Source organism: Diadema setosum, chromosome 13, assembly GCF_964275005.1.
Source record: "Diadema setosum chromosome 13, eeDiaSeto1, whole genome shotgun sequence".
In the NCBI taxonomy this organism is placed as follows: Eukaryota; Metazoa; Echinodermata; class Echinoidea; order Diadematoida; family Diadematidae; genus Diadema; species Diadema setosum.
The window spans coordinates 23,396,043-23,468,131 of NC_092697.1; the positions used below are offsets into that span (position 1 = coordinate 23,396,043).

Genomic DNA, 72,089 nt, shown 5'->3' on the forward strand with positions numbered 1-72,089 from the left:
TCCGAAGCGATCCTGGAAAGCTTCCTCACATTCACCTGTCCAGGCGAATTGATGACCCTTTTCTGTCAGGCGATGGAGAGGTCTGGCAATGTTAGAGAATCCGGCGATGAACCTTCGGTAATAGGAGGCTAAACCAAGGAAACTTTGGACTTGTTTCACGTTGGTGGGAGTGGGCCATTCCTTCACTACTGTAATCTTTTCCGGGTCAGTGGTGATCCCTTGGCTTGACACGACATGGCCTAGGTACAGCACGCTCTCTTTGAAGAGGTAGCATTTCTTTGCCTTGATTTTCAATCCTGCCTCTCGCAAGCGCTGGAAGACAGTTGCAAGGCGGCTCAACTCTTCCTCTACAGACTTGGCATACACAATGACATCGTCTAGATATACTAGGAGGGTCTCCCAGTGAAGTCCTGCCAACACCCGCTCCATGAGCCTTTCAAAGGTAGATGGTGCACCACAGAGTCCGAAGGGCATGACTTTCCAGCTGTACAAGCCTCTCCTACCCACAAAAGCGCTTTTCTTCTGGGCGTCTTCATCCAGTTCTACCTGCTAATACCCTGACGCGAGATCCAAAGTGGAAAACCACTTTGAGCCTCCAAGGGCATCCAGGGAATCATCAATCCGGGGGATTGGGTAGGCGTCCTTGGTGGTAAGATGGTTAAGTCGTCTGTAGTCAACACAGAACCTTTTTGACCCATCTTTTTTCTTGACGAGAACAACATTGGAAGCCCAAGGGCTGTCTGATGGTTCAATCATGCCTGTATCGAGCAGCTGCTTGATCTGACGGTCTATCTCTGCCTGTTTCCCGGGGGGGGGGGGACGCCTAGGTCTCTCCTTGATTGGTGCATGGTCTCCTGTATTGATTCTGTGGCGAACTTTGTCAGTGCGGCCAATGTCTGTGTCTGAGGTAGAAAACACATCTTGATAATCGCAGAGTAGTTGAGCAATTTTGGCATGGTGAGCTTTGTCTACCTCTTGTGTGCTCCTTTCGTATAGGTCTCTGAGATGGTTAGGAAGGGGACTACTCTCCTTGTTCTCTGCTGAGCTGTCTTGTTCTTCCATCAGATCCGTCTCACATACTGGTGAAATGTAGCCTGCAAGAGTTCTTCGCTTGACAACACATTCTGTTTGTCCTGGATTGAAAATCCTGATCGGGAAATCCTCCGAGGCATCCACCAGCACCCGGGCAACTAATATTCCCTTCATGGCCAGTTCACCATTGTTTACTGGCTCAATGATTCCAACACCATGACAGCTCCCTTCTGCCTTACAGTACCAGGCACCAGTACTTCATGTCCGGCTGGGATTCTTGCTGTCTCACCGACCATTACTCTCGAACAGAGCGGTGTTCCTTGTATATCACTACACTCGATTCTCTCCCCATCTAGCTTCACTTCCATCTTCTTGAGGTCAAGGCTTGCCACATTTTGTAGTAGGAAATCTATTCCAAGGATTCCATCCAACTGGTTTGTGTCTCCGAACACTACTTGCAATGAAGTTATCCTTCTCCCAATTTTCAACTCGATGACTGTCCTCCCAAGTGTCTTCAAGGGGCTACCATCTGCAGTCCGTACTCCTAGACCACTGGTCTGCAAACGGGGCCTGTTTTCTGGTGAGATGCGGTAATACAAGGTTGCTGACAAAATCGTGTCTGTTGCTTCAGTGTCTACTAGCAACCTTGCATTAATGCCTCTGATCTCTACTTCTACAAACAAGCCACTGCGAGCTTGAAGGAGGTTGGGTCTGATTTCCAGTTGTGGTTCCGATGGGCTCTTATCTATTGTTTTGGCGCTCCCGCCTGGCCCTCCTGTGTGTCCAGCCTTCCCTCGGGCCGCGTGGGTGGCTGGTTGTTGTTTCCCCGGGATTGCTGGTCACCTGCCTTCTTCTTTCTCATAGGACATTCCCTTTGGAAATGTCCTTTCTCGTGACAGAAGTAGCATTCATCTATTGCTGACGCAAACCTCCGTTTCCACTGACCACGTCGCTCCTGGCTGCCTCGATCTGCCTTGTCCAGCCTTTCATTGATCTTCTTTATCTCTTCCCACAACTTTTTGCTGTGAATGACATCGTCATCCAAGACCCGTGCTTGCTTGTATCTTTTTCCCGTTCGTTGTTCCTCGAGCCGGTAGAAATTGTCTGTTGTACGTGCTGCCTGTATAGCCTCATCTAGAGTAGTGGGCTTTGAGCGGAATATGCCCTCTCGCACTGATTGGTCTTCTATTGCCAACAAAGTGTGTCCTTGCCAAGCGGTCTTGTGACTCCCCAGGAAGTTCTGGATATGCTAGCCTGGTGAGTTCCCAAATTCCTTGACCTAGCTCTTGGATACTTTCCTTGGGGCCTTGCCGGCGATAGCGTAATTCAAGGAGGTAGTTTTCTGCCATCTGCCCTGGTCCAAAACATTTCTCCAAGAGCTGTACGAGTTCCTTATAGGACAACCGTGAAGATTCGCCGACTTCAACCCCACAGGCCTTCAGGGCAGGCCCTCTCAGGCTTGCCGCTAGGAAGATCCTGGCTTGCCCATCATCCCAACCATTAGCCATCCTGCAGGCTTCAAAGTGACTACGATATTCCGTCCATGGAATCTTTCCGTCAAATCTGTCTGGAATGATGTTCGGCCTTGAGCCAGTAGCATTTGGGTACACCGACTGGGGTTGTCTTGATTTGAATTGGTGTTCTTGAAACTGGCGACCACTGGGTTGCATTTCCACCTGCTTTCGACGCTGAGTAGGAACTACTCTTGGTGCATGTAACTCCTGCCACTCATCCATGTTGTGCACCTCCACTGACTCTGGACTTTTTGCTTGAAGCCAAGATTTCCGACTAGTTGAAGACTTCTGAGGTATCCAATTTTCCGTGGTACCGATTTCTCTTGGGATTCCGGGTGTAGGTCCTTCCACATCTTAGCGAAGTCCCTGGCCTGTTGAAGTTGAGAGGGGAATTCAGCACATCCTCAGGCGCTACTGGGACTGTGTACTTGCTGTCGGCTATGTACTTTGTTGGTGTCATAGTTGCAGCTGTTGTTTTTGGAAAGCTCACTGGCGATTTCTGGCCCAATCCAAGCTGTTGCAACTGTTCTCTCAGTGCACGATTCTCCTCCAGTAGTGTCTCATTTTCTGCCCTTGAACTGAGCAATGCCTCCTCCACTTTTTGGACCTCCGCCACTAAGACATCTAATTCAACATCGGGATGTAATTTCTCTGCCGCCATGATGTGTAAGAATGTTGAATTGAATTAAAATTCACCCGGAACAGCGTAGTTCAATCAATCAGTCTGCTGTGAGATTATGCATGTGCAGGAATAGCAGGTATTCAATGCGATAGCACCACTGGCACTGCAGGCATAGCAGGCATTCAATGTGAAGGCACCACTGGCACTGCAGGCATAGTAGGCATTCAATATGAAGGCACCACTGGCACTGCAGGCGCTACTATTTCTCTAAGCAGGCGCTACTATTTCTTGTTGGCAGGCGCTAATATTTCTTCATTTTCTTCAGGCGCAGAGTCTATTAAAACAATGCAGGCGCCTTCACCTGCAGGCGCCTTTCACCTGCAGGCGCCCTTCACCTGCAGGCGCCCTTCACCTGCAGGCGCCTTTCGCCTTCAGGCGCCTTTCACCTGCAGGCGCCCTTCACTGCAGGCGCCCTTCACCTGCACGCGCCCTTCACTGCAGGACGAAAAATACACAAGATGTATTTACTGATCCAGCCTCACCCTGCAGGCAACGAAAAATATAGTAGGCATTCGTAACGAGGGCACTACTATAGCACTGCAGGATAAATCATATCTCCTCTAATGCAAAACGATTTTACATTAACATGATTTAGCAGTCACCTGGTCCACGAAACCCATCCCACCGCTGCCACCAACATATAACCAGATTTCTCCAGTTATTGTGGGATCTTTATTGGGTATATATTCGCGGACACTTCACTCACGCTCACAGCGATCAGACCACATCTCCATATCACGAGTCGACATCATTAATTCACAAGCAACAAGAAAAGTGCGTGCAAAGAAGAAACTTTATTACCGTACTCGCCAATTCGGACAGTTCGTCTGCCACGGTGCGTAATTGATCACCGCACGAAGAGTCGATACACAGCGTCTTGTATACAATATACAACAAAGCACAGGGAAACACACCATGGACCACGTCCGCCTCTGTGGAGAGTCAGCTAACAACTGCTCGCTCACACACTGCTCGAGCGAGACTTTACCCACGTGCGACCCGTGCCCCCCACTACAACTCTTAAGGTCACAGGGTCACCGCACGCCACCTACGTCCTACTAGACGTACCAGAAACACCTACTTCTAGTGCTCTAAACTCATTTCATTACAATACATACTATGCGAATATGAAATCAGACACACAACCAATGCTATTAGCTCGGCCAGCTTTCTTATATTAAGCGTATAACACATATTATGTTACCATTCAAAAAGATCCCATCCTCTTTTTTAGCTTTAATTTCATCATATTTTCTTCTTGTATTTCAAAGAAAGGTGGAAACATTTGTCTTGATCTTTTTTTTTCCTGGAGAATATGGGGCAATGATTTGATCTTGTGTTGTTTTTTTTTTTTTTTTTTTTGGGGGGGGGGGAGGGATGAGCACGTCGATTCAATAATGTATTTATTTCTTTAGGTTAGATTAGAGGAGCGACTACCTGAGGTTGTGGCTGGCCTAGGTGCTGCTTTCTATCTGATGATAACGTAATCGTCATGTGCAATACTGCAAAGGCCACGTTCTCATCATCCTCAACCTGTCAACCCTTGCCAACACCAATGGTTGTGGATAGTAGGCCTAATCACTCCGCAGAAAACTGAGGAAACAATGAAAGAGACTTGAGGACAACATCGCTGATTGGCTAGCTGGCTGGCCGTACACTAGGACGGGACATTTGTAGGATTTGATTTGTTCATGCGCAGAGGTAAATTTCCCCCCCCCCCAAAAAAAAAAAGAAAAAAAAAAGACGAATATACACAAGAGTAAACATGAAACTGGAACGGGACTGGGTTGAATACAAGCATGAAATGAGACCAAACGGGACAAATCTAACATAACAGTAAGAAAACAGAACAGACAAAAGCGTTCAGCAGGGACAGCGATCTTGTCAGAAATCTGTCGAGAGAAAAAAAAAAAACGTGACGCGAAAAAGAACAAGGTTATGGAGATACGTATAACCGGCAAATATCCTAACCGTATATGAATATATTAATAATAACAGCTATAGCTTATGCGTAGCAGTCAATGGGTGATAAAGCAGGTTGTTATTTACATGGTTATAACAGGTGGTTAATTCAATTCAGTAGAATGATAACATTGCAAAGGAGAAAAATAGTTTCTTTTTGAATGAGTATAAAGGAACATTCTTTTATACCGAGATTCAAGGAATTCCAATAATTTGGGTCAGCTTAAACAAACGTGTTCTTGGCTGAAAGAGGAAGAGGAAAATGATATTCATTAGAACGTCGAGTTGGATATTCATGAAATGACTGGTTCTTTTTGGAACATAGAACGGAAAATACAAGGTAGAGAGTTATTGCTATACATGTTCATAAATTGTAGATTAGGCAAAATTGTCCTAAATTAGGCAAAATTGAGATTATTAATTGGAACAATACCAATTATTATGTACATGAAGTAGTGTATCATTGGAGTTTGGTTGAAAATAGTACTGCACAAGTTAAACATTATTTGGTTGAACATAGATCATGGATAAATCATTAACCAAATGATATATGAAGTTATGAGCTCATTTTTTTATTCATATCTTATAAGTGCGGAGAAAAGAAAACAGCATCTCCACGAGTTTGGTTTGCATAAGAGTGTAAAAGGCAATATACCTAGCATGAGCAACCAGTCTTTCAGATAAATACTCTTGACTCGAGTCGCTATGTCTTTGTAAAAACAAAGCAGTTTAATAGTCTTTGATGCTTAATGCAAAGAAATATTAAATAAATGTGATATACTTTTGGCCAGAAATGTTAAAACAAGAATTTAGCTGGAATGTATAATCTAATATTGTAGCTTCGGTATATTGTCTAATCCTAATTTAAAACAATGCAGTTATTAGTAGGTTTGTTTGTTTATTTGTTTGATAGATACTTTATTTTCTGCAAATCAATATACATAAGTTACATAATCATGAACATGTGGGAAATATACAAAGTAAATTCAAAACAGAGTCGTTTGACTTGCATAAACAACGATATAAAAGGAAATTAATGATAATAATATACAGTATGCATGTCTATGCAGCAGGGATTACAATAACAATTGTAGTTAAGAAGCGATTATACAGAGGTCCGCCATTGTAAGCATTGCTTGAAAAGATGGCCGGCCCGAGGAAAAGGTAGGGATGTACTAAATTCGTAACAATACAAATTTTGCTGCGAAGATAGCAGGGGAAAATAAACTCTGATGTGTGAGGGTAGTGAATGTGCGTGCAAGTACTTGAAAGTGCACAAGGGCAGATAGGCTGGAATTTACAATAATAGAGTTGGTATTCTGGAAGGAAGAACTATATGCGATGTTGCTATCGGGAGACCAACATTAGTCATATAAATTTAATTCGTATTTGAAGTATACTGTAATAAAATGTGCTTCTTTAAGTTTGCTTTGAATGAAAACAAGGAGGCACACTGTTTCAACTCCTCAGGAAGAGTTTTCCTTGTATCCGGACCGTGATGTCTGATCGACTTTTGAACAAGTAAAAGCTTTAGATTACTTAAATGAAAATCATGGGAACGACGGGTAGGGTATGAGTGAATATGGTCATTGGTTACTAGGGCATTATGAAAAAAATGGTAATAAATTTCGAGTGTGTTTATACATAAATATGGCAGTTAGGTATAAATGCATATCATGGGACTTTAGAGTTTTTAGGCGATGAAATATGGGATCATTGTGAGCCAAGAAATTTGAATGTGTGAATATACGAAGACCCCTTTTCTGGAGAAGAAAAAGTGTGTTTTAGTTTTGCTACAGTTGCCCGATATGATATTGCAGTACAATACATATGGTAGAAATAAGGTGTTATATAACATTATTAAAAGTTATTATTGTTTATATTATTATTATCACTATTATTACTATTATTTATAGTGCGCTTTTCCCACAAGTTTGATCATTAATTAAGTATTTTATTCTCCTTAAAACACTCGGTCGCGAAAACATTTACAATGTTAAAGAAACTCTGTAGTCAGATGGAAAATTGCATCCGATGTGATTTATAAACAATGCAGAGAGGTTGAAATATAATCGCAAGTTTTTCATTGTGCTGGGTATAGAAGTAACGTTAGAGTGTGGGGGGGGGGGATGACATATCATAGTACAAGGTGTGTGTGTGTGTGTGTGTGTGTTGTTTTTTTTTTTTTCATATTGCCATTGCTGTAATGAGAGAAATATCATCATGATATGACGTAGGTGATAGAACGATTGCTTTGCCGAATTTAATGCTAATGTATGATCAGTATGCACTATCACATGTATTAAACAAATGCATTTTTTTAAAAACGCAGATAATTAATTCATGATTTTGGCTAAAGGTGAAAACAGCTACCCTTAATTTCAGCCAGAGCAGTTTGTAGAGAAATTCTTACTCTACTCAACATCTCCAGCTATTCAGTTTTTTGCCAAATTGCATTTCTGACTTTTTAATTATGTTTTTCTTCATTTATTTTAGTATATTTGGCACGATTTTGTGATGCGGTCAGAAACATTCCATTTTATTTACAGGTGTGAATATTATAGTAGAGGTCATATTTCTTGATTTATTGAAGGGTTGTAAATTTGCTCAAATGGACACTTTTGAAAATAATTCACATTTGGGTTTGTAAAAAAAAAATCTTGCAGTGTTGATGTAGTTCTATATAAAATGAATATAAATACATACAATTATCCTTGCATTTGGGGGTATCATCATCACTTTATTGTCTACAAAGTACTGCAAAAGACTTTGAAAATATCAAACTCATTAACTTTATGTATTTTGAACTGTTTCAGTGGTAGCCAAAAGAAAGAAATACATTAGAATACCACAATCATTCAAACTAGTGTGATAATGACTACTTTATTATCCATGAATTCAGTTATTAAGATATATTGCCACAAGAACATAATAATAAAACAAATTGTAGTTAAGAAGAGTTAGAGAGAGTGTTGGGGGGGGGGAGGGGGAGGGATTTGACAGAATACATCAGCATAATCCAGCAGAGCTTGTATGACACCAATACTTTAGATTGTGTGCATGCATGATACTCTAAAGTGTTCGCAAGGGTAAATAATTCTCCATAGAGACGTGTGTTAAAATTCAACATTCAAAAAATTCTGTAAAATAGCTGGGAGAAAATAAATGAGGTATCTCACCTCTACTAACCTGAAAAGTGAGACATATCCTTTCATCCATCAAATATGCAAGGGGGTTCTTCAACCTTTGTCCAAGGGTTCGCAAAGCCAGACTATGAGTCCTTGTCACTCAAAAAAAAAAAAAAAAATTGAAAAAAATCGCATATTATCTGTACATGCAACCAAGCAAATATGTGACCCTGCACCTCAAAACAAACAAAAAGTCGCCAGACATGAATTTTTAGTAAAGACTATATTCTGAAAGAGCAGACTTTAAGCTTTAAAGGCAGGGAATCCCATTTGCATGCCTTAAATGAAGAGTTGTATAAATACAGTGGTATGTTGAAGAGAGTATCATTTTAGAAACTTTCATAAAGTATTGAAAGTGGAAGGTAACATTTAGTACATTTCTATTGACCGTTAGATTTTGAATTGAATTTTTTTCGGGGCTCACCGTAAATTCCAGTACATTACTAGACTACCTTTGCAGACCCATGCACTGCATGTGTGTCCATCATGTATATTTTGTGAAGAAAGTTCATAAAAACTTACAAACATTTCTATATACATTCTTGCCACACACTCTATATGTTATTACATCAGCTCTTATACTTTTAGATTTGTGTTTATAGATTAAAAAAAAATACAGAAGACTGCAACAAAAAGGCTTAAGTGTGGCTGACATACAGAACTACTGAGTAGTTAAGTTTTGTGCATTATTCAAATTGTACATAACTGTTGACTTCCAAATTTCTCAGCAGTGGCTGAAACAAGTCCCCTGAGGTTCATATTTAATGTTTTGCTGCATTTTGGGAGGTCTGTAAAAGGTATCCCTTACCTTTAAAATGATGTATAACCTCAAATCAAATGGACTCTCGTAACCTATCTAAATATTGAAAAGAAAGCACAAACTCAGGAAAAGTGTGAACTGAGAAAAGAGGCTCTGAAGTACAGTGTGTATTCAAGTGCTTAATCTTTATCAAACCGTGCTGGCTGTGCGATGAATGGGACAAAAATAGGAAGTAAACCACCAGAGTAACAACAATGAAGGGATTATCAGATTAAAATGAAATTAAGCATGCCTCATTACCACATTCTGTCCATAATTAATGTCAACTTTCAAAGCAGTAGCACTATCCTTTCAAAAGTTATTAGAGTTGAAAGTGAAGAGTGTGGACAAGGTTTTTTTTTTCAGAAATGAAAAAGGGATTCTAAAGACACACCTAATCACACTATTCTACCAAAAATGTTCGAGATAAACTGTTAAAAAAACACACTTTCCTGCCCGTTTTATGATACCAAATTTTAGCACAGTGTAAAAGAAGACCCGCTCTTTCAGAAAATATGAAAAAGTCAAGTTCGGCTAGGTTGACCCATTTCGCTTATTTTCAGTCCTCTTGGCATATTTTGTGATCCCTATGAACATGCCCTAAGTGATGATAATCATACATGTCATATTTGTCAATCAATTACTGAGAAAATACTTTTGGATGGATGCACGCTCACACTCGCACTTTCGGACATACAACCCACAACCCTGCGTAGTAATTTTCTATAAATATATTAAAAAAAATCACATTTACTGCATCAAATCTAATCAAACCCAATTTGCTTACCTCCTAGAAAATGTCCCAGTAACTAGATCCAGCGTAAATCCCCACTTTATGCCATTTTCGTTATTGTAATAAGTTCTTTTGATATATTTTGTTGGCGGGTAAAAGCCCCTCAACCGATCGAGGGCAACTTTACTATTAGCGGAAGAAATGTGTCCTGGTCTCCGGTCACATGCAAAGAAGTGCGTGGAAAATTTGAATACTACGAAGTTCAACTGCGACGTGAAAACCAGGAGCAGAGTGAAGATATCATTGAGACTAGAGTCTACGAGCAAGAAAAAACAGCTGTCTCTTTTCATGCGGCATTATCATGTACAAACTACAGTCTTGCAGTTAGAGTACTGAATACGGTTGGAGCAAGTGACTGGACAGAGATTGACATTCGGTGGGACAATGTATCAGGTAAGGGATATGATGAACCGAAAAAAAAAAAACCAACGTGCTAGTTTGCTGTTGTCCACACACACACACACACACACACACACACACACACACACACACAAACAAACAAAATATACCAAAATGATATAGCTATACCACAACAGTAAGGCCTTATGATAAATTTACAGTGTGAACGCCGATCAACGAAACGTGGTAGAGCAAAGCGGGGGCCACAGCATCGTTTTGAACTAGAATTCAATAACGAATCATGACTTATTTGATGACGCAAACGGAAAAAAAGAGAATTAAATCTGCAATTGATGGATGACAATTGACAACTGCATTATTTCCATTGCCACGAAAACAGCTGAGCGAAGTTAACTTACACAGGCAAAACTAACTAACTAACTAATAAGGAAGTTGGTGGAATTTGAGAAGCTTTATTTGCAGTGTCGCACTTGAATTTGAAATTTCAGGAAAATCCGTATAACTGAGAATTAGCGACATATGTGTTTAAAGTGCAGTTAAGAACATTTGACAATTTGCATGAAAATCAAAGAAATAAAGACTAGATACATTTTGTAGCCTTTATTTGCTCGTCGAAAATCAAATGGCGCATCTCTCCATGAGTGAGTGCCAAGCAGGGGCTAGCGGAGACCATAGCAACATCGAGTGTGTTAATGTTCACTAGTGTCGTAGAAATATGGTAAAGGCCGTTAAGGTCTTGCGGTTTTTTTTTTTTTTTTTGGGGGGGGGGGGAGGGGGAGGGGGAGAAGAGCGGATTTGTAGACGTTTCTAGCGGCATCTTGATTTTTAATCAAGTTGGACAACTAGATTTTAAAAACTTTGAGTTTGTTGTATATGGGAACTCTGGTTGGCAAGCGTATATTTCTTTGTGAAAAGGAAATGAATAGGAGAATATGAAAAACAAAGACAAAAACTAAAATGGTACTGCATTGCAAAGGGCAGAGGGAATCAAAGTGAAAAGCAAAGATTGATGTGAATCTCCGGAAATGAAAGGAAATTCAAAAGATCTGACGAAAAGAAAAACGAAAGAAAAAAAAGAACAAAACATAAACTTGACATCTCTCAAAATGTCTGACAAATGTTCACGTTCTTCAGTGTCTTATAAACCTTTCATTCGAACAACGTGCATGTATTTAAATTAAAAATGACTTTCAAATCTCATTTTGACCATTATCTGGATTCTAAGGGGTTCTGACTCTTATGACATATTCTTTGTGATTCGCTAAAATTTTTGCATGTGCTGTAAAATCACGCTGACGCAGGTTGAATTTAATGATATTCGTATGTATATTTGATGTGCGTATTCTGTGTTTCATATTAAACATTTTTTTTCCATTTGTGCGTTCTAGTGTCTTGATAAGCATGGATATAGACTGTCGACCCTATTACTTTCATTTTTTTTTTCCTTTTCATTTGCAGTTACATCTTTGGAGCCAAACACGATATCTGCCGAATCCATTAACGTTGTGTGGTCAGCAACTCCTGGAGCATCTGAATGCTTTTCTTACAGATACAAACTCGAGTACAGGGTTATTCGTAAAGAATCTTGTGTAGAGTTTTCATTTTCATCAGAGATAGAACAACGTTTTTTTGACATTTCAGAGAGCAGTGCGACAAATTTGACAAACCTCGAAACAAATTCAACGTATAACATAACTGTGACAATAATCAACGGTTGGAATCGAACTGTTTCCGCGAGGAGCATTAACATCACTACACTTCCAGCGTGTTCAAACAATGGTAAATTGACAAATAATGCTCTCATTTAACGGATGATTAAGATAATTTTCCAGCAATTCTTAAGCAGTATAAAGACACCAAGCAAGTGTGTTTTTTGGTAGTATTAGTCTTGAAGATAGAGATAGATGTTTATGTAGTTCATTTCATTTAATTTCATTTATTTCATTTCTAACAAGGTTTGGATATCACACAACATTACATTTGCTAGTACACAGTTTTACAAAATTAAAGAGACTCGTTTGTCATGATAAGGAAAAATTTATTGTAATGAAATAATACAATCATAAGGAAGTACGAAAGAACATTTCTGGGATACCGAGTTGTTGGAGTTATTATTACAATAATTATTGTCATGTCTTGAATGGAGTGCGGTGCCTTAGTTTAATCTAATCAACTCTAACATTCTGATGCAAATGTGGAAATGTTTCAATGAGATTTTGTTGAGGTTTATATAACAATAATGTAGCTTACTTTGTCCAGTCGGACTTGTGCTTGTTATTCTTTTCTTTTTTTTTTCACTGACTTGGAAACTAAAGCTTCCTACTGGAAATGTAACATATCTTGTAATCTTGTCTAAACACTCAATTTCGTAGGCTCAGCTTTAGCAATTCCTGGCGGGCTTTTGGTTCGATGGTGCTTAGCGCCCTCCTGTCCTGGAATTTATCAAGTGACTAGCAGACTCATCCATCGAAAATCCTGTCCCTTTACGTCACTCGGCCATTCCGCAGAACATGCTGACGTCATCACAAATACGTTTATTCGACTGTCTCTTAAGGAACACTTTGCCAAGTATAAAATCACAATAAATAAAGTATTCAAGAAAAGTGCCTTCGCCACCGCTGAGATCTTCTGGGAGACCGCTTTGGCAGGTTTGACCACATTCAACAGCGTTATAAGTTTCAGTTCCCTTCGTATAATTTCTTCTTTCTGTGGCACAGTGCATTAACGATGAATCCGAACAATTATTGATTGTCATGATTCACGTGTCTTCCATATCTTGTCATTAAAGGATTAGTATTCTCTTTAAACTCAACTTTGTTACCTCACTGCTAGAATTGTTTGTATTTCACTTCTGGTACCACTCGACGAGCTCAATTACAATTACGTTTGGTAGTATAACATTTATATTTAAGCAATTCGTTCAAAAAGTATTCCAACATGGATACATGCATTACACAAGAGGCAATTCATGAGGCACCATGCCTGTTTTTCGAATAATGTATTTGTCATACATAATGTAAGATCGTATGATCAGACCCATTTTAAAAACTGTCAATATTTATTTGACATGTAAAGTTACTTAAATTCTAGTATTTTGTTGGGTACTCGCTCCTGCTGGTGGCACGCATTCTCCTTTGCAGAGTCGGACAGCGACTATGCAGTCTTTCTTTGGTAATGCTGTCCTATGCCCTGAAGATAAAGTCTTCACCAATCAGAGCTACCGGAACCCCCTCCCTTCTCAGGGAGACGTTTTGTCATGGTTGCTTGTTTGGTAACTGTGTTGCCATACAGTAGAAATCAACTCCAGATTTTTTTTTTTTTAATATCAGAAGAAAGAACACATCCCTACATACAGAACAATACAAAAGTATCGAAATCCGATAAGAAATTAGGAAATGATAACTCACTGAAATTTCACAATTTCGAGGAAAACTCCTCTTACCAGTTTTTATAATTATTCAAATGGGCAAGTTGATGATGTCATGCCCTCATAATTTCTTTTAAACTTCATAAACGGAATTGAAAAAGGCCTCGTGTTTCAATTGTATAAACATAACTCTTCCCTCATGAATACTCAAAATAAATAGGAACAAATGTTTACTGTGATATATTCTTGTATGGGAATATGCTTTAACCTGTGTTAGTTTAAACATAAAAAAAAAAATCCGACCATCATGTTGACCATTAATGAAATGACATCATCAACTTGCTCATTTGAGGATGTTCATAAGGTTTGGTTTAGAAAAAAAAATGTTTTCCGACAAAACGGGAAATTTCAAATGTAATATCTTCCTGTAGGGATTTTTTCTCTCTTTCTTTTACAAGATATCTATTTCTTGGACGGATTTCCCCCTGTACCATATTGCGTGCATGAGGATCTGAATAGTCTTGAACGAGGAAGTTAACAGTGTGCTCCTTTCCATTTTTACATGTTGGTCACTTTTCAATGATTTAGAACAAAAACAGTGCTAAGTAGAACAAATAAAAGAAAAGAATGAGAAGATTTTCGAGTTTTACCTTCTGGTTGCAATACATGTATAAACGATTTTGTCATTACGGTAATTACACATTTACAACATGTAATTCATATGATTAAAATGTTCGAACAATTAATCTTTTTTTTTCTGTATAATCGCAATGTCATATAGGCCTACGTACTATTTTGTTTTGTACGTTTTACCTGTCACTTTTAAGACCTTTTTGGTACGTATTTCAGTGTTTTATCATGTGTTAAATACATAGGAATCATCGGGAATATGTGGAAAAACAACCCTGTTAAAATAATACTGAATAAATAGATAAATGAATGAATAGGTAATTAAATATGGGAATGAATCTATATAAAATAATAAATGAATATGCTTGAATGACATTCCCGCTGACTATTAACTGGTAACCATGGTTCTGTTTTTAACTGCATTCTCAACGCTCAGCACCGACTAGCGCACCTCGCAATGTACAAGTCACAGGGATCACCGAAAATACTATCACTTTTGAGTGGGAAAAACTCCCGTGCAGCCGGCGCAATGGTCCCATTTCGCACTACGAGTATATTCTGACAACTTCAAATGGAGGGGAGGCAAAAAACAGCATTGGGATGCCTGTGGCAGTGACAGACCAAAAAGTGATGATCAAAGATCTTTATCCTGACACTACGTACATGTTCACAGTGCGAGCATGTAATGAGGAGCTTGTTGGACAGTTTTCAGAACCAGTCTATACCAGAACAAATGCGACAAGTACGTATGTCTGCGAACATATATAATTATTAAGCGACTGTACATACACAGCCTTTACTTACCTTGCAAGGCAGAAGTGGTGAAATCGGTTTAAAGCTCAATTTGAAGAGGTATTGCACGAGCTGAAACCTTTATTTTCTTTTGCTGAAAAGAAGATACAAAATCTCTTCACAACGGAAAAAAAAAGCCTTTGAGCATCATTGATAGCTGAGAGGTCATTTTCTTCCATTACCATAGATTTTTGTTTTTCATTTGTTGTACTTCGCCTTCAGCAGTCGGCTCCGGCGAAAAGATTTTCACTTAGACACAGAATTGAAATGAGCCCTTGAGAGGTTGCATCATCGACTCCACTCTTTGTTTCCTTTTTCCCTTGTCGAACTTTTAGAACTGACAGCTCTTTTTAACGGGTGAGTTTAACTTGCTGTTGCAACGTTCTGTTTTGGTACCGAATTATATCACGTAAACAATCATCTTATAGGCATATGAGGATTACAAGGGGCAGGATAGCCTTTTGGATTTCCTGGCGCCTACAGTTCTTTCTAACCCCCTTGTATACAGGCATGTAGGTGGCTGCAAAGCTGTGTAACCTGCTTATCCGCAACTCTTATGTCATCTTTTTAAATAGATTTTAACCGTGTGCAAGGTTCAAGCTATGCAACAGCCGGGTTCATTGTTGCCGCGCTGCTGATTTTTTGTCTTTGGATATTTTTTTCCATGTAAGTACGTGAGAAAAAAACAAACACACGAAGTTCTGGAATATGCAGTATATTTGCTTTTCCATCGCTATACAGAGCGTATCAAAAAGAGGTAATCCAACTTTGGAGGAACATTTCAAAATTGTCAGCTATGGAGAGCGCAATTTTAATTTCCATTGATACCTAATTATGTTGACAAATGTCACACATGACTGAGCACATGAACTTTAATGACAACAATGCCAAAATGCACTTTTTCCAAGTAGGAAGGTTATCGTGAAGGAGCAACGAATGTCTCACAAATGGATAAGATCTGTCAAGGAAAGTGGTCAAATTAACAGCCCAGCCTGCATGACTGCGGGTTTGTGTCTAGAATTTCTTCTAAACTGTTATGGTCCGTAATCTTCAACATTGTCGATAACTTGTTTGCTCCCACAAAGGTTAACCCGTTTTCCATTTTCTCTCTTCATATTCAAAACATAGTTTGTTGCTGCTAGCTATGTGTCGAATACGAACAAAATAGACTTTGTGAGTTGGCATGTGTGGGAAGGATCAAGTTGTCGACAACATGACTAAGTTGAAAATTATGGACCATAACGAATGTTTAAAGAAACCCTAAACGCAAATGTGCATTCGTACAGGCTGGCCTAGATATCGGCGAACCGGCCACTTTCATTGACAGATTCTCATCCATTCAGTGAGACATTTATTGTTCCTTTATGTGACACTCAAACTTGGAAAAGTACACTTTGGTATCGTTGTCTTTACAGATCACGTGCTCAGGCAGGCATGATATTTGTCAACACAGGTATCAATAAAAAGAGGAATTCCCCCTTTCCTCACAACCAACAACGTGCTCTCCATCGCTGACAATTTTGAAATAGTAGCCCTCCAAAGTTGGATCACCTTTTTTTTTTTTGATCCGCACTTTACTTACCTATCTGTCATCCTTTCAAATTATTCATTGTTTCTCCAATTATCATTCCTTCATTTGAATATATATATATATATATATATATATATATATATATATATTGTATTACAGTTTGACCTTTTAAACCTCGTACATTTGCTACAACGAAGGTAGGTTTACAACAAAGTAGGTGGTTTATTTTTTTTTTTATAGGAAACGTAAAGAACTTCAGAATGCATCTGCCATTCTAATCTATATCCTCATTTTATTTACTTCTTGTTTATCTTTTGTCTGATTTTACTCTCTCATTGAAGCCTAGAAGAGGTGTTCCATATCTGCAAGCACCAATAATAATTAGACTTTTCATGTTGCGTGGTACACAGCATCCCAAAGAAGTTTCTGGTAAATGAACAATTTTGTCAGATAAGTCATTCGCGGTTAGTTGCGTAGGATCGTTTTCAATTGAAAGAAATAAGTCATCATGCGATAATGAGTACTATGCATCATTGCAACAGAAATGAGAAGAATTGTACACGCACTTATTTTATCTGAAGGATTCTTTTTCCCAAATTCCTTGTCGATACTTCTCTAACCTTTCTTTTTCAACAGTATGCACTGGAGGAGACGGAAGCAAAAGCCATCCACAAGTGCCACCACCACTGGTGCCGCCACACACACAGGTTGTGGGTCTGGAGGGGTGGGTCTGGACATGCATCTTAGGTAAGCATATTTCCCTCCTCTATAGCGTTGCCAAGTAGTTACTGTAAGTGGTTGTCGTGTTGTCTTAATTTTGATTTTTTATTTAACTGATTTCCCCTGCATGTCTTTGTTTGACCTTTTCCCCGCAATCGTTTCCTTCTCCTTCGCAGGGGTAGGGCTCATTGTGAAGAGGTAGAAATGCGTCACATTAAGTCCTGGAAGCGTAAGTAAAATTCTTGCACGTGGTGAAAAATAAAGTTATCTTAATTCTCTTGCCTTACAAAATCCTTCGATTTATCGGTGGCAGTTTATGTTCTTATCGTCGCCAGACAAATTTAGTCATTCTGCGCTCCTATTCACTCAGAGTTTCAGGTTGTTCATGCCCTTGCCGTTCTTACCCTCTTTTTTTTCGCCTATCTAATCTTTGGAGTAATAAATCACAATTTCATGGCCTTATTGGTGCTCAAATTCTGTTCACTTATCTTTTATCAGAATTTCAGGTTGTTCACAGCATCACCGCTCTCTAAAAATGAATTGTCAACATCGAAATATATGAATATATAAGCACTATTCTGCTTGCAAGCTTATAGACTTTTACATTTGAAGACACTTTAATTGCCAGAAATATACAGCAAAATGATATTACTCATTCTTGGTTCCTGTAGACAAAATATGTAAATGAAAATTCATTAAAAATGGAACCATACCCTGAACAATTCTCTCTCTAAAAAACCTTTCTCTTTCACAAATGCTCTTAAAACATGTGTTTCTTTTCAGTTCACCATAAGAAGAGCAGAACTTGCCTTTACAATTCCTAACTGAGTGTCTTATTCTACTACTGCAGCTTAGGTGTGTTTGTATCACTGCTCATTATAAAATATGCACAAAATATAATTGTTTCTTAATTACTTTATCACTTTCATATTTTTGATCTGCTCTTTGATATTACCGATACAATGAGAATCAATGATTCATGTATTTTTAATCATTGAGATACCTACACTGTAATATATTAGAGTTAAAGCCGGCGCATATTAATGGTGTAATGAACTAAGAACAAAAAAATGCACAACTGAAACAAAAACTAAACCTTTCATCTCATTTTCTTTGTCCCTCTGATCTCATTGACATAATCACCTCCAGACAGTCATTTCTCATGAACAAAGTGATAGCTTTTGAAGAGTGTGTGTTAGATCACGAATAGCTATTTTTTTAATAACTATGCTTAAACGATTAGCGGAGTGCATGATGACTCTGGGAAGTGTCTGTTTTGTTTGCAAATACCTCTTCGAAGACGAAAAACTTCAGCCTGCTTGTTTTGCTGCATCAAGTTTCAATGGAAGCAATGATAAAGACGATGTCGACAATCGACACACTTTTGACGAAAACAACCAAGACGTATTGCTCAATGACAACGTCCAGCAAGATAAATTACTACGGCCAGCTATTCCCACAGACCGGCTAGCGGAATACATGTCTGGCATTAACTTAAGAGGGGCCACTGGCTTTCAGGACGAATTTGAGGTAAAAGGATTTACATCCACTCTTTAGAACACTTGCCTAACCACTTTCCAATTTACATTAAGCAAAAAGTATTCTGAGTGTGACACTTTGAGTTAAATGTTGTGGAAGATTAAACAGGGCGATTGGCAAAATGATAAGTGATATCCTGAGAAGAAACGTATGTTATGTTTTTGTATATTCTATATTATGATATCAGCGACTCTGAGAGTGAGCTGAAAAAGGAGTAATTAGGGTATTTATACGTTTAGGCCTACTATTGGTATTTCTTTAAACAGCTGCATTAAAGTCAAGAAGGTGTTTTGTCTGTTATCAAGTTCACGTTATCTATTATATTGTGATATTTTATTTTAGATGGTGATGCAGCCCCCGGCCCCACAAAAACACAATTTTGGATCTTCTGAAAAAATGAAGGGGGGGGGGGGGTGGAGGATAAACAAAGCACATAACTCTTCAATGGTTGTTCCTACATGTGGTGTGTTACTCTATACAATGGACATTCCTGACCTAATCTTCTTGATCTAAATCATTTAAAGAAATTACACATTTTGGAAAAGTGTGTATTAAGAAAAGAGGCTTTAGGGTTTAAGGTCTATTCAAGTAATTAATCTCACCGAGCTGCCCTCTGTGCACTGAACGACACTAAAGACAGGATGTAAATCTCTGTAGCAACCACAATGAAGAGATTATCTGATGAGGCTTAAATTTGATTTTCACACTCGTTGAGCACATTCTATTCATTGATGATAATGACCTTGAACGCAGTAGCACCATCTTTCAAAAAGGTATCAGCCTTGACGGTGAGGAGTGTGTGAAGGGGTTTTAATAAATGGAAAGAGACCTATGACACTTACCTTTACTTACACTACGCTTCAAAAAAATCACAATTTATGTAAAAAAGAATTCCTCTTTAAACAAAATATAAAAACCTGAGAATTGACAAAATCAATCAATTTCACCTATAGACAATATTGAGTCCTCACGCAAAATGAGGGTATGCGAATTTTGTTGGTTTTGTGATGCACGGTAACGTATAGCCTGACGACGGATAATGTAAACTCCCACAAAAGAGAAAACAGAACGATGAAGCAATGGATTGTTTTGTCACTATTTACTTATGTGCCGAAAAAGATGACTGATGCTATATATCATTGTGATAAATCATCATTCAAAAAAAAAATCGTTCTGAAGCTGGAAACCAACTTTCTTTACAAGTTCAGACTAAGCTATTATAACAAGCCTTGATTCATCGAGGATACTCAATTCATACATTAGAATTACAAATTAGTATACAAAGAACAAAGAACAAAGAAACACAAAATTCAACATCAACATTTAAAGTATGGTGAACAAGAAAAAAATGTCGGTATTCATAAACAAAGTGATTTATATATTTCTGCAAAGCTTAAGTCTCTAGGAATATGAATAGTTAACTTTCAGAAGGTGAAAATGTCTTTAGAACGATTGAGAGATGGTGTTTTGAGGCCCTTTTTAGACCACCTGAACCCGATCTGATGGCGAAATTTTTGTGACCAAAATTATGACGTCATGACATGGACGAATCAGCCCTGCGCTCGGCTGATGTGATACGCTACCGCTAGCTAACTTTGCACCCAAGCTACGCTCTGTATCACGCCGCCGCGCGCGCCGTGGTTCGCATTCAAAGCGTGAATTCCACATGATGGCCTGAGTGCACCGAGGTATCTGTACGTGTCTTGTTTACTCTATCAAGCAAAAGTGAGTTATACTTTCACTTATTGAATCCATCTTCCTTCGAATTACCATGAAGTATACCTTTTTAAATTTCTACTTGCGCTTTCGCGCCTCAGTCTCTACTCTTAAACGGCTTATAGTAACCGTTTAATAGGCCTAATTAGTACAGTAGTAGAGCCTAACGTTACGGTAGAACAAAAACTCTGACCTAGCTAACGTAAGGATCTACGTAGTGGAGTAGCCTATGTAGGGTTGGACCTACTACTCATCGACCGCCTATGTTTATTTGCTTGATAAGAATATTCAACACTGAAATTCACGTAAAAAACTTGACCTACGTGATTGAGAAAATCCAGCTCTATCAAATGCCGTTGTTCCCTTTTCGATTCGAAGTTTCAGTGCAAAAATGTCGCCGACGAACTAGCGTGGCCTCGTTTCAGCTCCCCGCGGTAAATCGCGTTATCGGGGTCGACCGCTGTTTTTTGCAATGACAATGCACGCAAACCGACTTGTATTGCACACCGTGTTGTAGAAAACGTCAACGAAGCTTTTTAGGAACTTCCATAGACATTACATTGTGCTGTCATTACGATTCGGTGAAAAATATTCATTCGAAATTTTGTCCTTGATTAAAACCATTAATGAACAGTGAATTATCGCGTTTTCCCACACCATCCTCATCTACATTCAAAGCCGATCCATTTTTATGTGCTTTGCGCGCAGACGAAGTGCGTACTAAGTGTTCAGTGCGCGAATTATACGCGGTCGGTTTAAAAGAATGTGGTCGATATGTAGTGGGGATACCATACACACCAAACTAGCTCTCCGGCGGGGACTCGGCGGTTCGCTACTGACGTTGCTTCAGACTATATTATTAGTATTATTATGGCTATTATTTATTTATTCATTTATTTATTTATTTATTCATTCATCTCTTCTTCTTTTTTTAAATAATGGTACATTTTACCCTGCTGTTTCTGCCGATAAAGCAGATGCGACTAAAGACAGGCAAGGTACAGTATTGTATTGCATCCGCTCACAAAGAACTACGTGCTTTATGAATGGCGGACTCGATGTAGAGCTAGCTAGCGCTGCACACTCGATCGTAAAGGGTACGTTAGTCCATGTCATGATGTCATATTTTAGGGCCCCGAAAAAGACGGCCGTTCTGGAGCGAAAATCGGTGAAGTAAATCAGTCAGTTTTAACTCGCGATTTTTCAGTGGTACAAATATATTTTAAAAAGTCACATAAAAAATCTGTTTTAACAGACATTTCCCTCTGCTTTGACACCTTCTTTTGTATGATTTTCTTGATTTTAATGTCTCGTTCACCATCCTTTAAAGCCCTCGGAGAGGTTGCATCATCGACTCCCCTCTGTGTTTGTTTTTCCCCTTGTCGACCATATATATATATATACACATGAGATTAAAACCTAAAATGGCATTAAAAAATGTCATTTTTTGTTTGTTTTTGTGTTTGTTTTTCCCCTTGTCGACCATATATATATATATATATATGAAGAGTTTGTTTGCAAAAACCGTTAAGTCCATATTTGCCAAATGGAGATATTTGCGATTAAAGGTCAAGAAAAATAAAGAGAACAATAGAAAATTTTGCTTCTTTTGTCCATAACTTCAATATACCAATATATCATTTAAAAGGTACTATTTTGTACTTATGACACAGACCGTACTTCTAAATCTTCAAAAATGGACTTATCGGTTTTTGCGAACAAACTCTTCATATATACATATATATATAGACACGATGTCTATCTTGAAAGTCAAATAGTTGTTTTATCCCTGCTGCATAAACAAAGCTGCCACTACGTCGACAAGGTTTCAATGAGCATTAACCATAAAAGCAGCAGGACCTTTTCACTGTTCTATTGGGCACATGTTGCTTCTTTTTGCTTCTTTCTTGCGCGAAAGCAGCATGTACTGTCTGAGTGCTGCATTTTCCACTGCACAGTCATGCATAATTATCTCCATTGGCAACTTATAAAAGAATGTAATGTTAGCCTATGCAATGGGGAAAAATGAAGACATCTGAGAATATATACAAATCTTTCAAAGGTCATTACTTTCAAGCGGTTGTGGTGAAAAATAGTTACAAAAACAAACAGATCAAATAATCATCTCATGAGAGAGTCTGAACACACACATACACACACACCCACACATACACACACACACACATATATGTATAATATATGAATATACATAAATGTGTATCAGTGCTCCACCTTGCTAAATGATATCCTTCAATGCTTCAAAAATGAATAGATTGCCTCTTTCCTCAATTATACTAGTATCATACAACACCTAATGCTTCTAGTTTTTAATTAAAAGGGGTATTCTCCCCGTGTTGCTGAGGCAGGTTTTCATAAGAAAAAAAAATCAATGACCCTTTGTACTGTATTCTAAAATCTATACAGATTTAAAACAAAATACAATCTCATGCAAAGAAAGAAAAGTAGCACTTTACCGGACAATTAATGCTTCTGTGGACAACTTGACACAGCAAAAACATACAAACAAACGGGGGCATCCCACGAGACCGACACCCACGAGTCATACGGTCCACGAGACCGACATCAATAATAGGTCCATTAGTCATACAGCCCACGAGTTATACGGCTCAGGAGTCATACAGCCCATGAGTTCGACACTACGCACAAAAGGCTCATGAGACCGACACTAAACAAACATAGCCCACGAGACCGACACTAAGCAATAAAGGCTCATGAGACCGACACTAAGCAAAGAAAGCCCACGAGACCGACAGTAGGCAAAAAAGGCCCACGAGACCGACACTAAGCTAAAAAGGCTCACGAGACCGACACTAAGCAAAGAAAGCCCACGAGACCGACAGTAGGCAAAGAAGGCCCACGAGACCGACAGGATAAACAGCGCCATCTACATGTCAATCACCTGTACAGGGTGTTCCATAAGTGGAAAAATAATATGCTGGTGGTAGTAATTTCGTCATGCTATCAATTGAAAGATGGTGACCATCTACATAATTATGAACGACATCAAACATGTATTTCTACATACTGGGGGGGGGGGGGCAAGTGTGTCAGGGAGCGACATTTTTATCAAGTAGAAAAACAGAATTGTGTTCTTCATCCCCCCCAAAAAAAATATAGAAGAATTAGTATTCTTCATCCCCCCCAAAAAAAAGAGACAAAAAACCCACAAATGAATTAAAAAGAGGGCAAGAACGATGTATGGATTAATTTTAGAGCTTTGATAATGCCATCGTGCTATTTTGATAGGCTTTCCCAGTTTTTAGCTAGAAGATGGACAGGATATAATTTTTACCTCTTCTCTTTCCCGATTCACTAGTTACTTATTCTATTTTAGATATTCTACCCTCCTGCTTGGAAGTTTTGCAGTAAGATCTACTTGTAATTTTCTCTGTAACTATAATGTAATGCTACTGATTAAAACGTTTTATATCGCAGGGATTCACCTCAATTTGTGGCTTGTGTTATTCTCCTCCACACATAACATTTTTTCGTGAAATACAATAGCTCTTTTCATGGATGCATCTTATTATTTCCGAATCCCTTACGCTTCCTTAATAGACGATTACGTTATTTTTTTATTTTTTATTAATACTAATTCAACACCCTCGCAGGTTTACTGTGGAAAGATCTGTCACACACTTTCACTGTACTTTGTTCGTTTTTTTTTTTTCACAAACAAACACCCATGCAAACACAATTAAAGATCCTGATCATTTCAGCGGGGGGGGGGGGGGGGGGCAACTGATGGGGTTACACCCTGCCGGAGATGGCAACTCTTCTTTTCCATCTCTCATATCTTCCTATGCTATTATCAGGACACCCTATACAATTTATTGGTCTATAGGTGGCGCTGTTCATCCTGTCGGTCTCGTGGGCCTTCTTTGCTTAGTGTCGGTCTCGTGAACCTCTTTTGCGTAATGTCGGTCTCGTGAGCCTTGTATGCGTAGCGTCGGTCTCGTGGACCTTTTAAGTGTAGTGTCGGTCTCGTGGGCTTTGTTTGCTTACTGTCGGTCTCATGAGCCTTTTGTACGTAGTGTCGGTCTCGTGAGCCGTATAACTCCTGGGCTTATTTTACTTGATGTCGAACTCGTGGGCTTTATTTACTTAGTGTCGAACTCGTGGGCTGTATAACTGGTGGGCTGTATGACTTGTGAGCTGTATGACTCGTGGGCTGTATGACTTGTGAGCTGTATAACTTGTGGGCTGTATGACTCGTGGGTGTCGGTCTCGTGACGTGCACCCAAACAAACACCCACACACATACATACCTACACACATGTATGTAACGCATATGTATACACACATGATAAAGTGTGCGTAAAAATGAGTTTGTGCATACATTATAGTCATTGTATCTATGTATCGTGCAATGTTGAAATTGCATAATACAACAACAATTAATACGATCAACATTACTCAAGAATGAGATATGCAGTCCTCGTGCCGTCGTGTTGTTTTTTTTTTCAATTTTTAACTCTTCTTGATTATGACTTGTGCTTTAAAATTCGTCAATCAGATTTTTCAATTAGAAATGACGTATTCAACCGATGTGGCTAACAAGAAGGAAAACCAGAAGAAGAACCGCTTCATGAACGTCGTGCCATGTAAGTTGGATACGTTTCTTTCCCTCTGACCATTTAAATGACAGATAAAACAAGAAATACGAATATCAACACAACAACACAAAAGAATAGTTGAATCTCTTGATGACAGCCTTCTGGGTTTTTGTCGGCTTGATACCATAATTATTTCCATACAACAGCTGATTCAAGCTAGATAGTGATGCGAACAGCATGTCATGAAGTATAGCACATTATGAGCGAAGTTGCACAGTGCAGCATGACCAGCGTTATTTTGTACTTGATAACATACCTCTATAAAACCGTTGCATTCTTTAACTTGCTTTTCGTACCACTTTGTTCACAGTAAAGTTGTGCAAAATTGCAGTGAACAATCAAACATATCATATGACTGTGGAAATGATTAGAAAACATTCACACACAGACACACCCTCACACCCAAACACACTCATATATATATATATATATATATATATATATATATATATATATACACATATATGGGTCAGAATTTTGAACGATGTACAATTGAGCCAAAACAAGGCAAAATTTAAAAAGTAGGAAATTCTCCAAATCATTCATCTTACCTGAAAGAGTATAACTCAAGCTTAAATATGAACCCAATTATACTAGGATTTTCCCAGAGGAACAAGTTTTTATTCACCGCTGAAGTTTACCATGTCCAGAGCAGCGAACGTCCGTGAGGAATAGTACTGCACATACATTTGAATACCATTCAACATAATTTCCAAAGATCTGATTCAGTTCAAAATCCTAACGAAATATCTTAAGGGACATGTGTTCGTGATTGCAGAATATTAAGCTTGTACTCTTAACCTGTGCGTAATGGTAGACAACTGATGATTTAACTAAATTCGTCATTTCTGTGGAAATATTGCTCTTCCGCTAAACACTTTCTTAACTTTACGCGCATTTTACAGAAACTCAATATTTTCACCTCTTATTTCACTATCCCATACTTTAATCCTCACTCCCAAATAATGATATACCTTTTTAAGATGTATCTCATCTGAGCAGTCTTTATAACCCAACAAACATAGCATAGTTTTCATCACGGAGGTTCGCATGTAGCTCACGGACGTTCGGAACAAGCAAGATATTGAACAATGCAGCTCTCTTGAGTTGGAAACGCATTCTACTCACAACAAACAACAATTTCATGTCCAGAACAAAATCCTCTGCAAAATCCTGAATAGATATTACCAATTCTCAATTATATAAGCTTGTTTATCTTCTCATACTGAGGAATCAAAGAAAACAATTTTTCCATCTCTCGTAAATGAACGTACAAACGTACGTGTAATCTCAGTGACGTAGTCCATCCTTGAGAACGAATATATTTATCAAAATTTCGTTATCATGAAGTAAATATTCAGGTCCTAAACTTGTTATATAAAGTCTACAATGCAAAATTTGCTTTTTATATAACGAACATGGTCACAGCTAAAATTATGACAAAGAATTAATATAGAAAACAGAAGAAATGTGCTCCGTTATAGAAATACGAAGTTTAGCTGGGGAGGGCAAACGAATAAGTTAAGAAGAAATCCCTCTGTGTTTGCTCTTTGTGTTACACACTGTTACCGAGGAGAATTTGTGTTATTATATTAGTCAGAAATGATAATAGGTTCGATACTGCGAAGTTTCGTCATAACAAGACACAATAAGTCCATATACCTTGGATGGATGTTTGTGACTTCGATATTATACAATATGGTTTGTTATAACAAACCTTTTGTAGCGCGTCATTTCGGAGGCTCGTTATTCATACAGTTTGTCAATACGAAAATTGATAGAGTTCGTATAATTATGAAGCTTTTTTATTCGGTAAATGATAGGAATCTCCGAAGGTTAATCGAAGGGCTTATTGGAACATGAAAAATTATGTTCGCTTATCCAAATGTGGAGAAACAAGTTAACAACTAAAATCCTCCAATTTCAAAACCTCATAATAACCGTTTTCAACTAAACGAATATCAGGCCCATTCCACTTTTAGAAGAACGGACCTAAAAATAATGATCCTTAATATCTATTTTTCAAAGAACATTTCTAATAACAAACCTCCTGAATTAACTACAATTTTTTTTCATTTTGGAATAACAAACCTTTGGACATCGGAGTAATGAAACTTTGGAAGAGCGAACGTATCAAAGTGCAACCATAAACCTATTCTTAATCATTACTTTTTTTAACATGTGTTTTCAAAGTAAGCACAAAAGCACAAACAAATTGACGATCTCTCTGTCTCTTAAATGTGAAATGAAAAAAAAAAAATATCTTGGAAAAAAATACAAATGAATATTGCTTTTCATTGATGAGTATAAAACAACACCATGTGATGATAAGCGGAGGATTTGTGTGTTTTCATCAGACAATAATTGTATACTGTATGATTTTTGTTCGCTTGTGACGGCAATTCGATGAATAAAAAACATAAACAAACAAACAAAAACTTCTCCAGAGGAATTTGGTATAACGGGAGTGCACTGGCAATTCTTTTCTCTGTGTGTTGGAGCTCGATCCCTTCTCTGTTTCTCAGTCATTTTCATTCAACTGCTTCCACGTCCTTTTGAAACTTTTCCGTTTCTTATTCAACACATGCTCATTACAGACTTCTTCCGTCATTATCCTGAATGTGATTGCGTAGCACTTATCGGATTTGTTTTGGTTTGTTTTGTTTTGTTTTTGTTTTCTATTTGGTCGCAGCATGATCAGGCTATTGAGGGAATGAGAGAAAAATCGTCATGAAGAGAAAAATAAGAATGAGTTAAGGCATTTAATATCATGACAATTACAGCGAACGTCCGTTATGGAGACCAAAACTGGATGTGTTCTGTTTGAGACGGCAGCTACCATACTCAAAAGATAAACACTTAGAGCACCTGTGACTAAAAAGTGGCACTGATCTTCTTTCTCCTACTATGTAATCCATTGACTTATTCAACCAAAAAAATCCGTGAAAAAAAAAAAAAAACGTTTTCCGTTTGTTATTACAGGTAAATTGAGTGCTGAACGCTATTCACTTTCGGGTATGAGCGGCTCGGTGATTTGGTAATATTTTCAACTAACATTAATCTTATGTGCCGTGATATATTTGTAATTGTCAGAAATTTCCTTTCTCGGACAGAACGTCCGTGAGCGAAACTTTCAGAACCTGTAACAGTACAAATTGTCTCCAGAACCTCATTAGAAAGAAATTTAAACGCACAGAAATTACAGATTACGCAAAATTCCATTTTCCTATAACTTTGTTTTAAGTGTTTAGCTGTTTTTGAATAATTAGAGGGAAAACAAGCGTAAAATTGTGAGTAAATTTTCAATTGTTTGTTCATCATGATCACATAACGCCTTAAAAATTCTGAAACTACTGCTCTAAACTCATTGTTTACTTTGTAAAAGTTTATTTGTCGCTATTCGAGCCAAAAGTTTTAAAGAATACAGGACACTTTCGGGACAAGTTATCCCTATCGGAGGGATTGCATACGTCACGGACGTTCTCTGGAATTATCACGGACGTTCGTTCTACTACTAGGGTCATGTTCCAGGACGGATAACTAATCGGCAGAGAGTACCTAGCCTTCCTAACTCTTTCAAAAATTTGAAAAGGTATTGTCAATGCAAATTATAAGAAATTTGACATCCTTACAACATATGTATTGCTCAGAGGGGGATCAGGAGGTGAATTTTCAGAGAAAATATTAATTATTTGCTTGGTTTTTGGTGAATTGCATGGTCCAAAAACTGCGGACGAACCTCAGTCCGCTCCAAAAATGGCATGCAGCTCCTCGGCTAGAGAGCCAAAGGTAAAATGCACCTTAGTCATCAAAGCAAGATGGTGTCCCACTCGAAAACGTTTTAATCATCACGGACGTTCTTTTTTTCTTGGAGGTTCGTCTAAAAATACCATTTCGGTTCCTATTTGACAAAGGATGGACAGAAACTCAAAACAAACATATTATCGTGTTGCTAGATCTTAGTTGATTACGACTCAGAACAATATCGCCAATAACGTTTCATGGGCTACGATCTTTATTAGAAAATAGCGGAAGCACGTCCGTGACGAAAACTGAGTATAATTTTGCATAAAAGAATATTACGTCCCATGTACAGCCAGCAGACGTACAATTTTTGCAGGATATGTTCATTAGGTGAAACACCAAATTTTCGTATACGTTACAGTTGGGACAACAAAGTAGAATTTGCAGCAGCGATAGAAATAAAAGCATCACGGACGTTCGTCTGTTTAGGACTTTGATATTTCAATTGTTCTCTGTAAATTTATACTTGCTCATAAAGTTCTTATAATTTTGTGGTACATACCCATGATATGTCAGATCCAGAACATGGTCAGATATTAGATGCCACGTACCATTAAAAATGCACATCATTAGTTTGAAAAACAAAAATTATTGTGAAAATAGCGTTTTTACCGTATTTTTACGCTTTAAGTCCTTGTGAAATGAAAAATATCAGGCAAAAGTCAACCAAACCATATATTTCCTGAAAGGAAATTTACCAATCTTTGAGATGACATGAAAAAATCCGGTTTCTTAGATCATCCTGGCGTGTTCTAAGGGAAAGAATGTCATAAGGTACGAAAATTGGCAATTGTACATCGTTCAATATATATATATATATATATATATATATATATATATATATATATATATATATATCAGGGCTCCAAACTAACGTTTATTTTTGGTGGCCCGAAAGTAAAATCTGGTGCCCCCCCCCCCCAAAAAAAAAAAAAAAATCAAGAAAAACATAAGAAAAACTAAATTGGTCCTACTAAACATAAAAAAAAAATAAATAGTAAGTATTACTGAAGTGATACAGGTACCCATGTCTAAAATAAATGAATAGAAAATTCAATCATCTTACCGTTATTCTGAGTTCTAAAATTTAGAAAATATGCTTATAGATTATTATAAAAGTTGATGCCTATTTAGGTGGTCAAACTTACGTTTGAAATGATAAAATGGGAGCATTTGCAGACATTTTGTTAACAGCCGACATTTGTTTTGGCATTGCAAAGAGCCGAAAGTTACCGTTATTCATTTCTGATTGTAAAAGCAATCATCTAACATTTACTAATATCTTAACTCCTTACGGAGCCGAATGTTACCGTTAATCATTTTGAAATGTAAAAGCAAACAACTGACATTAATTCTAGCATCTTACGGAGCTGAATGTTATCGTTATTCATTTCCGAACGTGAAAGTGCTGCTGCAGCAAACATCCACTATAAGCATCTAATTGATACCGTTAATCATTTCCAAATGTCAAAGCAACAATCTGTTATTCATTTTAGCATCGTACGGAGCAGAATATTATCGTTATTCATTTCCACATTTAAAAGCAAACATCCGACATTTATTTTATTATCGTACGGAGCCGAATGTTATTTTTTTTTTCATTTTTGAACGTCAAGGCAGACATCAGACATTTTACTTTAACATCAAACGCAGCTGATTGTTACTGTTATTCATTTCGAAATGTAAAAGCAAATATCCGACATTTATTTTAGCATCGTATGGAGCAGAATATTACTGCTATTCACTTTCGAACGTAAAAGCAGTCATCTGACATTCATTTTAGCATCTTCCGGAGTTGAATGTTATTGCTATTTGCTTTCGAAAGTAACAGCAAACATCCGACATTTATTTAATCATCGTACGGAGTTAAATATTATTGTTATTCATTTCCGAACGTCAAAGGGATCATTCGACATTTATTTTACCATCTTCCGGAGCTGAATGTTATTGCTATTTACTTTCGAACGTGAAAGCGAACATCCGGCATTTATTTTATTATCGTACGAAGTTGAATATTATTGTTATTCATTTCCGAACGTCAAAGCAAATATCAGACATTTATTTCAGCATCTTCCGGTGCTGAATGTTGTTGCTATTTACATTCGAACATGAAAACAAACATCAGACATTCATTTTATCATCGTACGGAGTTGAATATTTTAATGTTATTCATTTCCGAACGTCAAAGGTATCATTCAACATTTACTTTATAGCATCTTCCAGAGCTGAATGTTATTGCTATTTACTTTCGACATTTGGCATTCATTTTATCATCGTACATTTCCGAACGTCAAAGCAAACATTCGACATTTATTTCAGCATCTTCCGGAGCCAAATGTTATCGTTATTCATTTCCGAACGCAAAATCAAATATCTGACATTAATTTTAGCACCGTACGGAGCTGAATCTTACCGTTATTCATTTCCAAAACGTAAAAGCAAACATCCGACATTTATTTTAGTATCATACGGAGTCGAATATTACCGTTATTCATTTCCAAAATTAAAAGCAAACATCTGACATTTATCTTACGGACCCAATTGTAACCGCTGTCCATTTCCATAAGTAAAGGCAAACATCGGACCTTTTTTGGTGGCCCGATCGGGCCACCAAAATCTTCATTTCTGAAATTTTGGTGGCCCGTCGTGCGTTTTTGGTGGCCCCGGGCCACCGGGCCACCGTTAGTGTCGAGCCCTGTTAATATATATGTGTGTGTGTATTTGTGTGCGTGTGTCATGCTGATAAATGAGATAATATTTGGCATAATTCATACGTTCATGCCTTGTACAGATGACCATTCTCGGGTAAAGTTGAACTTGCTTAGGAGAGATCCAAATTCTGATTACATCAATGCATCATGGATACACGTAAGCATGAAGCGCTCTTTATAAATCCATAAGAATGCGTCACAATGATGACTGGTAGTGATTTGATTCTCCGTTCGTTACAATACGTCATACATTCTACGTCTTATCAACAGTACGTGTTGTGTTAACATAGAGGGATTTGTGTCGTGGGCGAGAACACTTTAAAGTATTGTTTACCATTGGGAGCAGTGACTTTAAAGAAAAAAAATGTTCGCGTTATCACATTTGATGGATATGTGTGGACCCATTTTATACAAAACATACTACCATGTGAAAATTTCGTAATAATTATAATATAATGACATAGCACTTTTTTCTCAATAAACAATAAATGAAGACAGATTATTCTAGAGACAATTTTATTATAACTTCTGTTCACACTATATATTCGACAATTATTATAAACTTTACCATTGATTATACTGATTATCATCTTACATTTGTTGTTTCTATCCCTAACTCTCAATTTAGAATTATTTTGAAGGAATACAGCTTGCTTTTTGTTTCATCTGTGAATGGTGAATGATGCCTTTAAAGATATGGATATGCGTGGACCCATTTTATACAAAACATACTACCATATGAAAATTTCGTAATAATTATAATATGATGACATAGCACTTTTTTCTCAATAAACAATAAATGAAGACAGATTATTCTAGAGACAATTTTATTATAACTTCTGTTCACACTATATATTCGACAATTATTATAAACTTTACCATTGATTATACTGATTATCATCTTACATTTGTTGTTTCTATCCCTAACTCTCAATTTAGAATTATTTTGAAGGAATACAGCTTGCTTTTTGTTTCATCTGTGAATGGTGAATGATGCCTTTAAAGATGAAGTAGAAACTGCCAAAATGTACAGTTATTAATGTGCCATAAGGGTATGGAACAATGGATGATGAAACAGCAACAGAACTCTTAAACATACGTGTCAGACACATATTTTTTTCTTTGTTAATCAACGGGGTTATTTTTTTTATTTCAGAGCCTCCAGTTATCTCTTCTGGGTTTCATAATTACATGTTATGTGTACTCACTCGTGCGTGACCAAGCAGATTTCATTGTGTATGTATGTATGTATGTATGTATGTATGTATATGTATGTATATCTATATCTTACTCGTGCGTGACCAAACAGATTTCATTGTGTATGTATGTATGTATGTATGCCTGTATATCTATATCTTATGAAATTATTTATGTGTTGACTTTGTCGTTATTTACATGCATTAATTCATTACAAAGAGTCAATGTGATCAAATCTGTCATTTTCTTAATCAAGCAAGTCGAATGCAAACGGACCACATGTGTATAATAAAAAGTTATATGTTAAGATTTTTTGATTTTTTTTTATAGCCCACCTAAGCCAAAGCATTACGCGATCTGTTCCGATCAATCATACACGGCGTCTGTGTTACGTTGTCTGCCGTGTGTAAACTATATCTTATATAATACACTTCTTCTCCTTGAAAACTCATCGAAGAAACTCCATTAAAAATGGCAGGAAGCATCCCGAGGGAAGTACGATCTCAGTTGTTTGAGTAGGCACCCTGCACCCCCTCACACAGATTACGATGTTTGTAAAAGTCTTCTTCTCTGAAACCAGAAGTGATAGAGCGAATCCTGATGACTGCATAGCTTGAAGTCCGTTCATGGCGGAACCGAGATGCCCCTCGATGCCCGGGGTGGTAGTGGTCCAATATTTGGCGTTTAATTTTACATTTTCATTTCCTTCTTGAAAACGCATAGTCAATTTTCACCGAACTTGGTAGGTATTAAAGGTGCATGTCACGAGACCGACACCCACGAGTTTTACAGTCCACGAGCCATAGAGCTCACGAGTCATACAGTCCATGCATTATACAGCTATACAGCCCATGAGTTCGACATTAAGCTGACAAGGACCACGAGACCGACACATAAAGCCCCGTGTTGTATCTGTCGAACTCGTGGGCTGTTTTTACCTAGTGTCGAACTCATGGGCTTTATTTGCCCAGAGTCGAACTCATGGGCCATAGACTCGTGCACTATCCATGGACCTCTTTTCAATGCGGAACTCGTAGGCTGTATGACTCGTGGGTGTCGGTCTTGTGGGATGACCCCGGTATTATGGCTATTGGCTTTAGTATAGAGGGTGATAGGGTGATAAAATGCCTTAGGCCTATACTGGTACAAAATTTACGCCATTTCGTTCCCTTGCCCCCCCCCCCCCCCCGAGCACATTGTCAAGGAGATAGGGAAAGGGGGGGGGGGGAGACAGACAATATCCCAAAATCAAGGAATCTTCTTCTCTCAAACCTGAAAAGATCAGCAAAGTTTGTGCTATAAGTGTGTTATTTATATACAATAATTAGAAATGATTTAAGTTTGTATGCAAATGGTTGAAATCAATAAAACATATTTTTTTTAAGTTAGATCTATAAGTAAGTTAGATCAGTGGCTCTATAGTTTCAGGTTTGTCTATGGGATAGACGTGGAAAGGGGGAGGGGATCAAGTTAGAACCCAATTTTCACTTTTGATCTCCTCGAAACGCATGGTCAGATTTTTAACGAACTTGAAAGATGTTATCGCTAGAGTATCGTAGAATATTTGCAAACGTGCACCGTAAGAACCTGAAGTGAAAAACTAAGTTAGTGCTTTGAGTAAGTAGATTGGTGACTACAATAGCAAGGAATTGTGTGTGTGGGGGGGGGGGAGGGAGCGGGGAGAGTTAGGATTTTATTTTCACATGTTTTTATATTCTTGAAAACGTATGAACATTTTTTTTTTTTACCAAACTTGGCAGGCATTATCACTAGTGTAAGAATCGGTAGGGCCTACATATATTTCATACAAGTACTCATAGAATCCCCTAATTAGAAAAAAAAAAATCTTGTTTATAACCAGAAATCTTCTGAGTTAATACATATCTGGGGTAGATTACAGGCATCGGGTGTCGGACCGAATTGGATGCCAGTTATTCTAGTTGTATTTGCTTTGTTTTAATTTCTGTTGTTATCATTTTTACTTTATTCTGTATATATATATATATATATATATATATATATATACATATATATCTCATTACTATTATTATTACTTTTTTTTTTTGCATAACCGAATTATTTGAATACAGTGTACTTGGCAGGTATTTTAACCAGTGTGATTGAATGAAAATCATACATAATGTACAGCATGCCCCCTGGAGCCCTTCAAAGTAGTTTGCTGTATTCTCTCGGGTGTAGCACCCAAAAATTCTGTGGAAGCTGAACTTGCGATACTATGGTAGGCGGGGAACCAACCCTAGGTCCCCCTTTTTTCTCCCGTTCGTAAAATCGTACGTGGAGTATTGCTCTCACAGTGCCATCGTGTTTTTTTTTGTTTGTTTGTTTTGTTTTTTTTTTCAGAGCGCCTACGGACGTCGGAATGTGTCGAGTCGTTTTGCACCCATTTCCTGGCATTTGATAAACACTTCTTTAATCCTCGCCGTCATTCGACATTGCATGAAACCTTTCGCCTTCTCAACTTCATTTAATTTATTTATTTATTTATTTTTTTGTTTCCTTCTCTTTTCCATATCATTGATGCCACCTTGACACTGCATCTCTGAACACTCGTATAACTATCAATTAAAAATTTATTTTCCAATTTAGGGTTATGATACACCGAAGAAGTACATAGCTGCTCAAGGTGCGTTGTCCTTTATTTCTGTATAATATTGTGTTTTAACTATTTGCTTCTGTCTGTGTGTGTGTGTGTGTGTGTGTGTGTATGTGTGTCATTAGAAACGAGCCTATTGATCTCGTTCTGTTCTAAATTGTTTATAAATATGGTGTATGATGTGGTCTGTCTATCCGTATCAGTGCGGCTAAAGACAAAAACCAGTTCAATGAATGCACGATCGATAGAAGTTACAAGAACTACTCTGGATACAGGGTGAAACGGATGCACTTTGCCGGTATCCAGCAAGTTTACGTTGATTTTTTTATTTACTTCTTTATTTCAGGATACGCTTTGTTTCACGTGTGCTTTCAGTGAATAATACAAAATGGATATGATTTGGGATACTAAATTCATTTATTGCAGAAACAGACATGTCTAAAATATTAGTAGAGACATGCCAAACTATAATATAGAAATAGACTTTACTGATCTTGAATTATCAGGACAGAGATAGAAGTAACGACGTCTAAAGAAAATGCATATGGCCAAAAAGCTTCAAGGAATAGCCGGCCTTATTTGATATGTTCAATACATATCCCGCTATGCTGTTTTTGGGTTGAAACACTACACGCGGAAGTCACAGACTGAAATGGAAACTGTAGACACAATTATGGTTTTCCCACACTGTGTCTGCTTTTTTTTCAGACTGCTTCTTCAAAAGTTGAAGTGGTTTGATCTTCCCAAAACATTTTTTTTTTTTTTTTGCCATGGATGACTGATGAAATAACATCTCGTGTGACCGCTTGTTACTTTGATTTCTCAGGGCCGGCAGCTGCCACCATAAATGATTTCTGGCGCATGATCTGGCAGTATGGCTGCAAAAAGGTCATCATGCTTACTAATCTCGTGGAGAGCAAAAAGGTCTGGAAACTAGCCATTACATATATAAGTTATAGAATTATATCTATTGTGAATAATGTATACGCATTTTGCTCTGTGTTATGTTTGATGGAAAAACAGAATGAAAATATAATGAGTTGAATTGATTTGTATATACAGAAAAAACACGCATACATAAAAGCAACGATAAAGAATGAGAACGTATGATAAGTGTATACATGGATTGTGTGTGTTATTTACGTTTATGAGAATGTTTGATATCTGATGTACCAGTCATCGCTAAGGCATCGGCGTAGCCAGCTTATACTATTTGATCGGGGGGGGGGGGGAGGCGGTTTGAATGCGAGGATCGAGGCGACCGAGAGGGAGCGAGCGAGGGAAGGGGGGGGGGGGTAGGGGGTAGGGGGGAGAGATGGGGAGGAGCATACTAGTCTACGAGGAATTGAAAGTTTATTCGATGAAAATCAGTTTTGAAATGGCTGAGATACTCACAAACAAAATAAAACAAAGTGTTACTAGTAAAAGGTGGGTCCCACCTTTTATTAGAAACACTTTGCTTTGGGATATCTCAGCCATTTCAAAACCGATTTTAGTCAAATAAACTTGTTATTCCTCTTAGCATTGTATGCTTTTATTATTTAATAATAGAGATTTATAATTATCTGGCAACGAGTTACAACCTGAATCTATATTTCAGCAGAAATTTTACCATTCCTTTAATGTACACAAACTTTTGGTTATATACTAAGGAGGTGTTGCAAGAATACTTAAAAACAAAACAAAAGAAAACCGGGAGCTTTTTCATTTTAGAACTGAAAATCAAGGATCTGGCACACAACTTTTGTTGGCATATCTTGAAATTTGTCAATCAGAGTAGTGTAGCAAGTCTGTGGAAGGACACAAAGCAGGAGGATGTGGGAGGGGATAAGCCCTGCTCCCTTTCTACAAGAGGGAGATTTTGTACTTTTATGATTGCAGCTAAACGATCTGGTGCACACATTTTTTTTCTTTTTTTAATATTTGGGGGACAAGGGAAAAGGCCTGGGAGAGTGCTATCCCCACCCTTTTCATATGAGGGAGCTCTTGCCTAAGTTGAAATTGAGATATCACGCATACACATATTTGATGGAATATTTGGCAAATTGTAAAAAATTGTACTAAATCTGATGGGTGGGGAGGGGGCGGAGCGGAGGGATATTTCCCTTGTACACGAGGGAAGTTTTGAGCTTTTGAAATTTAAGTGATAAATCAGACTCAAAATTATTCCAATTTTTTTTTTGTCGTATGAAAAGTGTGATAAGGCTAGGGAAAGGGGCACAGAGGGGAAGGGGGTGTGTTGTGGGTGGGTGTTGGAGGGGTATCCCCCTCCCCTCCCAAGCAGCAGAAATTTTGCAATTTCAGAAATGAAATTCAACAAAGGAGGCAAATTATACATCGGAAACCAATAATACGGGCTTCCGCTGCAACATCGTCAACATATGACTCTAGGACCATCGAACCCCTCCTAGTTTATGACGGGTGCATCATTAAGAAATTAATTATTCTTGTAAACTCACACACTGCGAACCCTAACCATGATATTCAAGTTTTGTCTCTTCAGATTTTATGAACTGCATTTTAAGTTACTCTTTATAGACTGTTAGACTGTTTCATCTTGTTTACTTTAGAGAAAATGTGAACAGTACTGGCCTGAAGAGAGTTGTTTCTATGGAGAAATTTATGTTGCTGCTAAAGACAAGCACGTGACCAAGCATTACACCATCAGACGATTTGGCATTGGTGTAAGTGAATAAGTCCCTTTGACTAATGAAAGAATATAGATAAGAAATACCATCAATGTTGTTTTAATATGAATATAATGATTATAATGATAATTATAATAATAGTGACTATTTGTATAGCTCAGAGGTGCACCTTTCAGTGCTCATGGCGCTTCAAAAATGAAAAAAAAAAAACCAACCCATCATGTATACATGTTCAAACATAACAACTGAGAAGAAGATGGCAAACAACAAACAAACACATACCAGATAAAGAATACATTGTTCCAAACATTATGGACAGCAATTATAGTCCTCAGTGTAAGAGAAACAGATACTTTTTAAATGTGGATTTGAATATTTCTGTAGATGACAGTTGCCTTTGCTGAATAGGTAATTGACTCCGCAATTTTGGTCCCATAACGTAGAAAGCACAATCACCCCATCCATGTTCTTTTCTGGAGTAACAATGCATCTGATGATGAACATAGTGTCGCGTCAGATAGTATTTTTGAACAGAGTCACGTAGGTATACAGGGGGAGAGAGTGAACTGAATAATGTACTAAAACAGAATCTTGAAAATGGTCCTTCTATACAGGTAATCAGTGTTAGGAATATATTTGTATATATGTATAAATATATATATATATATATATATATATATATATATATATATATATGAATAACAGCACAAGGTTTCTGCTCGGAGTCCGAGAAGATGTTTGTTCGCAACATGATTGATTAAGAAAACTCCGTGAAAGACGTTGTTTTAACGATATATTTCTTTTATACATAATCATGGGAAGAAATCACGTTTAAGACGAACGTTGCTCTTTATTTTTCCCTTTAATCTAGCTTTTTACCTGTCCTGACCTTAAAACCCTGTGTCATTCTTCCGCGGTATAGTGATCTTAATTAGTCATGATATTAAAAAAAAATGAAATATGTACGATTAAATGTTGCCGATTTAATGCTTTATATGCCAGCATATTATACCTGTTGTATAGATTCGGGTGCCGACGATAAGTCATACCAATTAAGATATATGCGGTAAACGTCTGGATTATGTCTAATTTTAGATCAGGTATGTTAGTAGTATAGATGATGGCGTGTGAAATTTTCCTGGGCATGATATTAAGTGGTTGGATTGTGGACGCCTTGCATCACGGAAGTATGCAGTTATGTACCACGTTGAAAGTCATGATCTGTCGACAATAGTGTTAAATCAATGCGGGATTATCAATGCTGTTGTTCTTCATGCAATCAGACATACTCATCAAGAAAAAAAAAGGATGAAGATCAAATTGCATCATTTTGTTTTGAATTAACAATGACGCAGTGCTGGTAGTCAATCATAAAGGTCTAAAAACAATGACGATCATGTCAGCAGGTATGAATCATGATTCATACCTGCTGCTAATTTTACATTATTTACATAAAATTAGCCATCTGGTAATTTCATGCAGATGACTGGTGAAAATCGAGAAGTGGTGCAATTTCACTACACAGCATGGCCGGACATGGGGGTACCGGAACAACCTTCCCAACTTATGAACTTCATCGAAGTCACCAGAGAAATGGTGGGACCAAGCAAGTCACCGATTGTCGTACATTGCAGGTATTCATTACAATGTTGACGTCATGAAAAGCTGGTCATTAGAACTGGTAATAGAAACTCTCCCTCATCTCCCCTTCCTCTCTTTCCGTCTGTATCACTCTGTCTCCCTGTCTCGTCTCTTCAATTCTTGTAAATTTCTGTTTATTGATTACCATTTGATATGGGGGATACTTACATTGACGTTATAACTGTTGTGTATGCACAACTTTCACTCTGTATGCATGATCTAAAGTGAAATGTGATGCATTTAAGTTTGATGTAGTTCCGTCTGAGTACAAAATTAGGCTCATGATAGTATGTTATTCAGTATTCGCAATCTTCTCTCAGAGCACATTGTCATAAATACTCTTGCAATCCCACAAGCCCATTCCCCAATCTTGAATAAGAGAAACATTATAGCAAGTAAAAAAAAAATTGTTTATTAAGGCAAGGATATGCATCGAGCAGGATCCGAACCCTGAAACTCGGGTGTCCAGAGCGTGAGGGTTAAGATCCGTGCTTTAATAGGCTTTTGCAGTTTTGTCAGTCCAATTCCTGATTGTTGCATTCAATTTAGACAAATTTAGCGTAGATGACACGTTCGGTATTTCAATTTATGATCTCTTCATTCAAATTCATTATTGATCATTCGAATTACCTTTAACCTCATTCTAGCTAACACTTTTTTCAACAGAACTCGCAAGACAAGCACCATTTCATTAATCGTTCATTCAATTTAGAATGATAAAGTCACGACCCTTTTATGACTACCCGACCTCAAGGTTGTTAGAAATCCATTATGGATAACAGTATTACCACCATGAATCCCATTGATTATGTTATCCATCAATCTGTTTATTTCTCTATGACAAGCCCATAAGAATAGTGAGGCTCCCACAGAGTATGTTCTCTAGTTGAGAAGTGTTTGTGTGTGCACGTGCGCGTGTCGCCACGCTCACATTCTTATCTTTTTATTCAAAATCTATGATATGAAAAGGGACATACAGAATTGGTCATATATATTAATCCATTCAATACATTATATATATATATATATATATATATATATATATATATTTATATTTATATTTATATATATATATATATATATATATATATATGAATAGTACTGTATCGTTAGAATAATTGACATTTATGACATTTACTCAATGATTTCAAGAATGAGAGGATGATTATTAAATATCACCGTGGAGATGTGGTGACGTTTGATGTAGAATTAAAGAGTTCAGGGATAAAAGACAAGTAAAAATGTAAATTCACGCGGAAAATGTATGATTTCTTAAATTGATGGTTTGTAAATAGTGCATGATTTAAAGCTAAAAGAAGGTCATATTACTTGTGAGAATACTGAAGAAAAATATTAAAGAAATATTTGTTAAACCAAGATCCACAAGCTTCTCAGTAAACACAAAGAATTTCAATATTACACGATGATGTTTACGCTAAAAAGAAACTTTTGAAATTTTGTTTTGTAGCAGATAGTTTGTGTTCTCTTTGTAATCAAGAAATAGAAACTTATGAACATTAATTTCTTCAATGTCGGGTAGAAAAAAATACACAGAGAGTAATGATATCACATTATGATCTTGTTGAAATACGTGATATGCATTGGACAGACATTTTTGTTGGATTGTCAGGTAGGTTAGTGAGAATAAAGTTCGTTAATTGTGTGGTTATTTTTCAAACACCAAATTATTGTCTTTAAATCAAGATGTATTTTATTTTATTTATTTATTTATTAAGTCTTCTTTAAAAGCAGTGTAGTCCCATTCAGTGCCACAAAGGCCTGCTTTACAAGGGAGCCCTGCGTCGATATACATTACATTACATGTGCACACAATAAAAAACAAGAACAAAACGAACATAGATATGATACAGCTAAAGAACAATCGCTTCGGGAGAACATAAAACACATAAGAAAGAACATAATACGAGCGGAGAAAATAGATATCTGAATAAATTCATAGCTAGTGCAAAGGCTTCGTATCAAATGAGAGATTGGTGTTGGCGTACACGATTCTTAAATGTTTGCAATGAGGAGGCAGTTTGAATAAAAATGGGTAACTCATCAAATGATTTGCTTGCAGCATAAGTGAAGGAGAATTTCTTATATTCAGTTCTAGGTTTGGGTATATGTAATTGGCAAGAAAGGGCATATCGAGTGGTATAAGTAGTAGGGCGTTTGGTCACAAGTTTAACTATGTACGGTGGGGCTAAATATTGCGTAGCAATTTGTACACCAGGACACAGTAATGATATTGAATTCTTTGTTTAAATGACTGTCATTTGAGAGCATGAGTAAGAGCTTGCGCTGACATGTAATAACCTCCATTCAATACTACACGAGCATACTTATTTTGACAGCGTTGCAATCTGTTTAAATTTGCCTTTGTTAGTGACCCCCATGTACGAGCATTTAAGCATCTGTCAACATAATTCAGAAGAGAATAAGAGAAATTATTGAAAAGGAAAAGAAATTGCCAATTATTACAGGAAAATTAACTTTACCTTCAATGAAGTAGGAGTATGTCAGTTAATTGATATATTTGAATAAATTAGTAGGGCCTAAGTGTTTTTAATTCATTTAAGTTCGACTGGGGTCTGTAAGGAGGTACATTAGTTTTATACGGTTTAAACTTCTGCGCTTTCTTTCCTCTGTGGCTTACTGTTAACGCCTCCAATTCTTTTTGTGTTTTTTTTTCTTTCTGTTTCTTTCTCTTGCGGCTAATGCCTGTGCTTTGAGATGATATATATTTGAACAGGATATTGTGGAATTTAATTGATTAAAACTATTTCATTGAAGTGCAGAGATTGAGATGTGAGCGGTGGCCCTAGCATTGCGTGGGGAGGGGGCGGTCAAAGGGCAGTTAGGGAGGGTGCTATTATTTTGTTTTGTTTTTCTTTCTTTCTTTCTTTCTTTCTTTTTTTTTTTGGGGGGGGGGGGCAGCTACGTGTAAGTCTATGTATTTGTAATGTATAGATGTATGTATTTCGGATCACCGATTGATTTTTTAAATTAAACAGTGCTGATTGTATGCTGTTTTTATACATTCAGGATGAATGTCCTTGCCATGTGAAATTCTAGAAATCAAATAAAGATTATTGATAAACAAAATGTTAGGAAGGGCGGCTAGGGAGAGTAGGGTGCATGGGAAGGGGTAGGTTTGCTATTTCCAGATACAATATACTTCCACTTTTTCTTGTAACTCTACAGTACTATTTTCCTTTCATTTGTTACGAAGAAAAAATAAAATTGTGTTACTCTTATTACCTTTACTAAGTTTTATTTTCCGACATACAAAAAAAGAACTATACACACTAGATAAACTATCTTTTTTTTTCTACTGTGACTAACGATGAGTTTTGTTAACGTTGTACAATATTGTACTAAACTGGATTCCTGTCTTATTAATTGAGTGGAAGGGAAGAATATCATTGAATTACCATCAAACATCAAGCAGTAGAATTACGACATCGTTCTTCACGATTATCTAGCGCCGGCGTCGGGAGGACTGGCACGTTCATCACGCTGGACGCCATGCTAGACCAGATTAACGCTGAGGGAGATGTGGGCGTCTTCAACTTCGTGACCGGTATGAGGCAGCACAGGGCCAAGATGCTGCAAGTTGTGGTACGGATAACACCGAGCCAAAACGTTTTTTAGTTCTAAGACTTACCTGAACTTCGAAATTCAAGCCAAAGTCTTTCATTGGAATTCATGTTATCAATGTTACTAATGTGATGATAGAGTTTAAGAGAAATTAAGTAGAAATTAGTTTAGTAAAATTTTAAGTATACCGCGTGCATCCACGGAAAAATTAATTTACCATCTTGATATCTACAATGTGTTGTACAGGAAGAGCTAATACATCACGAAGTCTAGTGAAGAAGACCTAGTATTACATCTCACCCCAAGTCACAGAAAATGCCAAGTGGTAGTGTTGACGACGAGTTACCATTTCTTTCGTGATCTGTTCGTCTCCACTCTACACAGGAACAATACCAGTTCATCTATGCAACTCTCCTTGAAGCTCTCACCTGTGGGGATACGACTATTCCGAAAGTTGACTTTATAAGGCACTACCGAGCTCTGAAGACCCCAAGCACTTACACAGGGATCACATCTCTTCAAGAAGAGTTTGAAGTAAGAAAAAGCCAGTGGGGAGACAGATAAAGCATATCAGAGAGTATTTCATATGGATATATGATGAGGATAGATAGTTTGAAAGGTGGACAGAATGTTTGACAGATAGGATTATAGACTGATAGATATCCTACATTGATAAAGAAATAGGTGGATGGATTTTTGGATGGATAGGCAGATGTGTACATAAATAGAGAGAAAAATAGGGAACAGAGGAGAAGAAATTACACCACTTACATGTATGCGATGAGATAATTATACATGTCTTATATTACGCTTCTCTTCCTTGAGTTATCGATAAAAATAGTCCAAAATCATTAAGCGGTTAACAACAATAAATATACTTTATCTTGCAGAGGCAATTAGTATATTCACAAGCCGAAGAACCACTCACTGCATATGGCTTAAAATGGAATTTTGTCAACGAGGACCGACAATCAAGTCTCTTACCTAAAACTGATAAGAGAGCTATTGGTTAATTGGTAATGACATCAACAGCAGTGTGGTGTAACGATTACTTGGTGAAAGCTCCTCAATTGAAATATAGTTCTAATCTAAACGTCCGATGGACAAGATGTTCCACAAGAAAAGTTCCTAATGATCTATACAATGTAAAAAATAAACGATATACAAACCTGGATACTCGCATAATGGTAATGACAATGTTCTTAAGAAGAGCACTGATAAGGAAATGTTGTTTACATACAAGTATGATCATTTATCATTGTTATCATTAGAAGGAAAAATATTCCCATCATTCTTTCCGCCATGTTAACAAGGTTGACACTAGTGATATATTTTTTAATTATGTAAACATATATGTAACATCTCGAAAAAAAAAAAACCAACAACAACAACACACGATGCTTTCCTGCTACCGCCACTGCAATAGTTGCTGAGATCGTACACCGTAATACCGGGGGAACATGAGGTCACCGCTGCTACACGCGAGGAGAACTTGAGCAAAAACCGCTACCGAAATAAAGTTCCCCGTGAGTTCCTTGCTATGCCTTTCTTTTCTTTCATATTCTGTGTATAAGTTCTCTTGAGACGCTTTCAGAATCAATCCATTAAATATTATACTAAGTAGACAAAATGTGTATATGCATAATACAGTGTACAAACTATACGGTATATGTATAAAGCACCATGTTGTGACAGGAAAGAATATAATAATACTCTCATTACCCCGATGTAACAGACACTTGTCAATGCTGAAATAACGACAAGGGAAGGAATCATGAATGTGAAATGGTAACATGTGTGAGGTCACCATTGGTATATCAAATTCTATTATTGTTTTGTTTAACCATCATGTCACATATATTGCGGAACCCCAACCAAGGTGGTTACTTTCACTACATAGCGATGGAATAATGGATTTAACTGCTTTTCGACAAAAGTTTGCACTTCCATCCGGGGACATCGTAACCTTTGCGCACAAAATCTCTCCCTCTCTCGCCCCCCCCCCCCCGCCACTAACTCATAAACATACATACACGAACACACACACACATACACAAGCACACACACACGTGCATAATTTTGATACACAGTACAGGAGAAACTAGTGGACACTATCAATGACTATAGCTGAAGAGTTTCATAATCGATTTGCTCAGTTGAGCCTCACTTCTTACTAGGGAGGTGGCCAAACCTTTTATAATATTGCAGACAGGTAGTGATACTCTTATTCTCGATCAAACTCACGTAGTCTTGAAACTGATAAATGATTTGATTATGTCATTGGAGCTTTTATTTTTCGTATCGAGGGAAAAAACGGGGAAAAAAGATAAATTTCGATTGGCGAAATTTTGACGTATGCTTTAATTAGCACTGGTTTGTATATTCCATGCGTAATGTGATGCTGCGTACAAGAAGGCCTGGTATTTATCTTTCCAAAATTTCTGTCTGAATAATCACATAGTGTATGTGTATATATATACATGAATATATATATATATATATATATATATATATATATATATATATATATATATATATATATATATATATATATATATATATATATATACATATATATATATTATATTAATATTATATTATATATCATTCATATACATGCATATATTATCTTATATATATATATATATTACATATCATTATATATTATGTATTATATCATATATTATATATTTTATATTATATATAATATATAATATATTATGTATTACCGATTATATATTGCCTACATGTTTTTTTTTTTTTTACGAAGAATCTGATGAAGAAGGAAAATAATTTTTAAAAAGTACTGTTGATATATCATTTATTTCTAATCACGTTGTCATTACCGACCCAGCAGCATCACAGTTTGTGTTTGGTATGAACATGGATATATGTGTATATATCAACGGATAGCATGCCCATAGCATTTTGTCACCATTATTTTCACCCACTCATGCTGTCGCAATTCTATCGCTCTGTCAACCAGCCGACAGAGTGCGCCCTTGCCTCATGACTGAAGTCGAAGGTGGCACTGATTATATCAACGCAACGTTCTTTCCGGTTTGTTTGTTTGTTTTTTTCAGTGATACAAATCAACATTGGCCGATTTAGATCAATATTCCGAGTACCATGAGAAATCGTTTTTATTTTATTAATGGTCATGTCCTCAAAATTAGCTCCATCGTGTAATCGGGACTGATCCCAAATCCCAAATTTCACTCCCTCACATTATAGCGGAAACTATACTTATTACACACAGTCGAAATAAGAATTTCGTTTAAATCGATGTAATACAATTACACTATGAACTGTAGCCTTTTCCTATCGGTGTGTTTCAACATGCCTGCGTGGTAATCTCCATAATTATATCTATGAGATACTCGGTAGTCTGATGTACTGTAGAGAAGGAAAATTTGAAATGTTGGATATGTTGAATAAGATTTCACGCTAGAGATCTCGATGAAATCATTGTACGTGTGTGACGGAATGATGTGAACAAAATAATACAGAAATATTTCTTTTCATTTTATTTGCTTCTGATGTTCTTAGTCTACCAATGGTTCATCCAAATATTGATTATAAATTTTGAATAAGAAAGAACATGTGTTCTTATCTCCGAGCAATGGGAATATTATCAATGGGTTTATTGACTTTCTGTAAAATAATTAGAAGTAGATAGATATCAACATCATTGATGGTATATTTTGAAATTGTGACTCAGGGCTGGAAGACCAAGAATCAGTACATCACCACACAAAGCCCTCTCCCAAACACACTGGTGGATTTCTGGCGCCTCGTAGTAGACTACAGGGTCACCAGGATTGGGATGCTACACGGGGACACGCCTGATGAGGTTCGTGCCTGTGGTAGTGCAGGGATGTGTACAGATTTGGGTCCATTGTTATGATTGTGCCCAACCAATCAGTGACTCGTCATCGGGTAACATTACATCATACCCTGCGTATCTTGAAAGGATTATAATGGTTTTTAGTTCATGACATGTAGTAATAAAAAAGTGTCATACTTTAATATGTCATTGTTCGTTTTGTACATCTAGATTATCATGGCATATCATAATGTGTGCGTAATAAGAAGGAACCAAACAAATCTTGTACATAGAATACATAACGCATGCGAATTGCAGACTTTCTCCACCTAAAGCGATGTGTGACCCACATGCATTATGCGGTGGGATTTGTTGGGAGCGTGCTCACATTGTTGCGCCCTCAGTAATCGTCAACGTTTAGTATTATAAATTCACTCAGATTCGTGTGTTATTGCAATTTCTATCATCACCAGACCTTCGCAAAGTACTGGCTAGAGGATGGTGAGCTTTTCTGTGGTCCTTTCGTTGTGACCAGCACCAAAGAAGTAATCGCGCCGGGAATGGTGGAGAGAACATTGACTGTACGCAAGCAGGCATCGAAGGTATGTCAGGACGTATTACTCTCACAATGTGGATTTAAGGAAGATTGAGATTAGAGGGCAGTTTGCGAGGACATCATAAGCTCAATCATAGCCTCGGGCATATTACCTGGACTGTTTTCTTTTTTCTGTTCCCGGCTCTTCTGTTCGTAACTGCTCAGGGCAGTATGAAAATAGATGTTCATCGTGACTATTTGACTCTAACGTAAGAGTACTTCTATTTTTCTCGTGAAACATATTTTAGTTTAGTCGCCTTTATCAGAAGGACTTATTGAAGATGGTATAGCTGGTCTGAATTCGTGTTCAGTTTTATTAACAGTATTAAATTCAGAAAGGGGTATAATCTGCAAATAATTCCGAATTAACAAATTTAAACAAATGAATGTTGCGTCGTGTCGTTTTTATTGCAAGTAATTGGAAATTCCGATGTTCCTACATCGACGTTTAACGTTGATGTCGGGCAATTTGCACAAAAGCGCAAAAGAGGTTTTGTAAAATGTGTATTTGTATATATTTGTGTGTATGTGTGTGTTTGTTCATACAGATAAGTGTAGAACAAAGATTTCGTGTTTTCGTGTTTGCCCTTATATCTTCACATCACCGTGAAGAAAAAGTTGCATACTGTCTACCAGCTACAGCTGGAGTGTAGCCCCCTGGAGGAAGAGGAATCGCCCTCTGCGTCGGATATGATCTTCATGCGGACTCGTTTGAAGAGCTGGCCGACACAGGGCCATGACAGCAGTCCTATCCTTGTTCATTGCAGGTTAAAGAATAATGTATTCAGTTACACATAGAAGATAATGAGATGGGAGAGGGAATAGTCAGAATGTTTCATGTTTAAAGGAAGGTTTGAAATGAATTGCGGTTAATTCACATGACAAAATGTAGGGACACAATGGTTAGTTTAATATCAAAGGCAAGATTTACAACACCCTGTACACATTTTAGGCAAAATCTATCATATCGGTCGTTCTTTTTTTCTTTTTCTTTTTTTGTAAACAAGTATTTTCAGAAGAATCCTTTGCGCGGTTCACAGTATACAAATATAGTTTTTAGTGGACCTCTCGGTTTTTTTTTTCTCGAAACATATCTTTTTATTTTGCCGGTATGCATGTATATCTTCATTTGTTTACTATCATTTATCCTTTGCACAGTTGAATGTATGCCTATGACATGATTCCTGATTTTCGCTGTGTTATGTTTTGTTGGGAAAAAAGAATGAAAATAAATGAATCGTATTGAATCAAACTGACATTTTTTTTTCTGCTGATGTATAGTTTCACATGTCCACCTAGAAAGTTTGATACTAATTTCGCGATCATTATTGCTCTCTCCTTATTGCTTTGGTTCCGTCAACGTCTTCCACGCCACCTCATAAGCACATATCTTTTTATCTTTTTTTTTGTATTATGTTCATAGGGATGGCGTCGGAACATCTGCCACTTTCTGTGCGTTGTTATCCATCCTGGATCGCGCAGATTGTTCAGAAGACGTGGAAGTTTTCCAGCTGTGCAAGAAAATGAGAGCCGTCCGTCACGAGGCCATTTCACATCTGGTATGTTGTGTTGTTCCTCCTGCTTCCAGAATATACAAACAAGCAGAAAACCCCATGAACAACCTCGATTGAAGAAAGGGCTACAAAGCGAAACATTGTCACTGTTTTTCGTGTTGTCGGGTTGGATCGATGAAAGTTAACACACAATGAGTGTTATGCTTTCTCTGCTTATCAATGACAAATTATCATCAACAGAAATTGCATTGCAGAAAAGCGTCAACAACAAGAATTTTAACAATGTGGAACCCTTGTCGTGCTGGTCGCTCCTTCTTTTAGGGTTTCATTGAATTTTGTTTAAATAACCAAAATAAAAATGCTGAGGTAACACATGCCAGGTACATATGCAGTAACGAGGTTACATATCTAACCTCCGTTAACTTTGCAATCACCAGTATGTTTGGCAATCATAATAGACCTACTGCAAAAAGTAATTCAAAAATCTGAAATATGAAAGAAAAAAGGAACTCAATTTCTACAGTTTGAAATCAAAGGAAATAATTGATGCAATCAATCAATATATACCCATACATTAACCGAGAAGTATGGGCCACGAAAAAATTAGTCTGAAAGGAAAAAGGTAACATTTATAAGTACAACAGTTAAAAAAAAAAGATGGCAAGTTAGGGGAGTATACGATTGTGAAACTATCATCTTCGCAAGACAGTTCTTGAACAATCGATATGAAATATGAAAATAAGCGAGTAAATAATGTAATTACCTTTCAAATTGCTTTTTAGTTGTTTGACCAAACCTTGAGATTTCCTGATTTATTTTCTTCTTCTTTTTTTTTTCAAATGCAGTTATGCCTCAGTCTCAAAACCAGATATATCTGATAGATCATCACTTTGAAGTTATTTATGCTGCTATGGCAGAAAGGTTGAATGTTATGTTTTGTGTACACGAGCAAAGGAAAATGACAGTATCAGCTCACTCATTTGTTTATTTTTATCAACGGTTTGAGAACTGCATTATATAAAATGGCAAGTTGTAATGTTCCAATAATGTCCTTAATGTGCACATGATTTACATGACAGTTTCACATACATGACTGACTTTAATATGTGTTTATAAACATTTGCTTTTGTTTTCAGAGTGACTTTTAACTGAACTGGAATTGTCCTTTAAATAGTTTGCCTCTACATTTCCTAAAAAGTATATATATATATATACATATATATATATATATATATATATATATATATATATATATTATATACATTTATAGTCGAGACAATGTAATGATGACAAAAGATGTTGCAGGAAGCCGACTGGTGAAGCTTTCGACCTTCGGTCTTTTTCAGCTTTATTGTATGTTTATGAAAGGAAATAGGTGTTTTGAGCATGACAGATCATATTATGGAGTAATGAACATGATACATTGATTACAATTTCAGTTTGAGTTAACAGTTTCATAGCATACTTGGCAACATATTTGGCCATTGCAAAAAAATTCAACGATGTATAACTGTAAGTAGATATAAAATGGGCATATAACATACAGACAAATCATACAATAAAAAATATTAAACAAATATCATAACTAAACTTAGTAATATAGTTACCTGCTAAGCAGACATGTGTGTGCTTCTTGGGTTGTCTTGTGGCTGTCCTGTGGCAGGATGAGAGTGATCATGTGATATATTGGGAGGGGAGGTGTGTGTGGGGTGGTGCATGTCAGGCCTGCTGGTCTCCACCAAAGTGCACGACGAGGCGGACACACATGAAAACAAACCAAGGGGATCAAGGAACTGCAATGCCAAAAAAAAAAATGTCGTATCTCTCCACTGATGGAGAACACAAATAAATTCTCCAGCAGCGTCACTGGAGAGGAGTTTCACATACTGCAATCTATAAACTGTAAATCGAGTTACGTATTTTACTTGATCACATGCGCCCGATGCCGAAAACAATATGTCGGCAAAACCACTACGGCGTTATACACACGCATGAACAACACCCGCTCTGACATCATCAAATCTAACACAGAAAAGCGTAAACAAATTCCGGTAGCACAGCATTTCAGCACACATGAACAAACAATCAACGATGTACGCGTCACGGGCATTGAACTTATCCACACACACACACACACACACACACACACACAAACAAAAAACACATCAAGTCACTCTGAAGCGGGAATCATACTGGATTTTGAAACTTTAAACACTCACACCGTATGGTATTAATGTCGATGAGTAATATAGAATGTTATTTTGGAAATGTTGATAATACTGTTACATGTATATATTAAGTTATCATAATTTATGTGACCGTGCATCACAAAACCCCTTGATCGCACCCCTTGATTTTTCGAGAGGACTCAACACAGGTGAAATGGGTCAACTAAATCAGTCTGGAGTTCTTCATATTTTCTGAAAGAGCTATATTTCTTCTACATTATTCTGTATCATAACATAAATGGGGAAGTGTGTTTTCCGCAGTTTTTCAAAAACCCCTTTAATGGAGGAGAGTAGTAGGAGGGCCCTTTTCATTTTTTTTTTGTTGTTGAAATCCTGTGTACACTCTTCACTTTCAAGTCAAATAACTTTTGAAAGGATAATGCTAATGCTTTGAAAGTTTGCATTAATCATGAACAGAATGTGTTGATAAAATGTGCTTGATTTCAGCCTAATCTGATAATCTCTTCACTGTTTTTTCTCCGGTGGTTGACATCATGTGTTTCGTCCCTTTACAAGCAAAGGCAAGCGCGGCTTGATGCAAAATTAAAGCGCTTGAATAGACCCTGTACTTTAGGGCCTCTTTTCTCAGTTCACACTTTTCCAGAGTGAGTGCTTTCATTCCAGTATTTAGGTAGGTTAGGGGAGTCCATTTAAATTGAATTATACATCATTTTAAAGCTTAGAGTCTGCTCTTTTAGAATCTGTCCTTAACTAAAATCTATGCCTGGCGTTTTTGTTCGTTTTGCGATGCAGGGTCACATATAATGTGTATAGAAGGAATATATATATATATATATATATATATATATATATATATATATGAGAGTGATTCTATCCTATGAAGAGTGCTCGATATCCTCAAAAGAACAGCTTTAGACAGAAGTATTGGAAAAAGTTCACTCGGTTGACGGCAGGTTCATCCGTATTCAAATATTTATTTGCGTAAATACGGATGAACCTGCCGTCAACCGAGTGAACTTGTACCAATACTTCTCTATATATGTATATATATATATATATATATATATGCGTAAATATATTTATGTATAATATGTATATGTATAATAATGATCATAATATGGGTGCATGAATATGAATATATGTATAGGAAGTGATGATTATAGATAGATAGACAGAGGTATGCAGAGGAAAAACAACATATTACACTGTGCGACACAGTTTTGTTATATCACGCAGCAAGAGTATGAAGATGTTGTCAGTAATAGTTAATTTTGGTATATATTACATATTTGTATATTGTATATTTTGTGTTATGTGCCTATGGACAAGTGGCAATACATCATTTACTCTTTTTCTGTACCCGGGTTCCGTGCCTGCTATTGTGATTGTTTGTAAACCAGCTGTAGGAGTTAAAGACCGGCAATGACCACGAGAATGCTCATTGTATCGTATTTTCAAACAACCCCCCACTGACACATTTGTATGAACACTGAACCTAATTCTTTCTACCATCGGACCCTACCCTACTCCTGCCTGACAAGCACCACCGCACGCACACCTCCCCTCCCAATACATCACATAATCACTCTCATCCTGCCACAAGACAGCCACAAGAGAACCCAAGAAACACACACACGTCTGCTCAGTAGGTAACTACATTACTAATTTTAGTTGTGATATGTTGTGTTTAATATCTTTTATTGTATGATATGTCTGTTTGTTATATACCCATTTGTACATGTATCTGCTTACAGTTATACATTGTTTAATGTTTTGCAGTTGCCAAATATGTTGCCAAGTATGCTATGAAACTGTTAACTCATGCTGAAATTGTATTCCATGTATTACGTTCATTACTCCATAATATGATCTGTCATGCTCAAAACATCTATTTCATTTCATAAACATACAATGTACAATAAAGCTGAAGAAGACTGAAGGTCGAAAGCTTCCCACCAGCCGGCTTCCTGCAACATCTTTTGTCATCATTACATTTTCTCGACTATAATTCTTCCTATAAGATGACAGGGGAATAAGGTAGGAGTATCAGCATCATCAGCATCATCGATATATATATATATATAATATATATATAATATATATATATATATATATATATATATATATATATATATATATATATATATATATATATATATATATATATATATATATATATATATATATATATATATATATATATATATATATATTATATGTATACTTTATGTATATGTGTATATATAATATAATATATGCATATAATATCAATTTCATGTTATTACTATTATTATCAGTAGTAGTATTGTGTTTGTATGTGTACTCATTTTTTTTTTCTGACCAATCAGTGGCAGTATCAATTGCTGTACGACGTTCTCCAGGAGTATCTCAGTTCCTTCGAGATCTACGCGAATTGCAGGAGCTGAAATGATGCAACAGCGACAACAACCAGTCATCGAACTGTCTTGGACGTCGTCCTTAGATGGACTTAGAGAGTTGAAGTAAAATTTGTAATGATATGACTCAATTCTTGTCACAATGCTTGATGAAAGCTTCATGAAGGTACATCTAAACAGTGTTGCTTTATAAAGCTTGAATTAAGCCCACGCTAAAGTCATGGACGTTGCAAACTCTAAAAGTTCCTCTATTGGAATTTGATGATTTGCAATGTAACGCTGCGGGATTTTTACTTGTTCTATTTATAATTGTGTTTCATGTGTTCTGTATTGATGGTGCATTGCCATTTAATGGCATTCATTTTTGAACTGTGTTAAGAGCCTGCATCATACTTACTGCTTATTGGCTTTTGTAGTGTTTACTTCCATTTAATTTCACCAAGATGACAATAATGAGATGCTTTCATTAAAAGTTCACGGGTTATTTCATATTTTCATTCATTCATTTTATTTCCACAAGGTAAATGAAAAAACATACAAACATTACAATGAGCGCAACTTACATCATGCAAGATGAAATGAATACATTACACGAGGGGGATCAACAAGAGGCCGTAATGGCCTTTCAAAGGCTGATCCCTGACAATTAAAAATGGTAAAATTGTTAATATTGATCACACAATAAAACATTACAGAATACATTGGACTATACAGATGACAAAAACATTACAGAATACATTGGACTATACAGATGACAAAAACATTACAATAAACAAGTGATTAGGCAAGCAATGTATCTAACTCATTCATGGGTGTGTCAAACGAGATTGCTGAATCAAAAGAAATTGTTTATACTTTCTCTTAAAGGACGAAAGACTAATGGTACTTTTTAATGTTGTCTGGTAAGTTTTTCCAGAAAAGAGGGTCAGCATGCCTTATAGTACGTCTAGAAGCATTGTATTTATAAAATGGGATATGTAACAACATTACTTTGATGAGTACTGTATACAACTCGAGTGTTGTTTTCAATGAAGCAGATGTCTAAAAATTATGGCAAGATATTGTTGATACAAGAATATGTCAATGTACAGGTAACAAATTTATTATAATTTCATACACAAATAACAATCGTAACTTCTTAAACAAGGGCTCTGTGTGGGTTTGGGGCTGTAAATGGGTAATAATACTTATTGCACGTTTTTGTAAAATGTAAACACAGTTCAAAAGAGATTAAGCACAGTTCCCCCAGATGATATTGCAATACATAAAATGAGGCAAGATAATGGTATGACATAAACTTAAGAGTATGTCAGAAGGAACGATTGCACTTATTCTATTCATTGCTCCAATTGCCCAGGGCCCGTTTCATAAAACTTGTCATCAGTGACAACTGCCACATTTCTGTGACAAATTTGCTCTCAGCCAATCAGAAGCAAGGATTTCGGTCGCTTGTCACATATATGACAACTTGTCACTGATGACAAGTTTTATGAAACGGGCCCTATTATGATACTTTAAAATATATAACCTCGAAGTGATTTTTCCATATCAGATGACTGTCAAGCGTAACTCCTCAAAATGTTTCTGTATCTCAATTGGAAGGCTAATACCTGCAATACAGATATTAATATCATTAGCGTGTATTACTTTATTTCTTGTTTTAAATATCATACATGATATCTTGTCAATATGCAGCTTCAATTTGTTTGCTAAGAACCAATCTTGAACTGTGGCTAATTCATATTCAATATTGCACAGGTACCAGTGATATCATTGCAAGAGATAAAATAGCTATCATCTGCACATAACATTGAGTGTAATATGTTACTTGAATACTGCAGATCATTTATGTACAATATAAAAAGTAAAGGACCTTAGACAGAGCCTTTTGGCACACCAACATTAATGTTCTGAATTGGAGAAGAATGACCATTTACATATACATACTGCTTACGATTTTGGAGATAACTTCTGAACTATTCGAAAGTGATACATCTAACACCATAAAAACTTAATTTGGGTAAAAGAATATCATGGCTTATGCAGTCGAATGCTTTAGAAAGCTCTAAACAGACACCAATAACAGACTTCTTTTTCTCAAATGCCTGGGCAATTTCATCACAAAAGTCCAGGAGAGCCATATACGTTGAGTACCCAGGTCTAAATCCAAATTGTTTGGGATATAAAATCCTAGTATGACACAAATAAGAAAGAAGACGTCTATGAACAAGTTTTCCAAATAGCTTGAAAAAAAAGCAGATAAAGTAAAAATTGGCTTGTAATTTGATAAACTAGAAGCATCATCTTTCTTATAAATTGGTATAACTTTAGCAACTTTTAAAGACGTAGGAAATACATCTTGTTCAAGAGATGAATTTAAGATACTGCACAGTGGTTTGGCAAGATTTTGAATAGTTTGCTTTATCACATAAGAATAAATTTCATCACAGCCTGGACTCTTCTTGTTTTGAAATTTTAAAACCACATCAAATAATTCTTTCGGCTGTATAGGTTAAAAAAAAAGAAGAAGCAGAAGACTGTCTAAAACACAAGTAATCATTAAATTTTCCGGATGTATTCGGTATCTTATCTATATTATGTCTACTATGACCGTTTGAAGAGAAGAACAGCACTTTAAGTTATGTGAACATGAAGAAACACAAAATAATCAATCAGGCTGATCCATGTATTTTGTAAATGTGAATTCATTTAAAGAATACTAGTATTATCTCAGGCTGTAAGATGGATGGCAAACAAAATTGTTGAGCATGTTGTTCTTACTGATCGACATCAATTATTGTTTGTTGTCAAAGGTGTCAAAAGTACAATGTATTTTAAATGGAAGTTTGCCCATATACACAAGTTGATTGAGTGATTCAGCTTCATGAGTAAAGCTAAGGAGTATTTTCACTAATCGAGCTACTTATAAAAGATGCCAATAAGAAAAATCATATTCTTAGCATCAACAGTTGTAAGTTGATATTCCTTACAATGGTATTTTAAACAATATTTTGCACTAAGCATGGATGCTGGACGTTTCTTAACTTAGAGGTTATGTTCGATGAATCAGGTCCGTACTACGAGGATTCGAGATACAAAATGCATTTGAACACAGACACACGTTTAATGTTTCTTGTTTGTTCCTAATAAATGTACGTAATTTGAGTCCTAACATGATTCATGTTGATGCTGTGGGATTCATCGGTAAATGACGCCCTGATGTGATGATATATTTCCCATGACGTTCAAAGTACATTTTCACATTTACGCATACGAATTGATATAAACATTGAAGTATTAGCCTATATACTTTGTATTTTCTAAACGCAGGACTATTTAAGATACTATGATGTTTGTTTTTTATATGCATTTTTAAAATAATGTATTTCAAGAATATGTATAAATATCATCCGTGTTTGAAATATAATGTGTAAATCATATTACATGACAACAAATATTTAGACTTTCCGTCTTCATGAAAAATCCAATAGTTAATGTTTGCACTCCTATGGTGCAACAGTTTAATAAGGACTCTGTTATAACACTTGACTTTCTATAATATATACGGTATATTATTCACCACCTGTAAGGAAAGAAAGATCACTGTTAAATGTAAAGACGCATTTACAACATAGGTAAAACAGAAGAAGCTATATTGAAAATGCAAATCAAACACACAGGAAGCTGAATTTAAAAGAGAGTAAAGCAAGATATGCTCACGGGTATTTTCCATCTCCCCAAACAAAACTAAACAAATCAACACAAAAACAACACAAAAAATCTACCAGGCATGGAGACAGCATAGATGATTATGGAATACGCAACAGTTACTTTCAGTTGCAGTCATCTCGGTTACGCTGTGACGTTTTTATTGTTGCCTTGCATTTATATCTGCAATACAAACGAGGCAAAATTCATTGCTAAAATGACTGTCATGTGCTTCAGTTCCTAGAACACCTATAGCTCTAGATATAGAGTTTTTTCCCGTAGTCTACAATATGGGCCTGTTCAAACGAGCATATTTTTTGTTTTTGTTTTCATAACATGTTTTGTGATCAAGACATCAGAAATAGTTTTGGTCACTTTAATAGCCTCCCTGTTGTACAATATGGCACACTCCCAAAAGGTGCAACATTGAATTGTGCGTAAAACTGCGTGTCAAATAGTCACCTTGTGTTTGTAGAGTTTTTCGCACTGATTTTGTTGAATCATCTATCATCTTTCTTTGAAAGAAAAAATGCTGTCTCAAAGAGCAAGCGAGCAAACAAACAAAAACATAGGTAACAAATAGCTGTACCTTACCAACTTTTGATATGGTGGCTGCAATTTTGTCCGTAATGTCGCAATCGTGCTTTGTTGCACTTGGATGAACTGATGGAGACATACATTTTTTTTTTAAGTCAACCGTCAGCACACAAGCCTCAATTGATAACAGTGTTCCTTCTCTTTATCCGACCCCTTAAGAAAAAGTACAATGTACTACACATTTTTCATACTGCCCATGTAGATCCTAATCTCGAGCACGAGACCCACAATCATGACGGTCGGGTACATAAAATCAATATGTTTTTATGCAAGCCTTGATCAACGCGTAACCTTCCTTAATGTATTACCGGTATGTCGCTTCTCTCAATGTCTTTGTGCTACAATTGAAGTGCGTAATTTAATTGATGATGTAGAAACCAATAAATCAAGTCAAGTAACATAGAGAGAGACAAGTAAAAGTTCGCATATATTTCAGTGTGGCCAAAGACTTCACGGAACACAACGTGAGATAGAGGAGAAGAAGGTGAGAGAGTTGGGCGGGAAAGCCAAGAGAGTTAGGAAACAAAAATAACTAGAGTTACAGAAGCAACTTCACACGAAGTTGGTAAGAATTTTGCTAAATGTTGCAACGTAATTGGGACTTCAGGCAGGGTGACACAATGACTACATTTAATTGCGAGTTTAAATATTACACGAAAATGAAAGAGTTGTAAACAACTTCCCGCATCTTCTTTTTTTTTTTTTCATCTTGATGTGTCAACCGTGTCATCCTTTCAACAAATTATCTTTGCAGTGTACATCCGTTGTAACGAAGACGAAATAATCATAACAAGGAAGTCAAATTTTTGGTCCCAAAATCATCGTCTATGATACATGTGTATACAATTATTTGAATATAATTTTCTCTTCTGGTATTGCGAAAGTTCGATTTAAAGAAAACTACCCGTGAATGACGTGACACCTTAATATCAATAGTTACAATTTCTCTTCATCTTTCTCATGACAGAATGAATGACAAAAACTGAGACAGAAAAGACTTGTTATTCACTATGCATATGTGACTTTGTATCACAAAACCACCAAATAATGGATTTTTAGTCGAGGATAAATTCCGAAAGAGTAAACTCCAAGTTTTGAAATCATGTATAACTCATGACCATTCGTAACCCACCTAAATAATGGACATAAAGTACACACTCCTGGAAAGTTTTTACAGAAGAAAGGTTTTGACGGTGAGGAGCTATTCAACACAGGTGCCTAATATCACCAAGCTGCGCTCTGCGTAATTAACAGCAACAAAAAACAACAACAACAACAACAACAACAACAACAACAAACCACCCCAGGATATTACACTTTTTGGGCAACCACAATAAAGAGATTATCAGTTTAAGCTGAAATTGTTTCGAAAGTTTTTTGGAGTTGAAAGTAAAGAGCTTGTATAAGGCGTTTTAAAGAAATGAAACGGAGTCTCCTATAGACATACCTAATCACACTTCTACCAAAAAAAAAATAAAAAAAAAATCGTATTTTGGAAAATCTGACCCACCCACCCCCCCCCCCCCCGAAAAAAAGAACACAAAAAAATTTCCATACGTTCCAGGACCTCAAACTTAAGAATTATGCAGTATTATAATATTTTCAGAAAATGCAACAAACTAAACCTTGACTATAGGGTCATCGTTTTTATCTGTACTGGGTCTTTACGTGAAATCCTGGCTTGCGACTTTTTGTGATGCAAGGTCACATTAAATTGGAGTATAGCGGTTCAATAATCACCTTGTACATAATTATGTGTCTGTTTCTGTTCCCCCTTTATATATAGGAAATGAATATATCTTGTCATTCCGCATGAAATGAATAGTAGAGATTGTATATCTCGAGCGTTACATGTATTGATAGAGCTTAGTAAGTATAGGCGTAAATGACAATCCGATAGCAATGTTTAGGGCTATGATTTGGCTGTACAAATATAATTTCATTTCTATGTACTTTATTGCTACTATCAAGAAACATGTTTATGTCTATGTTGTTTTGCTAGTTGTGTGTAGAAAGTTTTACGAAAAACGAAAAGGTTCGTAATGCATTTTAAGTAGCACAAACCACCCTTTAGTGAAACTAAACCAAGTTGACCACATTGCACCTAACATGAAATCTCTATTTTATAGGTATTGACTAAAGACATTAAATCTCAAAATATTGTTCTTTTTTGCCATATGAAAAAAAAAAAAATGATGTGTCTATTTATCCTTAATATAGAAAAACATCCGTATTGGGCTATCCAATTTCTGTAGTAACGGCAGAAAGATGCAAATTTTAATCTTTAAGCACTCAATTATCATTTGTGACCTTCTGCCTCTGCTGTCGGACGTTCCATGAGTGACCATAGTCAACGATATTCTTAGCTACATGTTTAATTTTCATCTGGCCTTCAGCTGATTGGAATCGCGCCATCTATTGACAGACAGCGAAAAATAACATACGGCTTTAAAGAATATGCAACTTTTTTTACTCATCAGTGAATCATCCACCCACCTGCCTTATGGAAAAGTGACAAAATCATACTCCTAAATAGACAATACAATAATTATCACGAAACACATCAAGTATATAAGATCACATGCACGGGTACAGGTAGCCTGCTTCGTGAAGTTTAAAGGTAAATCACTCTCAGACTCTTATCTGAAACGCGGAAGCATTTGCTCACTCACAGAAACTTATTTTTTCATTACCCTTGTCATATTAAGTGCTATAGAATGGGCGGTCTGTACGAAAATACTGTCAAAAGACCTTATCAGCCGTCTCTCTATAAACACCCTGCCTTTCATCTATAGATCATTATTTGACTATGAAGAGCCACTTGTGATGCCACTTATATTAGAAGCGAAACAACTGTTTCTCAGTCACTCAGTCTCCTTTGAATACAATTTTGTTTAATGATAGATAGCCTTTGTCGAAGGGAATGTGATAGTGGTTATGCACACAAAAGTCCATGCAACTTAACGTGTACCCACTTCACAGGACACCCTGTAACGTAAAGTGAATTTGTGTATGCGCCATGTTTGGAAATATCGTATTAATTTTTTGTTGTAGTTGTTGGTCGAAATATAATCCATATCGCATTTTATCACAGGGGGTAATTGAATGACGTAAACACATCCCCCCTGACTAGAAAAATTATATGAATCTTTTTAAGATTTATCACCGACACGATTCAAGGGGAGAGAGAGAGAGAAAGAGAGAGAGAGAGAGAGAGGGAGAGAGAGAGAGAGAGACTGAGAGAGAGGGAGAGATGTCACGTTATGTGCTGAGAATCATATCTGTATAAGACACCTTTCTAAAACAACAATGGTCTCAAGACCATTGTGGTTTTAGGAAGGTGTCTTCATAGTTAGGTTCACTTCACATTTAGCAAAGACAAAACAAAAATAAAGGGAGAATGAAATTGACGCCTTAGAAAAAAACAACAACACATGCTGATCCTCCAGATCATATTCTGGATCTCACAAGGCAACCTACATGCATGAGAAATTCTAGTTTGAGTGACCTGTAAAAAAGTGAATCGGGTATGACCCCTATCCCTAATAGAACAAAGTGAACTGTTAGTGAATGCTCTTAAGTCAGTTAATTCAAGAGTTTTGTAAAGATAATTTATTATGTAGAAACGGTGGAATTTCGATGGTTTTAAAGTGTCAAAAGAAGTATGAGAATATGGGTGAGTATAGTCACGATATATGAAAATAAAAAAGATGCTATGATAATTGAAGTGATGGAAAGTATTTTATCACTCATCAAATCAAGAATCTTCAAGTTTCAAGAACCTTTGCTTTGGTTGGGCCGTTATGTAACGTATAGGTAAGTTATGTTTAAGTCAAGTTTCAATTTATATCATACTTCTCATTATGACAACAAAATAATGGCACCAGTTATTCTATGAGGCCAACTATATGTATGCAAAACATACATACTTAATATCCATATTAACTATAACAGTATATGAGTATATGAATATAAGAACGACCCAAGTCCATGGAAGACCATTTCGAGTAAACTTAAAAAAAAAAAAAACTTCATATCTTTTTTATTTGTCCAATAACATTCTATTTAACTGTGATGGGAAGGCAGCATTGTATGTGACTGTGCACCTCAAAACGAACATAAAGTCGCACACACTGATTTTGCGTGAGGACTGAAAATAAGTGAAATGGGTCAACCTAGCCGAATTTGACTTTTTCATATTTTCTAAAAGAGCGGATCTTCTTTTACATTATGCTAAAATTTGGTATCATAAAACGGGCAGGAAAGTGTGTTTTTTTAGCAGTTTATCTCGAACATTTTTGGTAGAATAGTGTGATTAGGTGTGTCTTTAGAATCCCTTTTTCATTTCTGAAAAACCTTGTCCACACTCTTCACTTTCAACTCTAATAACTTTTGAAAGGATAATGCTACTGCTTTGAAAGTTGGCATAAATTATGGACAGAATGTGTTAATGAGGCATGCTCAATTTCAGTTTAATCTGATAATCCCTTCATTGTTGTTACTCTGGTGGTTTACTTCCTGTTTTTTGTCCCATTCATCGCACAGCCAGCACGGTTTGGTAAAGATTAAGCGCTTGAATAGACACTGTACTTCAGAGCCTCTTTTCTCAGTTCACACTTTTCCTGAGTTTGTGCTTTCTTTCCAATGTTTAGATAGGTTAGGAGAGTCCATTTGATTTGAGTTATACATCATTTTCAAGCTTAAAGTCTGCTCTTTCAGAATATGGTCTTAACTAAAAACTCATGTGTGGCGACTTTTTGTTTGTTTCGAGGTGCAGGGTCACGTATATACAAATTAGAACATATGTTATTATGACAATTAACATTTACATTAATTGTGGGGAGGCCATTTTGTGTGATGGACTTGGGTCGTTCTTTGATTCATATGGACTTGGGTCGTTCTTTGATTCATATACATGATATTCTGCTATAGAGATGAGAGAAGGACGAGAGAGGGCGCTATAATATGAATGTAAGAATGACCCAAGTCCTTCATTCTTACATTCATATAAGATTTAACTCATTTATTTCAGGCACTTCCGGGGGTAATTAGGATTTATCATTGATGAGTCCATGCATAAGCTACAATTTCCCATGTCAAACTGAATTTGGCCAAAAATTGGACTTGGGTCGTTTTTATATTCAGGTCTTCATATGGCTGTAAGCCCACAATAATCAGATAGAAACTGAGAGCAGATTAAAATTCTAATAATAATCTAATAATCTAGTAATACCAAATAAGGGAAGTGAGGAGTGATTACATGATGATGAAAACTATAATAAAATATGAACCATAATTGAGACCGAACTATCAATTGTTTTCAGAGTAGAACATGACTTGTAGGCCTATATTTAGGCCTATGCACGTGAATACTTATTTCATACACAAGACTGTTGTTGCATTTGTAAAACATGTATGCATTCAACACGCATTCAAATGGCATGTACAATAATCGAGTCATTTGATGCCCGCCGTCTGCAAAATATACATTTACTGGAAACGCTTTTGGTTAATAATGACCATATCAATAATTTACAGGATCATGTCATCTATTTACAACTGATAAACAATGTTCTGGTTGATACTGTTAATTTGATACTGTATGGATTTTACTTTACTGCCCCAAACTCCTATAATATCAATTAACAACGTAGATGATTCCCAACACTATCCTCTTTATGCATCCCCAAAAAATCTTGATAATATCTTGATATGAATCCTCGGCATGCCAAACACCAAAGGCGACAGCAAAATGCAGACGCTTAGATCTACGATATGATAGAAAAATAGGAATATCATGTCATAAGGTCATTAACATAATATCAATGAGGGTCCCCTCAAAATACTTCTGCGTTTTAATCATCGATGCGTATAGTTCACAGCTGCTCTTACCAATGCCTATTAGATGCAGAAGACAAACAAGGAAGAGGGGAACCAGTAATGTTATTATAGGCGGAAGTAGTGCTTAGTACTGCAGCAACATTAATCATATGTTTCGATGCGCTGTGTGTACGCGTCTCAGACAAAGAAGTTCAGATGTTGTCAGAAATTAGTTATCATATTGAATTACAGGAACTCTGGAGGAGAACGCCCTTTATGATATCAGGTTAAGTTCCAGTGCGAAAGATACCAGCCATTGGGCTTTGGCACAAAAACCTTCAATATCATCCTTCTCGATGTGTTCACCCCTCCTTGCCCACAGAGATGGACCTCTCTGTGGGAAGGTGGGGTCTTAGGACTGTAGCCTTCCTTTTCACACTCTTTTGCTGCGCTCAGAACCGTAAGTCTGCCTTGTTATCTATCATGAATCGTGTTTTTATGTGCAAGTCAAGTCTGTAACAGATTAAACATATTCAGTGGTCCATTTATCTACCCTGCTCACTTTGAACTGTATTTTACACAAAGTCATTAATCCCTCATTAAATCTTGACATATCTATACAACTTGACAGTTTGTTATTTGCTGGTAGCTTGATGTTTGAAAAGAATTTGCATTTTTCATTGTAAATGTATAATCATTAATGCATGCTACAATAATTAATTCTCAATTTAATGATTTAATCATTGCCTGATGATTGCGCCTCATGGAGGTTGCATGAAACTCCGAGTAGCAATAAATACGGATGAACCTGCTGTCAACTGAGTGAACTTGTTCCAATACTTCTGTCTACTAAAAGCTCTTCCTTTGAGGATATCGAGCACTCTTCATAGAAGGATAGAATCACCAAGTGTGTAACATAGAATATATATTTTTAGTACATAATTATTAACTCACTACTATGTGGGCAGAAAACTCATTTGATCATGGCTGTGATATTATCATCCAGACTATTAAAAAGCTGTAACAAAGTGTTTGAGCAAGTGCAAAGGCTGCCACTTGAGTTTTAATAGCAAGCAATTTTAAGGCTACTGATATTGTTTATCTTCTAGAATATTTCGAAATGTATGACAATGTACCTCCCAAAAAAGTGACTATAGTATTTGCGTCTTACACATAAACGCATTTTTTGGTGCTGCTATAGAGCTGACATTGTTTTTCTTTTAATGTCACTACGAAGCAAAGAGAATGTCATTCCGTATAAAAGATGATTTGATGGAGTGAAATCAAGGAAACAGTGAATAGAGGGCATTAAAGTGTCATAAAGAAATTCAAGGACAATTAGAAATTCATGTTTTTTGGTGGAAAAAAATGTGTTAATCGAAGATATGGCTAGCTGCTGTGGAGATATGCAAGTCTTGTATGACATTAATCTGCATGCGTTCCTAGGAAAGGGAACTATCATGTTCGTAATGTTGGTTTAGTAATAATAATTATGTGATCATTTTGTAAAGCAGGGATGAGAAACGCTAATGTTTGCTTACAAAACTGACTTCAACATCTGTAGGCTTGAACGACAAGTATTTTGTGTAGCGTATATAGGACTCAAAAAAGTATGTTTTGCGACCTTGGATTAGCATGTGTTGTAATATTGCAAATACTTTAGCTACTTTTCACATTACTGAACTGTAAATGAAATAAAAACGGGTCGTTTAGGAATACCCTAAAATGTCAGTAAGTCGATTTTAAATCTTTCCCATCTATTCCGATGTGGTATGTTATTTTTGCAGTAAAAGAATATATCTCTCGTACTGAAACACTGCATATAACACTGTGGTGATACTTGGTTACTTTTATCGCGACCAAGAAATCTCACACTATCTCAGCTACTACGTGCACTTTGTCTGGTTCCATGACGTTTGCTCCTACGTCAATTGTTCCCATGAAGTAACAGCACGCTAAGCCAGATATTAATTCTGTCACACAAACATAACCCAAGCCTTGATCCTAATCCTCACATCAAACTACACCTAAAATTCACCCACGACCCTACCGCAGACCCTATGTTCGTGGAGAAAATTCAAATGATGCAACTTTCGCAGGAGCAAATTTCGTGTCACCACCTTGTATAAATATCAAATTTACATCTTATAATTGTGCATTGGAAATTGATGCTGCACATTCCACAACTGGTAGTTTCTGAAGCGCAATTACCAGTTCTGCGTTCACCCTCGAAACATCTATCTATATGGAAGCTATTTACGTAACGTAAACTGTAGATATATTAGATAAATAGTAGATAGATATATTAGTAACAAGGAAGGGCAAGCTGATAAGGAACTTCAGCTTTCAATCACTGGGCGTTTATAAACACCCATATAAAAGCGCCGTATTAATTCAATAATAATAATAATAATAATAATGATAATAACAGTAATGATAATAATAACAACGGTAATAATGATAATAATGATGATAATAGTAGCAATAATAATAATGATTATAATGAGAATTATTATTGTTGTTATTATTATTATTATCATCATTGTTATCATCATCATCATCATCATTCTCACTAATATCATATAATGATGTAAAACAAGTAACATTGGGAAACACGGCATTTGCCTGTGCAGCTCCCAAACTCTGGAATGATCTACCATTAGAAGTCCGGAAATCCCGATCTGTAGCAGTCTTTAAATCACGGCTCAAAATACATCTTTTCATTTAACTGTTCATTATCATCACGCACATCAGAAGCTTTTGCAGCGCAGATAAGTATGTGTATAGGTTTTGTGCTTTATAAAATGATATAATTATCACGTATTATCATAAATCACTCTATTCATCTCGAAACGCTTGAAGCTGCCTCTGGTTGACTTACAGTTGTATAAAATGAGTGATGCCTATGGAAGCATGGTAATGGGACTGGTATTATTGTGTTTCCTTGTGGCTTCTACCTTGCTTTCATGAAAGCCGTTACAAGAAGTGGTCACCTCCTTGGACAGTTGTAGGTGCTCCGGTATTTCAATGAGATGAATGCCACATCACTCTGCTAAACAAATTGGCTCAATTGACTTAAATTACGTGTCTTTAACTTCCTTTCTGTGATGCACTGCCTAAACACGTGGAACATACTGACCCTCTTAAGCGTCATTATTTTGTACTTTATTTGTATTTTTCTTCAATAGAAAGAGCAGCAGGTTTCCCACAAATAGCCTGTAGAGTAGGTAAGTAAAAATTAACTAATGCATGTTGGTATTTTCATCATCTCTGCTGTTTCTAACTTTCAGTTTTTATTTTCCATTTCCCCCCAAATAATGCATGTTTCACAAACCTTATCGACCAGAAACAATGTTTCTAGGCACATAATAGGATATGCGCACATACATACACAAACACACACATGGAAATAAATAAATATGCATACATAATGTGCATAATACAATAATATTATGGTTTTGATTAGGTTATATTCTGCCGGTTAAGCATATTTTTATTTGCACAGCAACTGTAGATTGTACAGAAATAAGTTGCGGTATATTTTTATAGCCGATATAATTTTCATCCGTAATATGGAAATATTAGAATTTCTTTTGGAAAGACATGCATTTAATCATTACTTTTTGTGGGAGTTGGGTTTATTACTTTCTTATAATCACTTAATCATTAACTCGTTTATGCAGCCGAAACAGCAGGCTTCTACTTTCTTTTCTGTTTAGATAATTTTAAGACTTATGAGGTGTGGTCAGCGGAGGCAACAATCAAATGGTCTGCTACCCGTCAGCAGGTAAGTGTCAACCTACACGATATCATGGAGAATGTATTGTGCATCACAAAATAGCTGCGACAGAACTTTGCCAAGATGACCGTTCAACCTCATCTGAATGGATTAACACAACTTCGTCGCTTACATGGAAATATGTAGAGCAATGTCATTATCAAAATGACTATGATTGGCATCATGAGTATTCTGGAAGTGCCGCTTTGAGAAACTTGAAGCCACTTGCTACATAAAACGTTAAGGTGACGTTGTCGAACCCTCGGAAAGAATCAAACACCATCTCGTTTACCACAAGGCCAAGGGCAAGATATGGCGGTAAGCTCAACAGAAATCCACCATCCCTCCGTGTCTAATCCTAAATCTGAGGAAGCATAATGACTTCATTTGGGTTCATATCATATCCATAATTAGTGACGCTGAGTTCATCAACCCTTACATGTTATAAGCACTATGTGTTTTTACAAACATTTCCCATTGTTTATCCTTAATGAATTTCGTTCAAAAACTATAAGTTAGAAAACGCTGACATTGATATAAAAAATAACTGAATAGTATTCAATTTTGTTGGAGGTAATTTCCACCTGCAAATTCGAATCTTTTTTCTCGAATGAGGAGCTAAATGTCACTCTTAACAGTTGTACATTTCCCTCTAAAATGACGGAATGTTTTCACTCTTTCGTTGAGTGAACATTTTCGCTCCATTTTTCACTTCCAATTGGACTGATCCCTAATCACGCTTCCTGAGGAGCGCGGAAAAGAGCTAGAAAAATTCATCCGTAGCATTTACAGCGTTGAAAAAAAAAGCATAAATCAATTTCATTAAATTCAAGATTGATTTTTGAAACTGGGTTCAGATTTCACTCTATTTTCAACTCTCTGTACAATACATTTACTTTGCACAGGGGTCAATCGGCGTGATTTGGATAGTGTGGTTGACATCCAGACATGGCTAGGATTTGAATGTGTTATTATTTACCCATGAGTAATTCCACTATCACAGCTAGTCTTTTTAAATTGAGTGTATAGAAGTACATTGAAACATTGTCCTATATCAACGTAAACAAACACTGACTTCATCATGTTTAAGTACATGTAGAAGCCATGATTAAAGATATTACGCAAGCAGGATTCGAACCTTACGACCTCCTGATCTCCGGACAGGCGTCTGCTCAACTATACCACCGAGCTTCTGCCCAACAGCCAGTACTGCTTCTAATTCTTTAAGCTTACAGCGGGTACTGCGGATTGTTTTCAAATTGATGAGAATCTTCCCTCGAAATTCTTATTGCAACTGATTGAGAAATTGCCCTACACTGACGTAAATACATGTAAAGCACTAAATTGATCAATGTTTTAGTAGTAACTATTATAAAAGAAGGTCGTATGTTCGAAATTTGCTCGAGTATGTACGCCCATGATTATGGCTTATACAAAAAAGAGTTGTAGGTTCGGAACCTGCCGGAGTATGTACACCCAAGTGTGAGTTCCTTTGCGAAGCTAAGGGGTCTAGTGGAGCAGACGCCTGTCCGGAGATCAGGAGGTCGTAGGTTCGAATCCTGTTTGATTATCACTGGCGTAGCCAGGGGGGCGATGGGGGCGGTCGCCCCCCCCCCCCCCCCCCCCCCAAGATTTGGACCGGGGATTTGGGAGGCGGAAAAAAAAAATGCGTGTATACTGTATGCATGCACATGAAGCGGGTCTCCTTTGGAATCTTTCATCAAATAAGATAGATTTTTTGAATTTTTCACTCAAAGTGTGCACCAGATCGTTGAATTTCGATTCAAAATATGCAAAATCTCTCGTGTTGGGAGGGGGTATCCCCCTCCCAAACCCTCTCCCTCTGTGCCTCTTTCCCCCTAGTTTAGTACACTTTTTAGATTTACAAAAAAAAAATATGAATAATTAATTAATAAGACTTATCACTTATATTCCGAAAACTCAAGGTTCCCTCATGTATAAGTAGTGGAGCGGCATAGCTTGAAAAATTAGAGGAATTGTGCATTTTATGATAAAAGCACCAAATTTCGCACACATGTTGACTATAACATTTGAAATAAAATCAGATATTGGGCCATTGTAAATAGCGCCCTCAGCGGCCATGGCAGCCATTTTTCAAAATGGCCGCCATCAATGCCATTTTTCGTAAAAATCTACAAATTTCAGAAGGGAAAATAAATAAGATTTAGCAAACGAGTGGGAAATAACATTCAAAATAAATCTAGATATTGGGCCACCGCAAATTGCGCCCTCAACGGCCGTGGCAGCCATTTTCAAAATGGCCGCCATAAATGCCATTCTTCGCAAAAAATTGAAAATTTCAGGAGGGAAAGTCAGTAAGATTTTACAAACGAGTGGGAAATAATATTCAAAATGAATTCAGATATTGGGCCATCGTGAATAGCGCCCTCAACGACCAATTGCAGCCATTTTTTTCAAAATGGCCGCCATATATGCCATTTTTAGTAAAAATTTACAAATTTCAGAAGGGAAAATCAATAAGATTTTATGGCGGCCATTTTTTCAAAATGGCCGCCATAAATGCCAGTTTTCGTAAAATTTTACAAATTTCAGAAGGGAAAATCAATAGATTTTGCAAACGAGTGGGATATAACATTTAAAATAAATTTAGATGTTGGGCCATCGCAAATTGCACCCTCAACGGCCAATTGCGGCCATGTTTAAAATTGGCTGCCATAAATACCACCTTTTTCTCTGAATTTACTTATTCTAGAAGGAAAAGTCAAGAAGATCTTGCAATTAATTAAAAAATGTTGTTTTAAATATACCTTGTGCTTATTTATTACATTATTGTAAATAGCGCCCTCAATGGCCATTGCAGCCATTTTTCAAATTGGTCACCATGGATTCCATTATTTTTTATTTCCTGATTTCACAAAAGGCAAGGTCCATAAGATTTTGCACTCAATTTGAAAATTATGTTTGAAATAATTTGTATTAGATTATTATAATACTGCCCTCAATGGCCATGGCAGCCATATTCCAAAATGGCTGCCATTGTCATAATCATTTTGTTTTTAAAAAATGGTAATTTCAGAAAGAAAAGTCAACAAATGTGTACATAAATTGAAAAATCATGCTTAAAATCAAACAATATATCTAGATTGCATTAACTCTACAAATTGTTCCTTCGCAAATTTTCAAGAAGAAAAAAAATGCTAATAACGGTAATTGCAGCCATTTTCCAAAATGGCTGTCATAGATGCCATTTTTCTTTTATGAAGATGTTCTAATGCCGGAAGAAGAAAATAAACATTTTTTTTTTTTTGGCGCAAGTTGACAATAACATACAAAGAAGTTTAGACATTGAGCCATCATAAGCTATGTTCTCAATGGTTATTTCAGCTATTTGTCAAATTGGCTACAATACACTCTTTTGTCTTGAAAATTTGCTTTACTTCAGAAGGAGAAGACAGTAGAATACTCACAGAGACATTAAAGAATCTGAAATATGACGTGTGTCTATTCTAAAATGTAACTTCCTTAATATTTTTAAGACAGATACGAAAAAATGGCCTTTCATTTTATGAAAAAAGTTAATTTACTTGCTGTGCTTCCATAAAAACACATAACCTTTGATATCCCTACTGTTAGCCATCACACACGAAATACTGCAATTAGAACCAAACTGAAAACATGAATTTACAACTAATCCATCAATGAAACATTTTTTTAAATTTAAATTTCTTTGAACACCAGATTGCATTAGATATAATGGCTGTTTAGCAGTATGCTATTGCTTTCTCCTTCAGGAAAAAGCAAGGAGTGTGTGGAAGCCGTTTTGACAAAGAGCTGCCATAGCCATTGGGGACGATGTTTAAATGGTGGCTCAATATCTTCATTTCAAATTCAAATTCAAATTCAAACTTGAATTTATTTGAATGCCTTTTGTCAATTTGCACAAGAAATTGTATGTCTTCTTCTGGCATTATCATATTTTCAAGAAATAAATAGCATCTATAGTGGCCATTTGGAAAATGGCTGCCATGGTCGTTGATGGTGCCATTTGTAATGACCTCATATATTATTTTCTTTTGAATATGATTTTCAACATATGTACAAATTTCATTAATTTTCTCTCTGAAATTAGCAAATCTTTCAAAAAAGAAAAAAGAAAAAAAGAAGCAGACATCCGTGGCAGTCAGCATGGCCCTTGAGGGCACCT

The 72,089-nt window shown here is 36.6% G+C and overlaps 1 protein-coding gene across 1 annotated transcript; it reads left to right on the forward strand.

The window, feature by feature from the left end:
• Nucleotides 1–18,849: 18,849 nt before the first annotated feature.
• LOC140236491 (receptor-type tyrosine-protein phosphatase alpha-like) lies at nucleotides 18,850–54,030 on the forward strand. The gene is made up of 16 exons (XM_072316414.1): nucleotides 18,850–18,900; nucleotides 25,163–25,250; nucleotides 31,858–31,934; nucleotides 35,582–35,618; nucleotides 36,415–36,512; nucleotides 38,159–38,272; nucleotides 39,719–39,870; nucleotides 43,366–43,501; nucleotides 43,865–44,014; nucleotides 44,907–45,006; nucleotides 46,467–46,540; nucleotides 47,202–47,333; nucleotides 47,780–47,908; nucleotides 48,514–48,668; nucleotides 49,325–49,460; nucleotides 53,953–54,030. The coding sequence occupies exons 1-16, from the start codon at nucleotides 18,850–18,852 to the stop codon at nucleotides 54,028–54,030; spliced, it is 1,707 nt and encodes a 568-aa protein (XP_072172515.1).
• The last annotated feature ends 18,059 nt before the right edge of the window (nucleotides 54,031–72,089 follow it).

What these genes read in the sequence shown, in the direction of transcription:
- LOC140236491 (XM_072316414.1), top strand. Translation starts at nt 18,850, where the DNA reads ATGTCTGGCATTAACTTAAGAGGGGCCACTGGCTTTCAGGACGAATTT. An exon ending in GAAGTACATAGCTGCTCAAG is followed by an intron (nt 35,619 to 36,414) that starts GTGCGTTGTCCT and finishes TTGATTTCTCAG; the next exon opens with GGCCGGCAGCTGCCACCATA. An exon ending in TACGCAAGCAGGCATCGAAG is followed by an intron (nt 47,909 to 48,513) that starts GTATGTCAGGAC and finishes ATCACCGTGAAG; the next exon opens with AAAAAGTTGCATACTGTCTA.